This window comes from Hemitrygon akajei, chromosome 11, assembly GCF_048418815.1.
Source record: "Hemitrygon akajei chromosome 11, sHemAka1.3, whole genome shotgun sequence".
NCBI classification, from domain to species: domain Eukaryota; kingdom Metazoa; phylum Chordata; class Chondrichthyes; order Myliobatiformes; family Dasyatidae; genus Hemitrygon; species Hemitrygon akajei.
In genome coordinates, this window is record NC_133134.1 from 44862064 (window position 1) to 44934152 (window position 72089).

Consider the following 72089-nt stretch of genomic DNA (forward strand, 5'->3'; position numbering starts at 1 on the left):
TTTTCCCACAAGACACCGCGAAACCGGGTGTGACGTCATAGCATCCCACGATGTAGTACAGAAAACAAATATAGTTAAAACACTTCTAACTTTAACTAGAAAATGAATTACTAAGCGAAAATATTATAAACTAAGTAACTGCCATAAGGCAGCACAATGCTTCGAGTGTTTTCCATGTTGATGAGGGTGAGTACAAATGACTGATTTACAATAATTTAATTGTGAAAGTGTGCTTGATTTATCGTACAATTTCATTGGACCTCTGTGAACTACTCATCAATTTTATTGGTCTACTGTTATGAGGCAAAATGTTTACGAGGCGGCATGAAAAAAATCATGTATTAGCCGCTCTGGATTATAGGCCGCAGAGTTCAAAGCTGTTCAAAATGTGGGAAAAAAGTAGCGGCTTAAAATCCGGAATCTACGGTAAATGCCTGGGAGTCCTTGTAAGCTCCTGTAGAAAATGCTGCTGTTATCTTGAGTCACTGTCACATTGTAGATTTTGTTTGAATGAAATTATACTTTATGCCTTCTATGATTTTAGTAACCTTTCTAAACAGAGCACACAGGATTACACTCAGAACTTCAATTCAGGTGGATCAAATGATTTATAGTAAATTATTGTTATTTCCTTATTCCATCTTGCAAAACTCTTCAATTAATAGACATGTTTTCAGCTTCCAAGTCCATAGCTTTGGACCAAGCTCTTTAAGTCTTTCTACATCTTTGTCCTTCTAATAGGAAACCCCTTAAAACTTTCCTCTTTGGCCAACTTTTGATTAATATGATTTCAGTAAGTTCTGATATAGCTTGTGTCAAACCTTCTGTTGATCTTTATGCTTTCCTTTATAAAACTAAAACCACAATTGATCTTTTCCTGAATTTGTCCAACAGCTTAATCAACAGTTACTATCTTTCTCTTTCAGAAATTGCCTTTAGCCTCTCCTTTCTAAGTTAGAGCTACAACATCAAGTTCCTCAATGAGCTTCAACCTCTTCTAACCGTAGACTGAGAAGGCCAAAGCCTTGGCAATCATCCTTCTCCAAAAATTCCAACTACCTTCCATTGATTCTGTTCACCAACACGATTTCCTCCTTAAACTGAGGGATCTCTGACATTAACCATCACAAATATAGCTGACAGTAAAAGAAGCATTTAGTAGGTAGTAGGGCTGATGTGATCTGATGATTTCTGGTTTGCCAGATCCAAGGTTGTGGAAGATAGGAATGCAGTTAAAGTATTGTTGAAATGAACAGGGATTCACCAGCTCTTGCTGTGAAAGTCAATGAAAAAAATCACTTATTTTTCAGGGTTATTTGTACTGCTATAGACCACTGCACCTTCAGATACCAGGGTCTGAAAGTTTGGAACCATCTCCCAGAAACTCTCCATCTCCAAGAACCCACACACGCTCCATTTTCTAGAACCCCCCCCCCCATCTCTTAGAGCCCTTCCATCTGCCAGAAGTCATCCACCTCCAAGAAACCCTCAATTTCCCACAACACCCCATTTCCCTAGAACCCCCCTCCCAGAAGCCCTCATCTCTCAGAAGCCCCATTTTCAAGAAAATCTCCTTCTCGCAGAACCCCTTCATCTGCCAGAACCCCTCCATCTCCCAGAAACACTCAGTTCCCCAGAACCCCCATCTGCCAGAACACGTCCACCTCCCAGAAACCCTCCATCTCCCAGAAACACTCAATTCCCCAGAACCCCCATCTGCCAGAACACCTCCACCTCTCAGAAACCCTCCATCTCCCAGAAACTCTCAATTCCCCAGAACCTCCATCTGCCACAACACCTCCACCTCCCAGAGCTCCTCCAACTCCTTTGCTTCCTTTAAAATGCTTTCTGACCAAGATATTTGTCAACTGTCCTTACACTTCCACTATGGTTGGGTATAGTTCCTGTAACAAACCTGGGGGTGCTTACTACATTAAACACACTAAATGAATTTGTTGTTGTAAGGAGAGTGCTGAAGTCAGATTAAACAAATTTGGAAGATTAAGAAACACAGTTAGGAGCAAAGATTCAAGGACATTATTTTGAGGATTACTTTACTCAAGAGGGCCTAAAAGTAGGGAAGGATGGAAATATTGCGGAAACCAACACATGGCTAAGGGTGGAAGGAAGAAGCAAGCTATCATCCTGGGCGATATCTGGATGAATATTCAGGTGTGCCTAAGAACAGAGGGAAACCTAACTGCAAAATGGTAAGGCATGAGTCAAGGGAAAGTGGCTAGGTAAACTAATGAGCCAAGAACAACAAAAAGAGATCAATATTCATGAGGAAATAATATATCAAAATGGACTAGGGGAATAAATTGAAGCAGGATGGTTGTAATCAGTGCAAATACAGAGGGATCGCTTAGGCAAAAAATGAATCGTGGGAAAAGAAATAATGTTTAATAAAGCATAAAGGTTAAAAATAGAGTGTGGGAACTACAAAAGAGCAACTGGAAGCAATAATTCTGTGACAATGTTTAGGTTAAATAGCATTAACAGAAACCTAACACAAACTTATCAAGATGGGAAGTAACTGACCTGGATATGAAATAATTCAAAGGAATATGAGAATAAGGCAGGAAGGGAATGGGATTATTGGTTAAAGTAATTAAACTTTCTGCGGAGAGGGTAAAACTCATCAAGAAAAGGGTACAAATTCAACTGAGTAGAACTTAATTGTCCATGTTTAAAATATGGATAGTTAAACATAAGACAGTTAAAGTTAGGCACCATTTTGTAGCCATATCTTACTTAAATCGATTAGCCAACTGTAGACAGTAGTTCAGTCAACTTCTACTGCAGGCAAATGGATGACAAGCACCCAACCACCAGGAGAAGCTATAGGCAGTTTCTGGCTGAGGAAAGATGGGGTAGCTGCTGGTGTGGGTGCAGGCTGACGAGTGTATGATGAGGAGTGATCCTGGGCTGATGCTGCCTGCTTTGAGTTACAGAGGAGGATTCCTGCCCTCCAAAAAAAGTAATTTACAACTTATCTCCTGGTGTGTAAAAACAAAATCCTGAAGCAGCATCTGTAGAGGGAAACGGATAGTTGACATTCTGGGTCAAGACCCTTCAAAAATAGTAGAGAAAAATAATTTACAAGACCAGTTATCTTGTGGAAGTCCATAGAAAAAGACTAAAATCCGAGTAGCCATGGCAGAAAAAAATCCTTTAAATACAATTTCAAACATGTCATTGGAAACTGGTTTTACTGGGTTTTACTCAGCATATTTACCTTTGGATGTAACTTCAACTTAAAACCAATATTTGGGTCCTAAGAACCTGATATGTCAGTTTTCATAAGACGTCAGCAAAATGCTGATGAGAATTCTGCGATTAATAGGAATCAATTTGCGCTAGCGACATCGTTAATGAAATTTTAATTCAATCTTCATTTTGTTTTCCAGGTAGAAGAATCCATTTGCTCCCTTTGCTACATAATCTTTTGAGGGTGGTTATGTGTCAGAGAATTAGAGTTCATCTTATGCTATACCATTCTTTAAAAAGAGAGTGTTTGATACATATCTGGAAGGCACTGCCAAAGGAGGTAGTGAAATTGAAACAATTACCACATTTAAAGGCAATTAAGCAGACACCTAAATGTGGTCCTAAAGCAGGACAATAATATTACTGAAGATGGTATAAAGGTCAGTGCAGATTTGGTGGGCTGAATGGCCTATTTCTGTGCTGTACTATTCTGTGACTCTATGAAATTATCCAAGTTACTGCATGCAGCTTTTGTTTAGCATGGGGATGTTAAGGACAATTGTTTTGGTCTTCTGAACTCTGAGAGAAAATGCTTGCTTATCTAATAAGGATATTGCAGAAGCTCTGTCACCAATCACAGGCAACAGAGGAGGCAAGAGAGACAGTGATGAGCTAAAGGTGGTGGTTAACAAATAACTGTTGTGGATGGGTGAGTTTTGGATGAACAATATTTAAATCTGAAGTAAAATGATACTGGTTTTTAAAAATTGTAAATAGTCCTGTGTTGTGTTGAGAACTTCATCTTTACTAAAAACTAGTTGACTAGTTTTCAAATTAGTTCCTTAAGGTTGTTATAACCGGGGGGGGGGGCGGTGTGGTTATGGTTATGGGGACAAGCTCCCACTATCGATTAAAGCTCTCAATGGCGTGAAAATGTCTCAATTAGCCTCTGACAACCAAGTCCAGCTCCTGGCCTTCACGTATGGCTTAGCTACTAAGCCGGGTGGAACTGCTTCTTCCGACAGGAGAAGGGGCAAAGGCAGGTTGCTGGTGCCTTAAAGCCAGTTGTTTTGGGCAGATGGGGCTCTCAGCCATGGTTGGCAGCTCATGTGGGAAAAAGAGAACGCTGATCTCAAACCTCTGCTGCCTTTTGGCTATACCAGCTCATAGGACAGGCTTTGGGAGTAAACCCCGAGGGAAATATCCACAGCTGGAGTTCCCAAGTGCAATGCTGACTGGCAGCTCATATGATGCTACTAGTACCAAGCTGCATCGATTTCTGCCGTTCCATTGGGTTTATCTGATGCGTGGAGAGGGGAGCTTGCTACATGGGCAACAGCCTGCTCTCTATATTGTACTGCCCAGGCTTGTGTATCTAGACAGTAGGACGCAATATCTATGGTCATCTCCGACTGATAGAGACCTCACAGTTAACAAGTAGATGTAGTTTATTAATTTTAACATGTTGGGAAATATTTATACCTCATAGCTTGCTCAAAGACCAATAAAAAAACAGAAATTATCATCCATGTCCATCAGTTAGCAGAAAGGTAGTGTTATGGAGAACAACATTGCAAAAAAATCAGGCATGACAGTCTTAATAAAGAGACAAATCTGAGAGGAGGTCTATCCTTCACTTTCAGGTATTGACATTGCATTTCCAGTATTAATTAATTTTATTTACAATATGACTATGTGAAATCTCAACATGTTTCAAAATGATTCATAAAGAATCTAACAGTCTCCCATTAGACCAGGTTGGTGGGAAAGAGGAGTCTAATTTAAGGAAATACTAAATATTTCAGATATGAATGTTGTTTGACCTTTATGGCGTTTGTACAACCTGATATTTTCTAGAAGAAAAAATAGCACAAACTTCAAAAGAAGCTGGTGAGTGCACATCACTGACTGAGATAAAGATTGATTTTATTTATAACCCTGGCATGGTTAACCTCTTCATCACAGTCGCTGTACCTTGGAAAATTTTTACAATATGCTAAATTCTACAACCATATGAGGTCCATTTTGTGATTTTCTTTACAATGTTGCTTGAAAAATGTTAAAGTGATGTTATTCATTCTTGAGTCATAAGAACACAAGCTACGGATGCCTGCTCTGACCATTTTCCTCGGGGCCATATCCCTGCACTGACATCACATCCTTTAATTCTCTTAATATCAAAAATTTCAAATGCCTCCACGTTGGCGATTCAGGACATACGGTATGTCAGAAGTGCTCATATGCAGTGCCTCCGGCATTGTCAAGCCGTCACATCATTTCCACAAGGACTTTGACCTCCTGTTGTCAGAAGCAGAATTGGCAGGGTGGGTAACAGCTTTTTCCTCCAGACGTGTTGACACCATGCTGCCACGAAATACACATGTACACCTTGTCTGAATGCCCTGCTGTTCCCCCTCTCCCACTCCCTAACACACAAACACACTCTCATCCCGCACTGGTCCCTTTTCATCTCTTATTGCTGATGTTTCACTATGGCTTGTTTAATTATGACAATTCCAGTAACATACTGCCTGGCATAAGCAAGCACCTCACACTTCATCTCAACCTGTCATTCTTCAGACAATGCCACTTAGAAACTTGTGCTAATATTCTTACACTATGTGCCAGATTGTAACTATATGTTCTGTGTCTGACTGTATTTTGCACCTTGGTCCAGGAGGAACAATGTTTCACTTAACTGTATACATGTGTATGGTTGAATGGCAATAAAATTTAACTTGAACTTGAGTATACTGAATGACAGCTCTCACAGTTCTCTCTGGAAGCAAAATCCAAGGACTTCGTGTCTCAGCATGAAGAAATTTCTTTTCACCTCAGTCTTGAATAGCCAAGTCTATAATACACACTCAGAAGCTGCTTTATCAGGCTGACTTGTACACCGGCGGCTTGCTAATGCAAATATCTCATCAGCCGATTATGTGGCAGCAACTCATGCAGACGTGGTCAAGAGATACATTTGTTATTCAGACCAAACGTCAGAAAAGGGGAAGAAATCTGATCTAAGTGACTTTGACCATGGGGTGGTATTTGGTGCCGGACAGGGTGGTTTGAGTGTCTCAAAAATTACTGATCTCATGGGATTTTCATGCACAATAGGAGATACCTAATAAAATGGCCACAGCGTGTAAGTAATATGTTCTGGGACACATTATCTTTTACTCCCATTAATTACTGCAATACTAATTTTCTCTAATGCTAATTTTAAAAGCTCCTCATTCCTGTTAGACCAGTGTTTCTCCATTATTTTTAAGGTTTCTATGCCCATTTTTGTGAAGGCAGACAAAACTATTTATTTAGTTTCTCTGCTACTTTCTTATTCTCCAATGTTTCTCACCCTCAGTGTACCGGAGATTCACATTCTTTTATTAATATTTTTCCTCTTTAGATATCCGTAAACACTCTTACAGCTTGCTTTTGTTTTTCATTACCCTAATCATCTAACCTACTCCCTCTATCAATGTTTTGTGCCCATTTGCTGAATAGTGGAATTTTCCTTATTATCAGATTTATTTACTGTTTTGCAGCATTACCCACCTTTCCCTTTGATCTAGCACAAGTTTTAATTTTTCTTCTTATCTGTGGCTGGGTTACACATCTGTTGATTTTTCCTTACCCAAAATTTAAGGAATTATTATAATGTTTGCGGCTTAAGTGTGCATGTTAGTAGCTTCAATGTGGAACCTAATGTATTTTCAAATAACTTGTGGAGGGGTAAGATTTGGATGAAAGTATTTATATAGAATGATACATTGTTAAAATATTTTTAACTAGATGTTAGCTGTATTGGAAGACTAACATTGAATTAGTTTGAATTAAATCACTTTAAATATTTATGATAAACATTATCGTATTGTGATCATGTATTTTGAAAGCTAATTAACTACCACAGTTTGATTAACTTCCTGTATATACAATACTGGAATTAAATTTATATAGTAGCTCAACACCGTAATCCTGAAAAACAATTTACACACTGCATGAATTTATCCTCTACACTGCAACTGCTGATTTGATTTGCCCCATAATATGTGGAATAAAGTCACTGATTATAATTGTGTTAATTTCATTTTAAAAGGATCTAATTTCTTAATTTATACTATGCCCTACTTTACCTCTATGGGTTTGGATGTTTATACCAATTTTTTCTGTTTCTTGCTGTTTCTTAATTACGCACGTGGATATTCCTCTTGATTTTATGAGATAAGATTCTTCCCTCGTCGGATTTTTTGGACTTCAAAGCTACTTGCCTCCTTTTTCATTTCATTCCTCCCTTCAAATATTAAGTATCCTGGAACACTTAATTTCTAGACTTGATCACTGTGCAATCACAAGTCTGTAATGGCTATTAGATTGTACCCATTTTTTCCATCACAGTTTCACAAAGAGTGCATATGTTCAGACAATGAGTTTTATACCTTGTCATTTCAACAATTTCTCTCTGCCTTAGCTCTAAATGATCATATATTCTAATGCTTGGCTACATTGCCTCTTCTTGACAAATTCAGGTTATCATTATTAAAATGACAGTGATAGAGATACTCAACAGGTCAGGTGCATACAATGAAGAGAGAAAACCTGTTAGCACTTCAAGTCAAGAACAGGAAAAGTAGGGAAAAATGTGTTTCAAGTTAGAGGAGGAAGGAACAAAGGAAATGCCTGTGATAGGATAGAGACCAGGGCTGTCCACATGACAAAATGCTTTCATAACCAACAAGTTAATTGATGAGCCAGAGCTTCAGGGCAAAATGAGAAACAAGCATACTAGAACTGTGAGAGGCAAACAAAGCAGTTGTTGACAATCTGAAACAGAAGAGTAATACAGCATTAGTAGAGATAGAAAAACTGAGTGGTGAAGTTGGACGAACTTACTGCAGAATGGGCAACCAAGAAAAGCTGGTTATTTGAAATAGCTGAATCATATTGCTGGTGGCAGAAGTTATAAAGGATGATCCATTGAATGTGAAAGGTCTACAGAATCAGAATCAGATTTAATATCACCAACATATGTCATGAAATTTGTTGATTTGTGGCAGCAGTACATTGCAATGCATAGTAATAAAAACTACAAATTGCAATAAGTATAATTAAAAAATAGATAATTAACTTAAATAAATATTGAAAAAAAGAGATGGAAAAATATTGATTAAGTGTTCATGGGCTCACTGCCCATTCAGAAATCGGATGGTGGAGGGAAAGAAGCTGTTCCTGAAAGGTTGAATGGATATCTTCAGGCTCCTCTACTGCCTCCCTAATGGTAGCAATGAGATGAGGGCATGTCCTGGGTGATGGGGGTCCTTAATGATGGACGCAGCCTTCTTGAGGCATTGCCTTTTGAAGGTGTCCTGGATGCTGGGGAGGCTAGTTCTCATGATGGAACTGGCCGAGTTTGCAACTTTCTGCAGCTTTTTCCAATCTTGTGCAGAGGCCCCTCCATACCAGATGTTAATGCAACCAGTTAGAATGCTATTTATGATATAACTACTGAACTTTGTGAGTGTCTTTGGTGACATACCAATTGACCTCAAACTCCGAATGAAATAAGCCCGTCATGCCTTCTTTGTAATTCCATCAATATGTTGGCCCCAGGATAGATCCTCAGAGATGTTGATATCCAGGCATTTGAAACTGCTCACCCTTTCCACTTCTAATCCCTTGATGAGGATTGATGTACGTTCCCTTGACCTCCTCTTTCTGAAATCCACAACCAGTCACTTGGTCTTAATGATGTTGGGTGCAGGGTTGTTGCTGTGACACCACTGAACCAGGTGATCTATCTCACTCCTGTATACGTCCTCGTCACCACCTGAAATTCTGCCAACGATAGCTGTGTCATCAGCAAACTTATAAATGGCATTTGAACTGTGCCTATCTACACAGTCATGGGTCTACAGAGTAGAGCAATGAGCTAAGCACACATTCTTAATGTGTGCCAGTGTTGGTTGTCAGTAAGGAGGTGTTATTTCTGATATGCACAGACTGTGGTCTCCTGGTGAGGATGTCAAGAATTCAGTGATAGAGGCCCAGATTTGGAGCATTTTGATTCAAACTGAGGGTAAGTTTGTGTTGAAGGCTGAACTGTAGTCGCTAAACAGCAGACTGACATAAAAATTACTATTGCTAAGTGATCCAAGGCCAAGTGGAGAACCAGCGAGATTGCATCCGCTGTGGACTCATTGTGGTGGTCGTCAGATTGCAGCTGGTCCAGGTCTTTGATTAGGCAGGAGTTGATTCCAGCCATGACCAATCGCTCAAAGCATTTCATCACAGTAGATGTGAATGCCACTGGATGACGGTTGTTGAGCCAGCTCACCCTGCTCTTCTTGGGCGCTGGTATGATTCTCACCCTCGTGAAACACGTGGGAGCCTCTGAGTGCGGCTGCGAGGGATTGAACGTGTCCTTGAACTCTCCCACCAGTTGGTTGGCACAGGTTTTCAGAGCCCTACCAAATATACCACCGGGACTGGACCCCTCGCAAGGGTTCATCCTCTTGAAAGATGTTCTGACATCAGCCTCTGAGATAGAGATCACAGGGTAATGGGATGCTGTGGGGATTTGCACAGGTGTAGTTTTATTTTTACTTTCAAAACATGCGTAAAATGGTTTGATCTGATCTGGGAGTGAAGCATAACTGACATCCATGATGTTAAGTTTCACTTTGTAAGAAATAATGGCCTGCAAACCCTACCAGAGCTGACGTGCATCTGATCTCATTTCTAACTTTAATTGGAACTGATTTTCTGCTCTTAACATTGCCTTCTGTAAGTTGTACCTGGACTTCTGGTCTCGTTCTGGATCACAGATCTTGGATGCCAATGATCTAGCCCTCAGCAGATTACGCATCTCCTGGTTCATCCATGGCTTTTGAGGCACATACTCATCCACACAGTCTTGATGAAGTCGGTGACAACTGTGGCGCATTGATTCAGACTTAAAGATGAACCCCTGAATATTGATGAGTCCACTGACTCAAAGTTTCCCTGTAAGCACTCCTCCATCTCCCTTGACCATACCTTCTCAGTCTTCTTTGTGCTGTAGTCTTTAGTACCTGTCTATAAGCTGTGAGTAGAAGTACAGACAGATAAAGTGTGGGCATGAGATGTTCTTGATAGTGGTGTAACTACAGTCAAGTGTGTTGGCTCCTCTGGTTCCACAGATGAACTGTTGGTGGTAGTTCTTCAAGCTGGCCTGGTTTAAATCCCCCATAGGAAAGGCATCATGGTGCGTCGTTTCATGCTTGCAGATTACGGAGTTTAGTTCCTCCAGTGAAGCCTGATGTTGGCCTGAGGTGGTATGTACACTGCTGCCAGATTGATGGCCAAAGATTTCCCTGGCAGATCAAATGGACAACATTAGACCACTAGATATTTCAGTTGTATTTTGAAGTGGAAGTTGAAGATAAGGAGGTATTTTATTCTTAATCTAGCTGGAAGGAGAGGAGAAGGCAAGAAAGTGTCATCACAAGTCATAAGGACATGTGAAAAGAGTGCAAATTGGTCTGTTGCTTGTGGATCGGTGGAGAAGGTAGAAACAGGTTGTGTTTGTGGGAGCATTATAATGCTGTGCTCTGTGGAAAGTTCTCTTGACGAGGTGCAGTCAGTGACATTCTGGGAGTCAACAGCCTGGGCAGATAAAATGAGCTAATTATCAGTTCATCAAACTACACGGGTGCCACCATTGTCAGCAGGTTTGATAACAATATTAGCTGGTCCTTAGGGAGCTGGTGCTGGAAGTTCAGAAGGGGGTTAGGTTGGAGAGAATAAAGGGAGTGGGATAATTAAAATGGTCCATGACTGTGTTGGCATTTGATGATGATTAGATGTAGAGAGGGGAAGAGGAGCAAGCTCTCAGACTCTACTGGCTATTATTACCTCATCTTCTACCCTACATTATTGGTTTGCTTATCAATTCTCAACATCTTCTCTCTGCAGAATGCTCTCACCCCTTCCCTTATCTCTAACTCCAGTCATCTGATTTGTTAGAAATTCTATTTATATGAGTACAAACTAATCTTGTAACAAAAATGAAAAAGGTAAGTATTTAATCCCACATAAAGTTAATCCTAAATATTTCAATAAAAATAAACACATGAAAATGTTAAATATTTTTTGTTTGCAGAATGTACACATTTATTTTAATTGATTCCTTCTGCCTGCAGCATTGCCTTAGTGTGGAGTTGGTTGCTTGTTAATAATGAGCAAATTGGCAATAAGAGCACAGCTGCTCATAAAAAATACATTTTGTGACATGTAACCACACTGTGTGAATTTTTGCACTGCATGAAAAGGAAGGATGCTTTCTGAAATGTCTAATTTGAGAAAAGTGTATCATGATCATCACATTTGCAAAACGATATATTTTGTTGCTGTGGAATAAGGACTCCATCTGTTCATAACCAACGACAATATAACCACTCAAAAACCTTTGTTGCACAAAGGAATTCCCCCCAGGTCTGAAATAATAAAGTTCGCAATGTGGCGCATAAATGCCTAATCTCCCTAGTTACCAGAATACTTACTGGCCCATACTTCCTTAATTAATATCCTTTTGCAGTGAGCTTGGTTGTGTGAACAGAGATTCAGCACTGCATCCGTTCCCTTTCCCTTCACTTGTCCTGAAGCTTCAAGGAGCAAGGACATCGTGCACAGCTGATTAAGTACTAGCTCTGTAAAGTAAGGCTTAGGTAAAATGGAACTTATTCTTACAGTGACTGCTGGTTCTAAATGCTCCTCTTCCTCTAGCAAAGAGGTGCTTCACTCTGGGTAACTCAAGAGAGTGACATACAGAAGTCAGAAGTTCATTGTGTGCAGAATCAAAGGGACAGATCCATAGAGTTATGAAGCCCATAAGCTGACCCTTCAGCACATTGAATACACACTGACCACCAGCCAAGCATGCTACACAGTGAGTGTCTGAGTGTGGGCCGAGACATTGATTGAGATTGTAATTCATGATAAAATATCACTAAAACTGCATCCAATAGAAATCTATAACCAACAAGATATTCAGCTCATAGTTTGCAGGATGGGACTATGTGAGAAAAGATTGCTGTGTTTGCCTGTGATAAAGTTCAATGGAGACTTTCCATTTGGCTAACTAGATAAACTCAGAATAGAAATATCTACTTGATTATTTATCCACTTACCACATTTTTCACCAATACCCTCTCCCCTCTTCCCATCTTCTTCCTGCATCCTTACTGTGTTGGAATCGAAGTTCATTAAATTGATCTAAGCATTCATCCTCTCGAATTTTTGGAGTTCTCATTCATTCCGTCCACCAGCAGGTGACAAGCTTTCCAAACACTTTTATTCATTTGAAGAGAGGGTGTAAATGGCAAGTTCTACAGGGTTTCTGGCAAACTTCCACTGAAATCACAGTGGGAAATCAGGAGCAGTTAAGGAAATTACAGGCACATCCTTTCAACTTCAACTTCTTTCACACAGGGTAATTTTATAAAGCAATGAATCAGTCAGATTATAAGGAATGCATGCTGGAATTTTTGAAGTACATATTATATACAACACACAGCTCAAGTGCTCCATGCTGACATTTATGCTCCAGTTGAGACTCTCCGTTCTTTCCTCATTTAACCTCATCATCATGATCTTGTATTGCTTTCTGTCTCACGTGCTTTTCTAGCTAAATCCTTCCCCTTCAATTACGACTTGCCATAACAAGTTGCTGTGGAAGTTAGTTCACCGTTCACTGGGCAAAGCAGTTCTTCCTGTAACCCCTTTTACATTCCTTGTTATTATATATTAATGAACTCTTGCCGCGCTTCTCGACGTGAAGAAACACACGGTCTACTAAATTCTTCCTGCTAAGTCACCTCTCAGCCTTCTCTTCTCTTTATCAGCAATGAGAGAATTAACTGTTCATTTTCCCTGACAAGTATAGCCCAGCTATTGTAGTATTAATCTTGTAAATCATTTTGCATCCTTTTCAGCCTCTTTATGTTTTTGTATGATCTGGTGACCAGAAATGTATACAGTAGTCAATGCATTATCTAACAAATGTCCAAACATCCATCATGTCATCCAGGTGGCTAACTCAGATCTCCCCAAACAGATCAGTGGAAGGAAGGTCAGTGAGCCTCTGGTGGGCAAAGGAAACACTTCAAAGTTAACATTAAAATCAGCCTGAAGAAATTCAACGTCACATCTAAAAACTGGGAAGTCATCGCACTCAATAGATGCACCTGGAGGGAATCTGTTCAAGAGGGAGCTGCACTATGTGAAAATGAGATGGAGAACGAGCAACATCTGTGAAAGGAAAGATGAACAACCAAAGGACCAACCACTAACCACAGCCACCATTACTACACCAAAATATGTGGATTCCAGATCGGCCTCTACAGACACCTGAGGTCTCATCAATAGATGACCCTTAGGAGAGCATCATGTTCAATTCCAATGAATGCACTACTATTTAACAAATGCTTAATAACAGTCTAGCATAAGTTTTTTTTTACTCTAAGGCTTCTAGAAACAAACACTAGTGCTTTTTTACTTTTTAAATGTCTTCTGATCTGTGCCTCAGTGTTTAGAGATTTATATATCTATATGTTCAAATCTCTTTGCTCACCTACTCCATTTAGATTTTAGCTTTTTAGCATCAACTTATTTTTCTTTTGAAAGTGTAACTCCTCACACTGACATGTGTTGAACATAATGATCGATTAACTGCCCATTCCTTGTGGTTTGTGTATGCTGCCCACAGAAAGCAAATGTATGAATTTTATGCATTGTATTCTTCCATCCTTTGGATTTTTAGAAGGACTTATATAAGAATTCCTTGCTTCAGGAAGCCAGCACATAAAACTGGGGAAGTGGGATCCATGCCAATCTGTGTTTTGCAATTCAGAGCTTCCTTACTTTAATAAACTGAATAATTTACACTTGCTTCAGGTTCAAGGCTCATTAACATCCCAAATATGTTGCGAAGCCATATAAGTGTATCTTTAAGATTATAAAGCTCTGCTTCTGTTGGATCCACACTATCTTTTAAAATACTATTTGGAATGATTTATAAAGGATTTTTCCTCTTGTCTGATTTTCTAGTACTAATAGAACCATAATAAATTTGACAAAAAATTCTTGATGTTCCTTATAATTTTATAAATAAAGACATTCAGAATAAGATTGTGGATTTGTTATACTCTTTGTAACGGATTGAATGTTAAAGAGAGCGTGAGCAGTTGAACTGCTGTCTCACAGCTCCAGTGATCCAGGTTCAGTCCTAATCTTGGGTGGCATTTGTGATCATGTCCTCTGGGTGCTCTGGTTTCTCCCACCTCTGAAAATCATGCAGATTAGTAGGTAACTTGGCCTCTGCATATCACTCTTAATATGCAGACGAGTAGTAGAATTGGAAGTAAGCTGAAGGGAAGGTGATGTATGAAGTGAGTTCATCTAGGATTAGTGTAAAATAGGTGCTTATTGGTTAACATGGACTAAGAGGTCAGTTTCCCTATAACTGTGACTATAAAATAGCTTTCGTACAAGGTCAATTAATGTATGCCATAGAGGGTAATAGAGCTGGATCATTCTGTGAAGATTGAGAGCTGCTTCCTACAAGGATCCAATCAGGATTTCAGCTTGCGGGACAAAACCACTCAATTTCGTTAGTGAGGGAACCTAAAACAACATTGTGATTCAGGAGCCAGTCACTGGAATGATTTACACAGTCTTCCATTTTATCCAAGTCCGGTTGCGCTTCTCCCATAAAATGATAGTCACCAGATTAGCTGCTTCATTTCCTTTCCCATTTAATGCCATAAGTGCAATTCTCAAAAGAGACAATGGGTGGCACAGTGGCACATCTAGCAGACCTGCAGTTTCGTAGGTCTAGTGGCCTCAACTTCTGGTTCTGTTTGTGTGGGATTCATATGTTCATCTTGTGATCGTATAGATTTCAGTTGGGTTATCCTATTTCCTCCTAAATTCCAAATATATGCTGGTAGGGAGTAAGCCGCGGTGAATTGTCCCTATTATGTAGATGAGTGGTAGAATCTAGGAAGAATAGATGGGAATGTGGGAAGGTAAATGGGATTCTTGTAGGATTAATGGAACTGGGTGCTTGATGGTTGGCACATATTCTATCAGTCAGTAGCTTTTTCTATGCAGTATGCATTTATGACTCAATGGCTATTGTTAAAAGCTCCAATTGCTTTCTGCAGCATTTTGATTCAAAAACTTGGTTTCATTGAAGTTAACTTTAAAAAAAGAACACCTTTCTTTTTAGTACTTATGTGCATGAGTCACATTTAACTGTCCAGCCAATTTTTCATTCTGCAGCTATCAAATTTATCTATTTCTCACTTGTCTGTTGATGAATTATTTTAGACAACCCAAAATCTTGGTTAAGAGGTTTGAACTTTAATTTCCAAGCTTTTCTAATACAACTTTTAAAATACTGTGTTGCTGAACTCACCAAGGTATGGGAATGAGGGGAGATAAAATGGGATTTGTGTAAGATTAATGTAACTGGGTGCTCAATGGTTGGCACATATTCAATCAGCTAGCAGTTTTTTCCATGCAGTATGTATTTATGACTCTGTGGCTATTGTTAAAAGCTCCAATGCTGTTCCAACTGATCTCTGCTGTATTTGATTCTGAAACTTGGTTTCATTAGTCAACTAAAAAAGGAAACCCTGAATAAAAGAATGTTTTAGATCTTGTGAATTTATTAAATAAGATGTGAGAGCCACAATCTCTCTGTGATTTATGAGTATCACTTTAGTTTGGGTGTTTTTGACTTTTTAAGAGGTGTTGACTCTCTGCCTTCCATGCTAGGCAGCTCCTGTTGATGACTTTGGAAAATGCCTGAACCCATAACTCTGTTGACAACTTTTAATAATTTTTGCTTTGCAGAATATGGGAATTATCAATATTTTGGCAGGAGGAAAATTTTCACCACTCGTTTAAGTTGAACTTGCAGGTATTTCCTCCTCATCCTCTTCTACTTGTTGCCAAGACACCATGTTATCATTGAAGGTGTGGCATAAACTCTCAGGTTCTTGCCGATAATATCCTCAAACATCCATCTACTGCTTTGGGTGCTGCAACCACCTTCTCAGATAAGTATTAAAAAGACCAAAACCATAAGGATTATTGTCTGCTTATATTTTTATATATGAAGTCTTGCTGTAATCTGCAACTTGAACTCCCTAGAATGTTATCAAGTCCACATGAGGATTCTGAACTGTAGAACATAGAACAATTACAGTACAGAAGCTTCAAAGACCTTTCAACCTACTCTAAGATCAATCTAACCCTTCCCTCTTACGTAGCCTTCCATTTTTCTTTCAGCCATGTTCCTGTTTAAGAGTCCCTTAAATGTCTCTAATGCATCTGCTTCTACTACCACCACAGGTGGTAACTGTGGGATACCACCTGTGGTACAGGTGGGATCTGTGTACCTACCGCTCTCTGTGTAAAACAAAACTACTCCTGACATCCGTCCGATTCCTTCCTTAGAAGTATGTCCACTTATTCCAGTCATTGCCTCCCTGAGAAGAGGTGTTGGCTGTCCACTCTATCATCTCATACACCTTCAATAAGACTCCTTCAGTCCAAAAATTTTCTTCTTTTTTTGTGCAAGCTAGGGTGTAAGATTTTTTCCCCCATTTTTTTCCATTTTTCTTCCTCATCTTCATTCTATTTGTCCAGTGCTTTAATCCTTTCCCCCGTAGAAATAGATTTTCTCTATGTGCCCTTTGTGACTTTTAAATCCTTGTATCAAGTCAAGTCAAGTTTATTGTCATTTCGACCATAAACTGCTGGTACAGTACACAGTAAAAATGAAACAGCATTCGTCCAGGACCCTGGTGCTACATGAATCAACACAAAACTACACTAGACTATGTAAAACAACATAAAAACTGCACTAAACTACACACCTGCACAGGACTACATAAAGTGCACAAAACAGTGCGGGGCAGTGCAATAATTAATAAACAAGACAATAGGCACAGTAGAGGACAAATTACAATATAGTAATAAATGATGTAGATGTCAGTCTAGACTTTGAGTATTGAGGAGTCTGATGGCTTGGGGAGATCTGGTTCAAAGAGGAAAACTCATCTTCTTCAGTCTATCCATGCATTGAAGTCTCTCAACTCTGGATTCATCTTGATATATCTCCTCTGCACCATCTTCAAAACCTTCATATCTTTCCTAAAGCATGGGCCAGTACTCAACCTACGGCCAAATCACTGTCTTATAAAGGTTCATTATGACTTACTTGCACTCGTGTTCTATGACTCTATTTGTAAAGCCCTGGATCCCATTTTTGAACCAGTTTCGCAAGCTGCCTTGCCAGTTTAAATGAACAATACATACATAGCTATCCTGATCTCTCATTTTTGTACCACTTTAAGAATTGTGCCTCTAGCTTATATTCCCTACTCTTCGTATAAAAATATAACAGTGACATGCATGCCTTGTTCACAGTGTCTGACACAGCTCACAAGGATATTGTAACTTGATTTTAAAATTGTGACTGTAATTACTATCACATTCTTTTGTTAATTGCAATGTCGCAGGAGCTTATTTTTTGTAAGTTAGATTTTAATATGTTTTACATCACTTCTATAAAAAATGATTGTTCTTAGAGGATAAAGAAAGCAAATACTCAACTGTAGATTAATGGGCTGGAGATGAAGAGACTTGATTTGGTTCCCACTGGGTTCCCAGGGATACTCCTGTTCTCAATACTACAAATTATGCTGAAAAACAGAACAGCTCAAAATGGGCCATTCAACTCATCGAGTTCAAAAAGCAGTCCAATCAGCCCCTCTCACCTTCCATAAGTGCGCCTTCAGATATTTATTCTGTTACCTTTTTTAAGAAAAAGTCAATCTGTTCCCATAACTGTAAGCTCTAATGAAGAAGTCTCACTAGTTAGTAGACAGTGTAGTTGGATGTTTCAGTAAACACCACCTACTGCCTGCACCCAAAGATAAAAGAAATTTACACTTGTAGGGTAACGTAATTGAGAGAAATATACAAAATTCACAACCACGAACATTGAGTTGGAGTTTTGTTTTAAGAGGCTGGTCTGATGTGATGACATTATTCCGTAAAGGATTTTTAGCTCGCATTTCTAAGTAGGTTTTCAGGAGTTCAGAAATATGTTATGGGTTTCATTAAACATCAAATTCCTCACTTCATTCTATTTGCGTTAACCTACAATGCTGACCCCGACGCTCTAGGACGATTTGGAAGTTATTGAACGTGTCGGCCAATGCAGTTGCTTTGAAGCTGTCAGTTTTGGGAGCAAAAAATGCCATCACTTGGTTCATACAAGCTGAGTCCCAGTTCACCCGGCAAGTAATCTCCGCTGACAGCACCAAGTATTTTCTAAGTGGTAGCATCGCCCAGCAATTCCACGTGGCGAGAGTGGTGAGTTTGCCTGAACACCTGCCTGAAAATGTTAAGTACCGATCACTGAATACTCACCTTTTACAGACTTTTGGACTATTGGAGTCTGAGCTCTCCTTACAGCTGCTTTCCTTACATGGTCTGAGAGATGATAAGCCTCACAGCTAATGGACCACATGTTTTCTCTCCTGGGAAATCATTGTTTTATTTTTAAAGAACTCTTATGCTGCAAATGCCTGATCAAGTTTGCGTAGCCCTTGCTAATGCACCTGTGAAAGACTTTAGGGAGCTTGCTGAGATGGCTGATAGTCTACACTCAGCTGGGCAGCGATGCATCATTCCTCCTCCTTTCTCAACCTCAATAAGCCCAGCCCCCAACATAAGGATGCCTGTAGCTGTGAAACAGATGGCGCTGTGTCTGAGCTTTTATCATGCTCGCTCTAGTAGGAATGCTGGGAGGTACTGACCACCTTGCAGTTTTGAAAGCGCCCGCGCATCGGGACATCAGAGGTTTTGTGAACACCGTGGGTTCTGGCTGCCAGGGTCACCGACCGTTCATCACAGACAGCGACATCCCCTGCGTGACATGGATGCTCAGGTGAGCATGCTGCCAGCATCGCCTATTGATGAGAAGGCAAAGAGTGATGAAACTTCGCTGGAGGCCACCAATGGAAGCAGGATCCAGACCTACGTGGCACAACAGGTGATACTCTGCTTCAGTGGGTGATGTTACACATGGAACTTTGTCCCTGGCTAAAGTGGCTAGACCTTAGCTTGGTGCAGATTTCTTGTTTGCCCAAGGGCTATTTATTGATCTTAAGAACTGCTGGCTTGTGGATGTCAAGGATTTTGGGCTCTTACCCTGCTCTCCTAGTATATTCCCCACAACTATTCTGTCAAATGCATGCACCACCGCACGTGCGTTTTCTCAACTTCAGGGTGAATTCCTGGACCTCATCGAGCTCACATTCTCCACTACAGTCTCAAAACATGGCGTCGAGCACCATATTCCTACAACTGGCCCACCAGTCCATGCCCACACATGTAGACTGGACCCAGAGAAGCTGGAAACCACAAAGGCTGAGTTTGTCAACATGGAAAGACTTAGAAGCGTACACCAGTCGAATAGCCTCTGGGCTTCACCCCTCCATATGGTCCCTAAGTCCAATGGTGGTTGCCACCCATGTGGTGATTACTGACGCCTTAATGAGGCCATCACCCATGATCATTACCCAGTCCCACATCTTCAAGACCTTTTAACACATTTAGCAAGAAAGTTAACTTTATTCAAAGTTGACCTAGTTAGGGGCTACCATCAGGTGCCTATGTACTTGGAGAACATTCCCAAGATAGCTGTGATAATTCCGTTAGGCCTTTTTGAGTTTTTGCATATGCCATTTGAACTTAAAAATGCAGCTCAGACTTTCCAACTCCTGATAGATTCTGTATTAAAAAATGTAGATTTTCTTTTTGTTTACCTGGATGACATACTTGTCGCCAGTGTGTCCAAATCTGAGCACGTATCTCAACTCTACACACTTTTTGAGCACTTAAGCCAACACAGATTGATCATTGACCCTACTAAATGCCAGTCTGGATTGTCAACCATTGATTTTCTCAGCCATCGCATCTATGCAGAAGGTGCAAAACCCCTCCCATCAAAGGTACCCACTGTTAGGGATTTCCCAGGACCCCACACTACTAAAAAACTACAGGAGGTTTTAGGCATGGTGAGTTTCTATCACCGCTTCATTCCATGAGCTGCGAACTTATGCTCCCCAGGATAGTCTGCTTAAAGACAATATCCCGCATCACGTGCCTGACTGGTCAGCAGACACGACCAGGACATTTGATGCCACCAAGCAAGCTCTTTCTAACACAACCCTATTTGCACACCCGTTTCCCAATGCTCCTATAACCATTACAACTGATGCTTCGGACTATGCTGTGGGTGCTGCACACAGACAGCTGGTTGGAAGCGTGTGGCAGCCACTCGCCTTCTTCAGCCGGCAGATCCATCCCCCCGGAAGGAAGTACAGCACGTTTGACCATGAGCTCCTCGGTCGCTATTTGGCTGTCCGCCATTTTCGTTTTCTTCTGGAGGGTCGCCATTTCACAGCGTTCATTGACCACAAACCCTTCGTGCACGCGATGGCCAAAATATCAGATCGTTGGTCTGCATGGCAGCAATACCACCTGGCCTACATATCAGAGTTCACAACCGAAATACAACTTACCAAGGGGGAAAATAATGCCGTGGCTGATTGCCTCTCACTGAGACTGTACACGTAGGGGTTGATTATGCTGGCATGGCAGCTGCCCGGGTTACTGACCCAGAGGTTCAGGCTTACCGAACAGGAGTCACAGGCCTGTGCTTGGCTGACATTAAATTTGGGGAAGGCGGGGTTTCTCTCCTGTGCGATGTCTCAACTGGCCACCTCGCCCCATTGTGCCCACAAACTGGAGACGAACTGTTTTTGACTCTGTACATGGCCTCTTGCCTGCGGGCCAGAAGACCTCACAGAAACTGGTTACACTAAAGTTAGTTGGGCACAGCCATAGAATGACATGTGTGATTGGACTGCAGCTTGTGTGGAGTGCCAGTGGACAAAAATTAGCTGTCATTTTCAGGCACCATTGGCACCTTTTGAGGTCCATGAGCAATAGTTCAATCATTTTGATTGGCATCTTGTTGGTCCCCTTCCCCCCTCACGTGATTTCATGCACCTTCCTACCATGGTGGATTGTACCACCAGGTGGCCAGAGGTCACCCCTCAGCATCGACGAAAGCCATAGATGTGGCTCAGGTATTCATCAGCACCTGGGTTGCCTGGTTTGGTATCCATCTAATATTTCCTCTGACCACGGTCCCCAACTAATTTCATCCCTCTGGGCTACAATGGCCCAGAACCTCAGCGTTAGGCTACACCACACCATAGTGTATCATCCACAGTCCAACGGCCTACGCGAGTGGTTTCACCGCTCCTTAAAGGCTGCTTTGAGGGCTTCCCTGACTGATGAGTGTTGGCATGATCGTCTCCCATGGGTTCTGCTGGGGCTCAGAACAGCTCCAAAAGAGGACCTGCAGTCATCCGTGGCTAAGTTGGTGTATGGGCAGCCGTTATGAGTGATTTCATTCCTGATGCCACGACCGCCTGGTTGGCCTCTCTACGGCGTTCATTCTTCCTCAGTAAATTCAATTCCTTTTCACCTGTTCCTACCTCCCATCATGGTGTACAGCACTCCTGGGTTCCTGTTGATCTACATTCCACTTTGTTTGTTTTCATCCACCATGACGCACGCCAACATCCCTGTAGACCTCCTTATGATGGCCCGTTCCACGTTTTGGAAAAGGGAGAAAAGACTTCTATCATAGATAAGCAGGGTGAGCCTGAACATATTTTAGCAGATCACCTTAAACTAGCCCACCAAGATTTGGAGCATTCCGCTAACATGCCCCAGCATCACAACATGGCCTTGAGTATGTCAACACAATTCTGAATGAGCCAGAAGCATCTGTGGTTCTTCCACCCCTGGAACACAGGACCCCCGCTGGGCAACTTGTCTGAGCTCCAGACAGGCTCACAATGCCACTTTTAGTGAATTCTGGGGGGGTGGGGTGGCCTGTGTAGGGTAACATAATTGGGAGAAACATACATAATTCACAAATAGCAAAATTGAGTTGGGGTTTCACCTTAAGAGGCTGGTCTGGTGTGATGACGTAATCATTTGGTGCGTTTTTGTTGTGTAAGTTTCGTGGTGTTCAATAAAATGTGTTACAGATTTTGTTTAACGTAAAACACCTCACTTTAGTTTATTTGTGGAAACCTACACAATGAGCTGAGTGTTAATTGCAGGATATGGAACAGATGGCAGGAAGCCAAGTTGCCAAAGTACAACAACTTGCTGCTGGACAACTGCTGCAATAGCCTCTAGCCTTTGCTACACCTTGGGCATATGTGTGATGGGCATATGACATAACGCTGGCAGTGTTCAATGAGACCCAACCGCTTTTTGCTCCGGACGGTTCATAAGTGTGCCCCAAGAGCTACTCTGGAGACACCTGCATCTGGAAAACCAAATCGGGCTCACTTATACCCTTTTTATATTTGCAAATCACACATGAAAGAATTTCACTTTTAACTTTCTATGAAACAAAAGAAAAATCCATCAACAAATTGAGAAGGAGACATGAATTATAGGTTCTTTACTAAGGCACCTGTCTACTCAAGTATTCAATACTCTAATATTGCTGAGGCCTATTAACTGTTACGTACATTACGTTGATGAACCTGTGTTTGATCCCTTGGGGCCAGCAATGGCAAAGGTGTCGATTTCAACCAACGGATGAGTGAGGTCAGTGTGACCACAACCTGAAAGCACACGTTTCTGTTTCCACTTGTTTTCCTTCGCTCTCAAGGTGACTGTTATGCTACTGCACTGTGGTGGCCGAGCGGTGCTTTCTGTAATTCACAGTGCTGAAGCCACAGCTGCTGTGGTTCCTAAAGCCAGCTGCTGTTCGGGAACTAGGGCTGCATTTTAAGATAACCATCGAGGTGAAAGCCTCACTAACTTTTCTTTAAATGTAAGTTTTATTAGTATCATAAATATGATAATGAGAAATCTCCCATCAATGGGGCAGTAATATTCACTTCATGCCTGAAGTAAAAGTGAGCATTGATTTCTAGATGTATGTGCTTAATTTATTATTAAGTTTCAATTTATGTGTATATTACCTCTTTGTAAAAATCTAATGTATGTTCATTGATCAAAGAGGAATTGATAGAGGAGTCATCAAATTATTTTAAAAGAAATTTACTTAAAAAGACAATTATTTAAAAATGAACTTTCACTTTTGGGGTGATAAAGTTAATAAAGTTGCTGCTTGTAGCTCCAGTGACTTGGGTCCATTCCTGGTGGAGCCTTTGTGGAGTCTAAACATTTTCCTTGAAAGCACATAGGTTCCCGTTGCTGATCAGGTCTCCTCCCAAATGCGTGTAGATTGGTAGATAAATTGGCCAATATACAGTACTGCGCATGTGTAACAAATTCTGTAAAGCAAAGATGCTTTCAAAATAATGAAATATAAAATTTCTAAATATCAAAAATTTACTCTAAAGTAAAAAAACTAAATCAAATTAATATTTTGTGTGACCACCCTTTGCACTTAAAGCTGCATCAGTTCTCTTAGAGACACTGTTGTGCTGTAGGTTGTTCCAAGCATCTTGGAGAACTTGCCACAGTTCTTCTGTAGCCTCTGGCTGTCTTGCTTACTTCTGTCTCTCCAGACAACCTCAATGATGTTGAGATCTGAGCTCTGTGGAGGCCATTCCATTTGTTGCAGAACTCCTTGTTCTTCTTTTTGCTGAAGGTGGTTGTTTATGACCCTGGCTATGTGTTTGGGGTCATTGTCTAGCCGTAGAATGAAACTGAAACCCATCAGGCACCTCTCTGATGGCATTGTGTGATGGATGAGAATTTGCTTGAGAATTCCATTAATTTTGACCAGATCGTCAACTCCATTTGCAGAAATGCAGCCCCAAACCTGTAGGGAAACTCCTCCGTGCTTCACTGTTGAGTGCAGACACTCGTCCAATTGTAGTGCTCTCCAATTTGAGACAAAAATTTAAAATTTTGACTTGTTAGTCCAGAGCACTTGATGTTTGGAGTTCGGAGCTGATAGCAGTGAATTTAAAAGGGACATCAGCTTGATGTATCTCTCATCTGCTGCACTCAGTTTCCATGGCTGATTACTGCGGTTCTGGTCCTCAAACTTGCCGTTTCTTAATGCTTCTTCCAAAGAGCTTGGACAGAACAATTTGAAGCTGCTGCAAGCTGCGATATTTCTTCTGGGAAAGACCTTGCTGATGCAGGATGACCACCTTGTGTCTTATTGCTATGCTCACCCTTCCCAATGTGTAAGGATTGATGATTTGAAGGTTAAACTGTCACATCTGCCAAACTCTCACCTTTTGGTTTGGTTGTCCTTTTCTGTTTCAACTAATCAGTTTAGTTTATTCAACTCATTATGTCGTTGGTCATTAGCATCCTGATTGCTATATTTGTTTAATCATACATTGGGCAATATACCTACAAATTAATCGTTTTTATTTGGAAAGTGGCCTATAACTTAATAGAAGATTAAGATTACTTAGTAGAAAAGTGGTCTCTTCCACCACCGTCAATGCTGGTTCCTACCACACCAGACACCCTCAGCTTGCAAATTGCATGAGTTCTAACTCTGGATCCAGCCTGGACCTTGACCGCCAATACCTTCGGGCCAAGACTTTATTCCCTGCCGCTGGGCCCCCAGAATCTCCTTCCCCCACCACCTCTCTCCAACCTCTTGTCTCTCAGGCTCCAGTGTCACCCCATCGATCCCAGGAGCCTCCTTCTTTCTCTCACCCTGCCTTCTCTGAACACCTCAACCCTCCTCTCTCTTCTGCACCACCAATCTCTTCTCCACTCTGATCCCAGGTCTAATGCTTGCCGTGTCTTCACCATACCCTCTGACCTTCCCCTCTGTGAGGCAGAATATTCTGTCCTCAGCAAGGACTCACCTTTGTCCTCCTGTACCCCCACCTCAGTGAGTTACGCACCTTCCACGACGTTAAGCCCTTCTTCTGAGCGTCTCTGAGCCCATTTCTTTGGCAAGAATTCCACACGCTGCACTGAAGACCCCTTTTCCCAACTTTAACCCCCCCTTCTCTTTTTAGAAACCCCGTTCTGGGTCTCTGCTTGCTCTGTATCTTTTCATCCCGAACTGCCATCTCAACCGTCTAAACTTCAGCACTCCTCCCTCATCCTCGAACCTTACCTCCTCTGAATGCCCTGCCCTGAACTCTCTCTGCACCAATCCCAACATTACCATCAAACCTGCAGACAAATGGGATGCAGTTGTAGTGTGGTGCACTGCCATCTACCTTGGTGAGGCTAGGCATCTACTCTCAGACACTTCCTCATTTTCCTCCTTGAAGAGGACCCCACTCTGGACCAGCAGAAAACTGTCTCCAACACCATCACCGACCTCATCAACTCTGGAGAACTCCCATCCACTGCCACCAAACTCATAATTCCCTTAACCTACACTGCTTGCTTCTACCTACTATCCAAGATCCACAAACCTGACTGTCCAGGTAGGCCTGTTGCCTCTGCCTGCTCCTGCCCCACTAGACTTGTGTCCTCATATCTTGATTCCATTCTATCCCCCTTGGTTCTGTCCCATCCCACCTACATCCACAACACTTCTCATGATCTTGATTTCCTCAGTAACTTTCAATTTCTCGGGCCTGACTGCCTCATTTTCACCATGGTGTTCAGTCCCTATCCCCATCAATAAGTTCTCCACTTCTTTCTTGACAAATACCCCTCCACCACCATCCCCCTTTGTCTGGCAGACCTGGTCCTCACCTCAACAATTTTTCCTTTGGCTGCTTCTACTTTTCCCAGACTTGAAGGGTAGCTATGGGCATGTGTCCTAGTTCGGCCTGCCACTTCATTGGCTATGTAGAACATCCATGTTCCAAAGCTTCCACAGTAATTACTCCCCAGCTCTTGCTCCGCTACATTGGTGACTTCATTGGTGCTGCTTAATGCCACCATGCTGAGCTCATCAATTTCATCAACTTTGCCTCTAACTTCTATCCTGCCCTTAAATTCACTTGGTCCATTTCTGACACCTCCCTTCCCTTTCTCAGTCCCTCTGGCTCCATCTCTGGATGCAAACTTTCAACTGACATATTTATATACAGTACCTACCAATTGCCATGGTTATCTTGACTATACCTCTTCCCACTTACCTCCTGTAAAAACGCAATGCCATTTTCTCAATTCCTTCACCTCCGCCGTATCTATTCCCAGGATGTGGTTTTCCTTTCCAAGACACAGGAGGTATCCTTCTTCTTGAAAGAATTAAGCATCCCTCCCTCCACTATTGATGCTGCCTCCATTTCTGAAACATCCATGCTCACCCCATCTTCCTGCTGCCTTAACAGTGATAGAGTTCCTCTTGTCCATAACTACTGCCCCAACAGCCTCCATGTCCATCATATCATTCTCCACAACTTCCACCATTTCCAAAGGGATCCTGCCACTAAACATATCTTTATCTCCCCCCCCTTTCCACTTTCTGCAGTGACCACTGCCTCCACAATTCCCTTGTCCATTTGTCCCACCCCACTAATCTCCCTCCCACTTAACCCTGCAAGGGGCCCAAGTGCTACACCTGCCCATTCACCTCCTCCATCACCTCCATTCAGGGTCCCAAACAGTCCTTCCAGGTGAGGCATCACTTCACCTGTGAATCTGCTGGGGTACCAGGTACCAGGTGCTCTATGCACCTGTGTATCACTTCCCCTTGGGTCCCCTCCTCCTTCCTCATGGTCCACTCTCCTCTCCTATCAGATTCCTTCTTCCCCAGCCCTTTACCTTTCCCACCCACCTGGCTTCACCTATCACCTTTCAGCTATTCTCCTTCCTCTACCCCACCTTTTTATTCTGGTGTCTTCCCCCTTCCTTTCCAGTCCTGAAGAAAGATCTCAGCCTTGACCTGCTGAGTTCCTCCAGCATTCTGTGTGTGTTGCTTTGCATTTCCAGCATCAGCAGACTTCCTGTGTTTCTGAACTATTACTTAATATGCTACTTTCTCTAATGAAATACAAGCATTTCTCTGTAATTTTTTGGAAAATGAATGTTTAGAAATCCAAAATTTGTTCTTTCCTACTACCACACTAATGCAGAAGATAAAGCATAAACGTCTAAGACAAAATTTATGTTAAAAATCTGGGGTGCCTAAGCCTTTGGCACAGTACAGTAAATTATTGCTAGTGTGTCGGTGACAGTGGAATTTGGAGGGAATTGATGGGAATGTGGGAAGAATAAAGTGGGATCAGTGTGAACAGAGCGCTTGATGCTTGTCACAGACTCAGTGGTTGAAAGGGCTATTTCTAAGTTGTTAAACTCTGTGACTCAAGTTTGGAGATGTCACAACCAAGGCAATGCAATCTCTACTTCCTCTGGAGGCTAAAGAAATTTGGCATGTCTCCCTTGATCCTCACCAATTTTTATCAATGCACTATAAAAAGCATTCCATGCAGATGCATTTTGGTTTGTTATGGCAACTGCTCTGCCCAAGGCCACACGAAACTGCAGAGGTTGTGGACGCAATTCAGCACATCATGGAAACCAAACCTTCCTGCTGAAGGGTCTCGGCCCAAAACGTCGACTGTACTCTTTTTCATGGGTGGTGCCTGGCCTGCTGAATTCCTCCAGCATTTTATGTGCGTTGCTTGGACTTCCAGCATCTGCAGATTTTCTCTTCATGACCCCTGTCTACACTTATTACTGCTTCAGTAAAACAGCCAACATAGTCAAAAACCCCACTCATCCTGGACATGCTGTCTTCTCCCATGATGAAGATGAAAGTAAAACCGTGAACGCTCTATCACCAGGCTCCAGACAGCTTCAATCCCACTGTTAGAAGACAGTTAAAAGGTCTCCTGGACTCCTCATCTTGCAATTTACCTTGCTGTGGTCTTGGAGCTTATTATTTGCCTGCTCTGTACTTCCTCTGTAGCAGAAACACTTTATTCCGTTTCTATCATTGTTCTCCCTTGTTCTAATTTAATGTGCTGTTGTGATGATATGATCTGTATGGATGGCAACCAGAACAAAGCTCTTCACTCTGTTTTAGCATATGGCAATAATAAACCAATTTACCATCTTGAGACTGGCTCTATTTAAACGTTACTCGAAAACTTCACTGTGCCGAAAATGGTTTGGAAGAAATACTCTGATCAAGACAGACTCTCAAAATGTGAAATGGAAGCATTGCAGGTAAGTGAAGGATATTCCAGATCTACTTGGCGAGACTGTACTGTACTGATGATTTGGAGCACAAGAAAAGAATTTGTCCAGGCACTAGCACCTCTTGCCTCAATAGCGGCAGAATTATGTGGTAATAATTTCACCTGGACATATCGTGCCAAAGCTGAGAATAAACACAAGGGTGATTTTGTAAATACAGTGAGGTTCTGTAAGTACAGTCAACTATTCAAAAGCATTCCCTTTTGTAAGTGCAGATTTCATAGGAACAATGTTGCATAAACTGAATGAAGAAAGGTACAGGTTTCACAGAAATATTTTGGAAGAAGTACCAAGAGTTGACCTGTGTTTGAAGTTTCAGGTCTCACCAGAGTGTGAGAAGGATTATTTCGAGAAACTAACTCGAAACTAGACAAAGCAGTTGAGATTTCTCTTGCAGCAGGTCACCCATACCAATACAAACACAGTATTTAATCCCGAATAAATCTCTTGGGTTCACAGAATAAATGTCAATTTAAAATTAAAGAAACTCCAAGGACACAGGAGCTTTGGAACTGCGGAAGGGCATGATGAAATAAATCCTGTGATTTTGATGAAAGTACAACTAGTGCAAAAAGAACTATTACTCTAGAAAGAAAAACCATTGAAAAAATCAACAGCACATAGACAGACAACCAGAACAATTGATGAGGAACCAAGGATAACAGATTTGTTGTCATTGAAGTCTTTGTTTTGGATGGTGATAAGTGTGTTACACTTAAGTTGGAGCCAGACAGCTGACTGAAGTTACAAATGGACATGGAAGAACAATATATTTATATTTACTGTGCGTACTGAAAAAGTGAGCAAAGATTTTAAACTTAAAATAGAATTGGAGTCACTTAATCTGTAATTAGAGTTCATGTGGAACCCATTTCACTGTTAGAGAATCAGAATCAGACACAGTTTTAATAATACTGGCATATGTTGAAATATATGAAATTTGTGTGGAGTTCTGCATAGACACATTCCAACGAGACAGGGAAGTTATGGTAAGGTACAAGAACTGTGGTGTACAAAGGCTGTAATAAATCTAGTCAAGAAGAAAAGAAAAGCTTACAAAAGGTTCAGAGAGCTAGGTAATATTAGAGATCTAGAAGATGATAAGGCTAACAGAAAGGAGCTTAAAAAGGAAATTAGGAGAGTAAGAAGGGGCCATGAGAAGGCCTTGGCGAACAGGATTAAGGAAAACCCCCAAGGCATTTTACAAGTATGTGAAGAGCAAGAGGATAAGACGTGAAATAATAGGACCTATCAAGTGTGACAGTGGGAAAGTGTGTATGGAAGCTGAGGAAATAGAAGAGGTACTTAATGAATACTTTACTTCAGTATTCACTATGGAAAAGGATCTTGGTGATTGTAGTGATGACTTGCTGCAGACTGAAAAGCTTGAGCATGTTGATATTAAGGAAGAGGATGTGCAGGAGCTTTTGAAAAGCATCAAGTTAGATAAGTCACTAGGACCAGATGAGATGTACCCCAGGCTACTGTGGGAGGCGAGGGAGGAGATTGCTGAGCTTCTGGCGATGAACTTTGAATCATCAATGGGGACCTGAGAGGTTCCAGAGGATTGGAGGGTTGCGGATGTTGTTCCTTTATTCAAGAAAGGGAGTAGAGATAGCCCAGGAAATTATAGACCAGTGAGTCTTACTTCAGTGGTTGGTAAGCTGATGGAGAAGATCCTGAGAGGCAGGACTTATGAACATTTGCAGAGGTATAATATGATTAGGAATAGTCAGCATGGCTTTGTCAAGGGCAGGTCATGCCTTACGAGCCTGATTGAATTTTTTGAGGATGTGACTAAACATATTGATAAAGGAAGAGCAGTAGATGTAGTGCATATGGATTTCAGCAAGGCATTTGATAAGGTACCCCAGGCAAGGCTTATTGAGAAAGTAAGGAGGCATGGGATCCAAGGGGACTTTGCTTTGTGGATCCAGAACTGGCTTGCCCACAGAAGGCAAAGAGTGGTTGTAGATGGGTCATATTCTGCATGGAGGTTGGTCAGCAGTCGAGTGCCTCAGGGATCTGTTCTGGGAACCTTACTCTTCTTGATTTTTATAAATGACCCGGATGAAGAAGTGGAGGGATGTGTTAGTAAGTTTGCTGATGACACAAAGATTGGAGGTGTTGTTGATAGTGTGGAGGGCTGTAAGAGGTTACAGCGGGACATTGATAGGATGCAGGACTGGGCTGAGAAGTGGCAGATGGAGTTCAGCCCAGATAAGTGTGAAGTGGTTCATTTTGGTAGGTCAAATATGATGGCAAAATATAGTATTAATGGTAAGACTCTTGGCAGTGTGGAGGATCAGAGGGATCTTGGGGTCCGAGTCCATAGGATGCTTGAAACAGCTGCGCAGGTTGACTCTGTGGTTAAGAAGGTGTACAATGTATTGGCCTTCATTAATTGTGGAATTGAATTTAGGAGCCGAGAGGTAATGTTGCAGCTATATAGGACCCTGGTCAGACCCCACTTGGAGTACTGTGCTCAGTTCTGGTTGCCTCACTACAGGAAGGATGTGGAAGCCATAGAAAGGGTGCAGAGGAGATTTACAAGGATGTTGCCTGGATTGGGGAGCATGCCTTATGAAAACAGGTTGAGTGAACTCGGCCTTTTCTCCTTGGAGCAACGGAGGATGAGAGGTGACCTGATAGAGGTGTATAAGATGATGAGAGGCATTGATTGTGTGGATAGTCAGAGGCTTTTTCCCAGGGCCGAAATGGTTTCCACAAGAGGGCACAGTTTTAAGGTGCTGGGGAGTAGGTACAGAGGGGATGTCGGGCGTAAGTTTCTGATGCAGTGAGTGGTGAGTGGTGGAATGGGCTGCCGGCAACGGTGGTGGAGGTGAATACAATAGGGTCTTTTAAGAGAGTTTTGGATCGGTACATGGAGCTTAGCAAAATAGAGGGTAGGGACATGTTCGGCACAACTTTGTGGGCTGAACGGCCTATATTGTGCTGTAGGCTTTCTATGTTTCTATATTGTTTTCTGGCAGCAATATATTGCAAGACATGTTAAAACTATAAACTACAATGAGAAATATATATAAATAAAGAAATTAAATAGTGTGGTAGTGTACACGAGTTCATAGTCCATTCAGAAATCTGATAGTAGTTGGGAAAGAAGCTGTTCTTAAAACATTGAGTGTGTGTCTTCAGGCTCCTGTACCTTCTCCTTGATGGTAGCAATGAGAAAAAGGCATGTCCTGATTGATGGGTATCCTTAATGATAGATGCCACCTTTCTGAGGCATCGCCTTTTGAAGATGTCTTTGATGCTAAAGAGGCTAGTACCCATGATGGATTGGATGAGTTTGCAACCTTCTTCAGCTTCTTCTGATCTGTGCAACTGCCCTCCATGGTATGTCTGTAGAAATTTGCAACAGTCTTTGGTGACATACCAAGTCTCCTCAAACTCCTAATGAAATATAACAATTGTTGTGCCTACTTTATAATTGCGTAACTATGTTGGGCCCAGAATAGATCTCCTGAGACACTGGCACCCAAGAACTTGAAACTCAACCAGCTGATCCACCTCACTTCTGTACGCTTCCTCAGCGCTATCTGAAATCCTGCCAACAATAGTTGTGTCATCAGCAAATTTGTGGAAGGCATTTGAGTTGTGCCTAGCCACGCAGTCGTGGGTGGAGAGAGAGTAGAGAAGTGGGCTAGGCGCTCATCATTGAGGTGCACCACTATAGATTGTCAGCGAGGAGAAGATACTATTTCTGATCTGCACTTGATGAGGAATTCAAGAATGCAGTTGCAGAGGGAAGTGCAGAGGCTCGGGTTTTGAAGCTTGTTGATTAGTACTGAGGTTATGATGATATTGAATGCTGAGCTGTAATCAATAAACTGCAGCTTGACTTAGGTACTACTAGTTTTCAGGTGATCCAAGGCCGAGTGGAGAGCCAGTGAGATTGTATCAGTTGTTGACCTATTGTGGCAATAGGTAAGTTGCTGTTGGCAAGTCCTTGCTTAGGCAAGAGTTGATCCTGACCATGACCAACCTCTCAAAGCAGTTCATCCCAGTAGATTTGAGTGCAACTAGGTGATAGTCATTGAGGCATCTTACCCTGCTCTTCTTGGGTACTGGTATGATTGTCGCCTTTTTGAAGCAGGTGGGAACTTCTGACTGTAGCATTGAGAGATTAAAGATGTCCCTGCACACTCCCACCAGTTGGTTAGAATAGGCTTTCAGTGCCTTACTATGTACACCATCAAGGCCTGACTGCTTGCGAGGGTTCACCCTTTTGATAGATGTCCTCATGTTGGCCTCCAAGACAGATCTCACAGGGTCATTGGATGCTGTAGATATTCGTACAGGTGTAGTTTTATTCTCCCTTTCAAAGTTTGCATAAAAAGCATTGAGCTCAACTGGGAGTGAAGCATCATGGCCATTCATGATATTAGGTTTCGCCTTGTAGGAAACAATGGCCTGCAAACCATGCCAGAGCTGATGTATATACGATTCCATCTCTAACTTCAATTGGAATTGTTTATTCGCTCTTGAAATAGCCTTCCATAGGTCATACCTGGACTTCATATATACCTGTAGTTCTGAATCTCTGCTCTTGAATCAAGTCAAATCAAGTCAAGTTTATTGTTATTTAACTATATACATATATATAACATATATAACCATAAAATGTATATAGAAGCAAGACAACGTTTCTCCAAACCAGGGTGTAAAACACAATAGTACAATAACACACGATAACTTATGAAGGTAAGCATAAAATGTAAAGATGAATCACACATAAATAACAAACTAAAATGCATTAATATTGAATATTGTAAGGTACAGAACAAATTAACCAGTGACACTTTGAATACAATGCAGCAGGGAGTTCAGAAGCCTAATGGCATGGGGGAAGAAACTGTTTCATCCTGACTATTCTTGTTTTTATGCATCATTATCTCCCGCGTGATGGTGGAAAGTCAGAGGATGGTGGATGGATGGGTGGGATCCTTAATAATACTAAGGGTACTTAGTATTATTAAGTATAATACTTTCTAAATCATTAGAAAGAGTTGACATAGGATCGGAAGGTACAGAATCTTTATCGGTTGAGCTAAGAAATTGCGGGGGTAAAAGGACCCTGATGGCAGTTATCTACAGGCCTCCAAACAGCTGCAGTGATGTGGCAGATGAGCTTGAAGCTCAGGTGCAAATGGGTAACTATGATGTTGTTGGGATAACGGAGACATGGCTGCAGGGAGATCAGACCTGGGAAATGAATGTACAAGGGTATACGTGCTATCATAGGGACAGAAATGTGGGCAGAGGGGGTGGGGTGTCCCTGTTGGTGAGGAATGAGATTCAGTCCTTTGCAAGGGGGGACTTAGGATCAGGAGAAGTAGAGTCTGTGGATAGAACTGAGGAACAGTAAGGGCAAAAGGACCCTAATGGGTGTTGTCTACAGGCCACCAAACAGTAGCATGGATATTGGGTGCAAGTTGAATAGGGAGTTAACATTGGCATGTGGCAAAGGTAATGTCGCAGTAGTTATGGGGGATTTCAACATGCAGGTGAACTGGGAGAATCAGGTTGCTGCTGGACCCCAGGATAGGGAGTTTGTAGAGTGCCTACGGGATGCATTCTTGGAACAGCTTGTACGAGAGTCGACCAGGGACAAGGCTATTCTGGATTTAGTATTATGTAATGAACAGGATTTGATAAGCGATCTAGAAGTAAAGGAGCCATTAGGAGGTAGTGATCATAATATGATAAGTTTTTATCTGCAATTTGAGAAGGATAAGGGCAGCTCGGAGGTGTCAATGTTGCAGTTGAACAGGGGAAACTATGGAGCCATGAGGGAGGAGCTGGCCAAAGTCGAATGGACGGATATCCTAGCAGAAAAGACAGTGGAACAGCAATGGCAGATATTCTTGGGAATAATGCAAAATCAGTTCATCCCCCGGAGAAGGAAGGATTCAAAGGGGGGAAAGGGACCACAGTGGTCGACAAAGGAAGTCAGAGATTGCATAGCATTAAAAAAAAAGGAAGTATGACAGAGCTAAGGTGAATGGGAGGACAGATGATTGGAAAGTTTTTAAGGAACAACAGAACTTAACTAAAAAGGCAATACAGGGAAAAAAAATGAGGTACGAACGCAAGCTAGCCAGGAATATAAAGGAGGATAGCAAAAGCATTTTTAGGTATGTGAAGAGAAAGAAGATAGTTAAGAACAATGTTGGGCCCTTGAAGAATGAATTGGGTGAAATTGTTATGGGAAACAGAGAAATGGCAGAAGAATTTAATAAGTACTTTAGATCTGTCTTCACTAAGGAAGACACAAGCAATCTCCCAGATGTATGGATGGGCCAAGGAAATAGGGTAACAGAGGAAATGAAACAGATTGACATTAGGAAGGAAATGGTGATGAGTAGACTGATGGGACTGAAGGCTGACAAATCCCCAGGTCCAGATGGTCTGCATCCTAGGGCACTAAAGGAGGTGGCCCTGGAAATTGCGGATGCATTGGTAATAATTTTCCAATGTTCCTTAGATTCAGGATCAGTTCCTGAGGATTGGAGAATGGCTAATGTTATCCCACTTTTTAAGAAAGAAGGGAGGGAGAAAACAGCGAACTATCGACCTGTCAGCCTGACATCGGTGGTGGGAAAGATGCTAGAGTCCATTATTAAAGATGAAATAGTGGCATTTCTAGATAGCAGTGATAGGATTGGGCCGAGCCAGCATGGATTTACCAAGGGCAAATCATGCTTGACTAATCTGTTGGAGTTTTTCAAGGATGTAACCAGGAAGTTAGATGGGGGAGATCCAGTGGATGTAGTGTACCTCGATTTTCAGAAGGCATTTGATAAGGTCCCACATAGGAGATTGGTGGGTAAAATCAAAGCTCATGGCATTGGGGGAAAGACATTGACATGGATAGAAAACTGGTTGGCAGATAGAAAGCAAAGGGTAGCGGTGAATGGGTGTTTCTCGGAATGGCAGGTGGTGACTAGTGGGGTGCCACAGGGCTCAATATTGGGACTGCAGATGTTTACGATTTACATCAACGATTTAGATGAAGGCATTGAGAATAACATCAGCAAATTTGCTGATGATACTAAGCTGGGTGGCAGTGTGACATGTGATGAGGATGTTAGGAGAATTCAGGGTGACTTGGATAGGCTGGGTGAGTGGGCAGATACTTGGCAGATGACATTTAATGTGAATAAGTGTGAGGTTATCCACTTTGGGAGTAAGAACAGGAAGGCAGATTATTATCTGAATGGTGTAGAGTTAGGTAAGGGAGAAATACAAAGAGATCTAGGAGTCCTTGTTCATCAGTCACTGAAGGTGAATGAGCAAGTGCAGCAGGCAGTGAAGAAGGCTAATGGAATGTTGGCCTTTATTACAAAGGGAATTGAGTACAAGAGCAAGGAAATCCTCTTGCATTTGTACAGAACCCTGGTGAGACCATACCTGGAGTATTGTGTACAGTTTTGGTCTCCAGGGTTAAGGAAGGACATCCTGGCTGTAGAGGAAGTGCAGAGTAGATTCACGAGGTTAATTCCTGGGATGTCTGGACTGTCTTACGCAGAGAGGTTAGAGAGACTGGGCTTGTACACGCTGGAATTACGGAGATTGAGAGGGGATCTGATTGAAACATATAAGATTATTAAGGGATTGAACAAGATAGAGGCAGGAAATATGTTCCAGATGCTGGGAGAGTCCAGTATCAGAGGGCATGGTTTGAGAATAAGGGGTAGGTCATTTAGGACAGAGTTAAGGAAAAACTTCTTCTCCCAGCGAGTTGTGGGGGTCTGGAATGCACTGCCTCGGAAGGCAGTGGAGGCCAATTCTCTGGATGCTTTCAAGAAGGAGCTAGATAGGTATCTTATGGATAGGGGAATCAAGGGATATGGGGACAAGGCAGGAACTGGGTATTGATAGTAGATGATCAGCCATGATCTCAAAATGGTGGTGCAGGCTCGAAGGGCCGAATGGTCTACTTCTGCACCTATTGTCTATTGTCTATTGACTACAAATTTCAACAGGAAATAGAAAAGGCTTGCCAGAAAGGCAGTGTTATGATAATTGTAGGGGATTTTAACATGCGAGTGGATTGGGAAAATTAGGTCGGGACTGGATCTCAAGAGAGAGAATTTGTAGAATGTCTACGAGATGGCTTTTTAGAACAGCTTGTTGTTGAGCCCACTAGGGGATCGGCTGTACTGGATTGGGTATTGTGTAATGAACCAGAAGTGATTAGAGAGATGGAAGTGAAGGAACCCTTAGGAGACAGTGATCACAACATGATTGAGTTCACTGTGAAATTTAAGAAAGAGAAGCCAAAATCCGATGGTCGATATTTCAGAGGAGTAAAGGAAATTACAGTGGCATGAGAGAGGAACTGACCAAGATTGACTGGAAAGGGACACTAGCGGGAGGGATGGCAGAGCAACAGTGGCTGGAGTTCATGCGAGAAGTGAGGAAGGTGCAAGACAAATATATTCTAAAGAAGAAGAAATTTTCGAATGGAAAAAGGATGCAACTGTGGCTGACAACAGAAAGCCAAAGTAAATGCAAAGCAGAGGGCATACAAGGAAGCAAAAATTAGTAGGAAGACAGAGGATTGGGAAGTCTTTAAAAGCTTACAAAAGGAAACTAAGAAGGTCATTAAGAGGAAATATGAACTATGAAAGGAAGCTAGCAAATAATATCAAAGAGGATACTAAAAGCTTTTTCAAGTATATAAAGAGTAAAAGATAGGTGAGAGTAGATATAGGACTGATAGAAAATGATGCTGGAGAAATTGTAATGGGAGATAAGGGGATGCCTGAGGTAGAATGCTCATCACTACCAGGATAATGCCAGAAAACTCCCTCAACAGATAAAATGGGCAACATGTGATGAACCTGGATGTTTCAGGTTGGGTGAGCAGGACTGGGACAGAACCACCACATCTGTGCTCCACCATGAGTTAATCATGAAGCATACTCCTCCTCCTTTACATTTAAAAGACTCAACTGACCTGTCTTTGAGGAAAATGGTGAAGCACTGTATCCAAAATGGTGGGTTTAAGCCATGTTTCCATGAAACAAAGTAGACAGCAGTTCCTGATGTCTCTGGCACTGCAAACTTCAATTTTATTTTCCAGAGATAGTATATTTTCCAGTAGGATATTCAGGAGTGGTGGTTTAAGGCCTTTTAGTTATAAGCATACCAGTAGACCTGATAGACCAGGCATAGGTTATGGTTTTGTGGGATGATTATAATTGTATGCTAACTATAGCTTGACAGTAAAGATCTCTGTTTCAGACAAAGGCATGGTTAAACATGGATAATATTGAATATATTGATGATGCCATTCACTGTAGTCACTGTATATGTGATAAGTGACTATCAAATTCTTTAATCATTAATTCCAGAGCTAATGAGATGTCCTCCTTCTTCAAAGAAAGGGGCTTTCCTTCTTCGAACATCAATGTAGCCCTCACCCACATCTCTTCCATTTTGTGCACATCTGCCTGCACCCCAGCCACCTGCCACCTCACCAGGGATGGGGTCCCACTTGTCTTGAGCTACCACCTCATCAGCTTCTGCGTCCAGCACATAATTCTCTGGAACTTCCCCCATCTCCAGCAGAGTCCCACCACCAAGCACATCTTTCCCTCCCCGCCCCCATTTTCTGCTTTCTACAGGGATCACTCCCTACGTGACTTCCTTATCCACTTGTCCGTCCCCACTGGTACTCATCCTTGCAAGTGGAACATGTACCTCACCTGCTCCTATACCTCCTCCCTCACTACTATTCCGGGCCCTAAACAGTCCTTCCTGGTGAAGCAACACTTCACAGGTGAGCCTGTTGTGGTTATCTACTGTACCCAGTGTTCCCGGTGTAGCCTCCTGTATATTGACGACCACACACACACACACACACACACACACACACACACACACACACACACACACACACACACACACACACACACACACACACACACACACACACACACACACACACACACACACACACACACACCTGAACACCACGCCGCTCCCTTTGCAATTTTTGCTCATTTCTTTCTCAATTCCTGCTAAAACATTGTTTAAATTTGCATTTACATTTACATCATTTATTATTATATTGTAACTTGCCCTTTACTATGCCTACCATCTTGTTTATTAATTATTGTACTGTCTTGCACTGTTTTGTGCACTTTATGTAGTCCCGTGTAGGTCTGAAGTCTAATGTAGTTTTGTGTTGTTTCATGTAGCACCATAGTCCAGGAGGAACACTGTTTAGTTTTTACTGTGTACTATACCAGCAGTTATGGTTTGAAATGACAATAAAAGCGACTTGACTTGACACAGATTGGGAGATTGCTTCACTGAGCACCTGTGCTCTGTCCTCCAGAAGAATTGGGAACTCCCAGTGGTCATTTTAATTCTACTTCCCATTCCCATTCTGACAAGACAGTCCATGGCCTCCTCTACTGCCACAATGAGGTCACACTCAGGTTGGAGGAACAACACCTTATATTCCATCTGGGTAGCCTCCAACCTGATGGCATGAACGTCGATTTCTTGAACTTTCAGTAATAGCCCCCTGCCAACACCCCTTCACCATTCCCCAATCGCCATTCCCATTCTCCTCTCTCATCTTATCTCCTTACCTGCCCATCACCTCCCGCTGGTGCTTCTCCCCCTTCCCTTTCTTCCATGACCTTCTGTCCTCTCCTATCAGATTCCCCCTTCTTCAGCCCTGTATCTCTATCATCAATCAACTTCCCAGCTCTTTACTTCACCACTCCCCCCCTCCTAGTTTCACCCATCACCTACCACCTTGTACTTCTCCCTCCCCTCCACCCACCTTCTTACTCTGACTTTGCATCTTTTTTCTCCTGTCCTGATGAAGGGTCACAGTCTGAAACATCGACCATTTACTCTTTTCCATTGATGCTTCATGGCCTTCTGAGTCCCTCCGGCATTTTGTGCGTCTTGCTTGGATTTCCAGCATCTCGCAGATTTTCTCTTGTTTATTTATCAAATTCTGTGTATCTGATGCAGAGATATCGACTGGAGTTTAACGACATAATTGGACTATCTATATTGTCCAATCAGGCTCAATGAAACAGTAAATCCAATGTTGGAGCTGGTCCGATAAGCTGTTCTAGGTCTGATAACAAAGCCAAAGCTGTTTGGATCATTTCAGTGGCAGTAACTCAAAAGAAAGATAAGCACGCATTGAAACCCCAATGATTTGAATAAAACCATTAAAATAAAGAACATTGTCTACTTCCATGTCTACATGATTACAAAATTATTGGGATGGTTGAAATTAGCTACTGATGTAAGATACTACTTTGTTATGTTACCACAATCTCGTAGGAAGGCACTTGTTCACTGATTGTTATGAAAAGCATCAAAAGCATTACCACGGAAAAGCGCTAAACCAGTTCAATCCGAACAGTCAGCTCCACGTATATTCTGAGAATGAGTTCCATGACTAGTGTAGCAGGAGGGCTTGAATTTATAAGCACGTTCTGGTGATTAAAAGGCTATGATATATAAATTAGAAACATTTTGGATTTAGACATTTTTCCACATGTACAGTGCTTCAAAACATACTGTGAAATGTGTCATTTGTGTTAACAACCAACATACCCAAGGATGTGCTGGGGGCAGCCCACAAGTGTTGCCACACATTCTGGTGCCATTGAAGAAAAAAAATCATCATATCAAAGGAATTGGCATCGATTGATATATGGTAGTGTGCCAATTGTGAAAGAAATGCTTGACACTGAGGACTGTTCTGAGATGCAGGATAGCCCAGAGTGTTTTTCTAAATTATTTACAAATTCTGAACTACTCACACGCCGATGTGTGAAGATCACCCTTCATCATTAAGATCATCGTGAAAGGCCATTGTCTCGTACACAATATATCAGAGCTGGCATGTCAGCTTCTGTCTTTTCTCCCCCTTCATTGTTCAAATTGGAGGGACGACAGGACGCTGATGCAAGGTAGTAGGTTGTAATGAGTAGGACCTTCCCTTGTCTTTGCTTGTCCTGAAACTGCAAGCAGCCTTGCATCTCTATGTTGTCAATCCCATAGCACCACCATTTTTGGAGCCCTTGTCCTATCATTGGATTGTGATGGAGTAATTAGAACATTACTGAATGGTTTGAATCCATGAGTGCAACTCTGTCAGGCTATTGGTTGACTAGCCTCTGAGGTGGCTCTTCCAGTTAGATCCATTCTCTGCTCCTGAATGGAATTTTGCTGGGTGGACAAATCTGAGTATGCACTTGGTGTGTCTATATCTAGTGCAGAGGTTTTTATTGGGTGGTAAAGCCTGTGTTTTATCTTATTATATTTTGTCATTGTAGATTAATACACCAGCCTTCTAGGTCGTTTCAGAGAACATTTAAAGATCTGGGGTCTAACTAACTTAAGTTTAAAATTCATCTTTCTCTAAATGTGAAATGAGCTAATAAAATGTTAATGTGCACAGATGGGAACACATCACACTTCACTGATGCATAGTTCATCATATTTATCTCTCTTATGCAGTTATATGAAATTCTGGGAAAAAAAAATCATGGCAAGCCTCACAAACGATTCTGCTGCATCCATATTTGGTGTAGCCTGCAGTAAATCTGCCAAGCTGAGTTTTGTCATTAAAATAATGTTGTTCCTTAAGCTTATATTGTCTGTTTCATGCAATATCACTTGACTTTATAATCTACAGTCAGATTCAGGAGAGCTCTAAGCAGCTCAGACTTTGGAATTCAGACAAAACAAGCAATGTTCCAAGTGCTGACACAAACTCTATAATTGATTCAGATGTGTGGTATCACTGTATACACAAAACAACTCCTGGTCTTCTTAAGCTATAACTTCTAATATCTCTCTATGAAAGTAATCATCTTATCCTTTTAAGCATACCATGTGATTCCCTTTTTGAGGTCTTCGGAACTCTTTGTTCTAATTTCAAGATGCGAGCCTGGAAACTGCTCTTTGCCCTTTATTTGGCATTAAAATGGTATCAGAGTTCCCGCAAACGTTGCATAAATCTGACTTTTGATGTGCATTGAACTGCCCTAGTGAAATGTCCCCCAGTGCAATGCCATCCGGAAACGGCCATTGACATTCCCAGTTGTGCACTGCATGGTCCTCACTGACCTCAGCATGTGGCATGAGCTTTAAGGCAAAGGTCAATCTTCCAGCAACAGTGCAGTGCCGTTGTCATGCCAATGGGTGCTGCAGTAATGGGAACCCGGGAGAGAAAGGGACTTGGAGATGGGATCCCGAGGGGTTAAAGGAGCTTGGGACAAACTAGTGAAGGGCACTGTCAATAAAAGGTGCTTTCTTTGGAAAAAAAACACATCTAGAACAATCTTCCATGGCTAAATGTTCCTCTTGGAAATCGTCATAAGGACATGAGTGCTGACTCTGAATGCCTGCTTTTGGGGAATCCTGCAAAGAAAGCAAAGCTCTTTGTTCTAGTGGGGACAGAAGAAAAAAAGACAAAGTCTTTCCTCCTTCATTATGGAGTCCAGATGACTTATGTAGCGAGGAACAAATAGTCAGAGGTGCCAGTGGTAAGCAGCTGCAAACACGAATGATCCTGTGTGTAGGAAGATAAGAGTGACCTCCATAAGCAAGCAGCCAAGACACAGGTGAAGCTGTGTTTGAGTTCGTAGGTCAGAGGTGTCTGTGCGGATGAAGGTTGTTGCACTTTTAACAGCCCAGAGGCAAAACCTTTCTGCTCTGTGAATAAGTAGAATCTATTGCAGTATATAATCTGCTGGAGGAATTCAATGGAGCAAGCAGCACCTGTGGGGGAATTTAACGTTTTGGGTGAAAACCTGCATCAGTACTGGATCATTGACAACTCCTTTCCCCACAAATACCATTTGTTCCGTTGAGTTCCTCCAGTGGATTGAATGCTGCCCCAGATTCCAGCATTTACAGTATCATGTGTCTCTGAGTAAAAACTGTTGTTTCTCAAATCCCGGCAGGCAAATATGTGTTGTAATTGTATTTACACCATTTGGTGGGAGTGGGGGAAGGGTTGGTGGTACTTGTTAATCACGTGTCCTTGTTCTGATTGGCCCAACGTATTTAATATGAATACTGTTGGTCTGATCCTAACTCTTGCCAGTAACAGATGTTAAGAGACAGGCCAAGCTTTGGAGCCTATGTGGAATATTCATTATTGTTTAGCCTCTAACTGCAAAATTGGTACCTTGGCTATTTTGTTGAAGCCTGGACTTTTATTAGACCTATTGATTGGTGGTAGTAATTTCAAGCTAATATTTTAGTAATTTATGTTCCTAAGTCCCTTGATGCCTCGCTCAGTTCTCCTCAATGTGTTCGCATGTCTTAGCGTAGTGTTTTAAACCTGTTAAAGATTTTGTTCATTATTCTGCTCACTTATTAATCAGTATACATATTTATATAGTGATACAGTACAGGATGGAGTAGGCCCTACTGGCCTTCCGAACCGTGCCACCCCATCAAGCCGAAACAAACCCGATCAACCCTAACCGCAGCAGAGGAGAATTTACAATAACCAATTATCATACCCAGTATGTCTTTGGACTGTGGGAGGGAACTGGAACATCCGGAGAAAACCCACGCATTCCACATAATCCTTCAAGACAGCGCCAGAATTGAACTCCAGGCTGAATGCCCCAAGCTGTAATAGCATTGCATTAGCGCTACAGTACCATGACATCCAAATACTAGTGTATTCTTATAATTTGCAGTTCCCTTCTACATACACTTCCATAAAATCTGTATAATTGAACACACACACTCACACGGGTATAATGACAGATTTACATAAATATTGTGAATGTCGGAGAAGGAAACATTATTATCTCATCTTATACACCTTATGTAAATGCAAAGACACACACAGAGTCATACTAAACTGTAGCATTCAAGACTGATGATCTGGAACAATACAAGAAGTCTAGGTATGGCCTATAGATAAAATCAATTCCATTTGAGGTTTGAAATGGAGCTGGATGCATGTCAGTTCTGGCAGGGTTTGCAAGCCATGACTTCCTATAAAATGAAACAAAACATCATAAATGGCTGTGATGCTTCACTCCCAGATGAGCTCAGTGCCTTTTATGCACACTTTGAAAGGGAGAATAAGACTACATCCATGTAAATTCCTGCAATATTCGGTGACCCTGTGATCTCTATTTTGGAGGCTGACATCAGAACTTCTTTCAAGAGGGTGAACCCTTGCAAGGCGTCAGGCCCTGATGATGTACCGGGTAGGGCATTGAAGATCTGTGCCAACCAAATGGTGGGAGTGTGGGAGCGTTCAAGCACATCTTCAATCACTCACGGCTGCAGTCGGGGGTTCCCATCTGTTTCAAAAGGGCCACAATCATACCAGTGCCCAAGAAGAGCAAGGTGAGTTTCCTCAACAACTATTGCCCACTCACACTCACATCTACTGTGATGAAGTGCTTTAAGAGGTTGGCCATATCTAGAATCAACTCCAGCTTAAGCAAGGACCTGGACCCATTGCAATTTGCTATTCGCCACAATAGGTCTACAGCAGGTGCAATCTCACTGGCTCTCCACTCAGCAATACCTACCTCAGACTGCTGTTTATTTATTCCAACTCAGTATTCAACACAATTTTACCCTCAGTTCTGATAAACAAGCTCAAAACCTGGGCCTCTGTACCTCCCTCTATAACAGGATCCTTAACTTCCTCAGCGAGAGACCACAGTCAGTGTGGATCAGAGATAACATCTCCTTCTCACTGACAATCAACACTGATGCACCTCAAGGATGTGTGCTTAACCCAGTGCTCTACCCTCTCTACACTCATGTCTGTGTGGCCAGGCACTACTCCAACACCAACATTCGCTGATGACACAACTGTGGTTGGCAGAATTTCAAATAGTGATGAGGAGGCATTTAAGGGCAAGGTTCATCATCTGGCTGAGTGGTGTCACAGCAACAACCTTGCACTCAGTGTCATTAAGACTAAGGAGTTGATTGTGGACTTCAGGAAGGGGAAGTCGAGGGAACTCACTCCAGTCCTCCTTGAGGGATCAGCAGTGGAAAGGTGAGCAGTTTCAGGTTCCTGGATGTCAACATCTCTGAGGATCTTTCCAGGGCCCAACATATTGATGGAGGTACAAAGAAAGGATGACACGGGCTACATCTCACTAGACGTTTTAGAAGAATTGGTATGTCACTGAAGACACTGGCAAATTTCATCAGGTGTACTGTGGAGAGCATTCCAACTTGTTGATTTATGGAGGGGCATTGCACCGTATTGGAAAAAGCTGAAGAATGTTGCAGCTGAGCCGGCACCGTCGACACTCGCCTCCCCAGCATCCAGGACACCTTCAGAAGGTGATGCCTCAACAAGGTGGCATCCATCACTAAGGACCTCCATCATCAAGGACATGCCCTCTTCCCATTGTTACCATCAAAGAGGAGGTACAGCAGCCTGAAGGCATAAACTCAGCAATTCAAGAACAGCTTCTCCCCTCAGCCATCAGATTTCTGAATGGACAATGAGCCCATGTACAGTATCTCACTATTTTTTTTTCTCTTTCTGTACTATTTAATTGAATTTTATATATATTTATGGTTTTTATTTTTATGTATTGCTCTGTCCTGCTGCTGCAAAACAACAAATTTCACAACATGTGCCAGAGACACTAAGTCTGGTTCTAATTCTGCTGATTCACAAGGTTCTAACGTGTTCGGCTGTGCTTTTAATTGTCTTTTTCTGTATTGTTATCGGTTGTACCCACATATTATATTACAAACATGTGAATTAGTAAAACCTGTAGTTTAATTGAAAGACAAGCGAGGAAATTGACCCTCCAATAGTTAAAGTCTAATTACAACAGTTAGCTTAGGTCTAGTACAACTCGTAAACAGATTGTTGAGTGTACTGGACTATATCACATGAAATCTGATGAACTATAAACACATTAAAATAAATCCACCCTAAATTTAATTTAATGCATGTTATACATCACTAGTAAACAAAAGAGTAGGAATGGAAAGTTAAGTGTTGTGGAATAATATAGTGTTTCATGCATTTACTGTTGTGTCTCATTAGTATTTAAGAAAATACCTAAACCTGTGGTGGAAATGCCTCATAGGGGCCCTGTTAAGGAAAATATTCAGAGGTGTTACTTCTGCTCTCCTGTTGTAGAAATAGCTTTCTATTAAATCGGTGCCAAATTAGAACAGCTCAAATCATAATTTTCTTCTCCATATGCTCAATTACAAATGAATATGTTAGTTATGTTTTAAGATTCCCATTTTTAAACACATCTTATTATTTCACTTATTTAGAGATATCAGACAGTAACAGTCCCTTCTGGCTGTTATACCCCCACCGACCAGTTATACTAATGTGAGCAATTAATCTACCAACAAATACATCTATGGCATTAGGGAGGAAACCAGAGCACCTGGAGGAAACTCACACATTCACAGAGAGAATGTACAAACTCCTGACAGGAAGTGGCAGGAATTGAACCCATGTCTCTGGTGCTGTAAAAACATGATAAACACTACACTATCGTGCCACCCTATTTACTCTACTTTCCTCTCACAGAAAGTAATTACTTGGTTAATCAGATTCTGTTAAAGTGTGCATATCAAATAGGCAAACTTCAGAGCATTTCAAAATCCATTCAAAGTGAAGGATCTAATTTATTTCAGCCTGATGTGGAACATACAGTTTGCACCGCTTTATTAATTATATGTGTTAATATGGTCCAATGGTACTCCTGAAGTGAAGTTTCCTGTAATAAGACTACAAATCAGGAATGGCAGTGCAAATATTCTTCATTAAAATTAACAACTGATAAATGAAAGCAACCCAGCAATAAATTCTCTGATTTTATATGCCTTTAGTTGGAAGATTCCACACTGGGAGCAGAGATTTTAACTTCAGGTATCATATATTGTACTGATTTAAAACACCTGTACTGTGAGTTCAGTGGGATGGAGCAATTTCAAATTGCTGAAGTAAATGGAAGCTGTTTCTGTCATCTCTGGAAAGGAAAATAATATATCTTTCTGTGTGATTTGCATAAAATTGTAAGACAAGTCTTTGCTATTAGGATAATATTCTTTACCAGTCACAAGCTGAGTGAAAACTCAGTCTCTCATGTCTGGTTCCCAGTAAATAAATACATCAGGATCACCGACAGCACAAAGGGACTAGAGCCCAGAAGAATCAGATGAAACTGCTCCTGTTAAAAATCTGGTGTTAGCTAAGTTAATGATAGAACAAGTGTGAGGCTTCAGGTAAATATTATGTATTTTCATCTCCTTAAGACTAGTGCTAACTTGACACTGTTTTTGTCCTTCTATCATAGACTGGTCTGTGGTCTGTCCTCTCTTCGTTTTCTTGCATCTTGAAAAACTCCTTACCTTCACTATTCCCAATCCTGTTGAAGTGCTGTTCCTGTTCCATAGATGCTGCCTGACTTGCTGAGTACATCTAGCATATCGTGTATATTATTTCAGATTTTTGCTATTAGTTTTCATAGGGGTGAGGATAGGGTGGAATTGCAGAAGGGGGAACAGATGTTGGATAAGATGAAATATGGGTTTAACTTTCATATCGAATGATAGCACCCAATTTAAGACAAGAGGGACACTTCAAGGTGGACATGAAACAGAGTTGTAGAGTTATAGAGATAAACAGCACAGAAACAGGCTTTTCAGTCCAACTGGTTCATGATGAACAAGATTAGCTAGTCCCATTTGACTGGGTGTGGCCCACATCCCTCTAAACCTTCCTTAAGCATGTACCAGCCAAGTGCTTTTTAAATGTTAATGTACCTGTCTCAACTACATCCTCTGGCAACGCATTCCATATCCTGACCACCCTTTGCATGAAAAAATTGCCCTTCAGGTTTCTATTAAGTTGCTCTCACCTTAAACCTGGACTCTGGTATCTCTTGTACCTAACAAAGTGGTCATTGAGTGTATGTTCAGGGTCCTTTGCTGCTGTAGCCCATCCAGTTCAAGGCTTGGGGTATGTTGTGCATTCAGAGATTCTCTTCTGCAAACCATTATTGTAATGTGTGGTTATTTGAGTTATTGTCACCTTCCTGTCAGCTTGTACCAGTCTGGCCATTTTCCTCTGACCTTTCTCATTAACAAGGCATTTTTGCTCACTTGATGTTTTGTGTTTTTCACACCATTCTCAATAAACTCTAGAGAGTGTTGTGCATGAAAATTACAGGACATCAGCAGTTTCTGCAATACTCAAACCACTCCATCTGACACCAACAATCATTCCACAGTCAACATCACTTAGATCACATCTTTTCCCCATTCTTATGTTTAGTCTGGACAACCACTAAACCTCTTGATCACGTCTGTATGCTTTCATACATTGAGTTACTGCCACATGATTGGCTGATTAGGTATTTACATTAACCAGCTGCTGTACAGGTCGTACCTAATAAAGAGGCCATTGAGTGCACACTTTCTAGTTCTTGATTCTCCAATACTGGGGAAAAGACTTAATGATTTAAGAACAACCCCCCCCCCCCTTAATTCCACTACACTCCAGTGAAGGAAGTCCCAACCTGCTCAACTTCCCATCATGACGTTGTCCCTTGAAACACTGGAACATCCTTGAATATCACCTCTACTCTTTTCAGCTTAATGACATTATTTTTACAGTAGGATGACCAAAAATGAATACATTATTCCAAATGAGGCCTTGTCAATGACTTGTACTCCCGCAACAAAACATCCTAACTTCTGTACACACAGCCGTCAATGATGAAGGCCAGCAAGCCTAAAGCCTTCTTCTCCATCTATCTATCTGTGGTGCTGCTTTCAGAGAACAATGTACTCCGTAGTCCCTCTGCTCCATCACATTCCCCAGGGCCTACTGTTCGCTGTGAATATCCTACACTGATTTGTCCTCCCAAAGTGAAAAACATTGCACTAATCCAAATTAAAACCCGGTTGTCATTACTCAGTCCACTTACTCAGCTGATCAGGATACCTCTGTAATTCCTGATAACCATCCTCATTGTCTGTCGTGGATAGAACAGAAAGGAAAAGGTCAGCCTTTGGTTCGAATAAGCAACAAGCAATCTGCTGGATTGAGTAGCATCCGCTGTCTCAAGATGCTTCCTGACCCAACTATTTTCTCCAGCAGTTTGCTTGATCACAGCATCTGCTGCCTCCTGTATCTGGCTGAGAAATGAAAGAGAGGGGTTGCAATAGTACCTAAGGTTTATCAATTAAATTACTAAACTAATAAAGAGAGGCCAGGACTAGCAAAGATCAGAGATCAAATCCCATCATAAAAACTGTGTCATTAAAATTCGATTGATAACCTGGAATTCGGCAGCACAACCAACTGGACTGAGTAATGATAGCCGCAAAGCTAACACATTGTCATTGACACCCATCTCATTTACTAATACCCTTGCATAATCTAGCTCCAAATCCAACTTCGAGATTGACAATTAAGAGGCTGAGCACGGGCAATTAGTACTGCCTTTTCTGGTGATGCCCTCATCCTCAGTGGATAAAAACCAAGGTTGTGATACCAGGAAAGAGATCTTCATATGCAGAGTGCATAATGTGAAAATAAGTGACTGTGGCTATGAGCTGGACTTCCAGAACACCAAAAATATCTTTGTAAAAGAAACAAGTTTAATGACCTCACTAGGCCAGTGAAAGTAAATGTTTTTCAGATAACAGCGGCTAGTTTATGGAACCACAGAGAAGTGACTCAATATTGCTCAAAATTATGAGCCTGAAACAAATGCACTTTGAAATGTAACATGTCCTAAAATGCAAGCAGGCTCTCATACTAGGAACTTGTTCTGTTTTATCAATATTGTTACAACTTGTCTGTCCTTTCTGATCGATTGTGACTGCAGGATCTGGAGACGGTGGATACGAAACAGGATAACAGGAAACTAAAGTGAATTTTAGTCTTCATTGTCATGATAAAAAGAGTTACATATAACACCGCTTACAACCACAGGATTTCTCAGATATTTCAAAGCCAAACAATTTTGATTGAACTGTAGTCATTGCTGTAGTTTGCGGAAATGTAGCAAGAAACTTGTTCGAAGTTTCACAATTACTGTAGTGAAAATAACTAGATATTGTGTTTCAATGATGTTAGTTGTCAAGTGCATAGAAAACTTCTTGCTTGTGTTCAATTACTTACAATTTCTACAGTGAGATATGAGCCCATGTATGACTCAGAGACAAAGGTGCAATGAGAAAAAGCTGCCACGTATACTGAAATAGAACTCATATTAGCAATTACCTTAAACTGGGAAAATCTTGTCTTTACTGAGCCGCTATTTTATATTCCTGATACTACACTTGTTAAGAAATCAGCTCGGTAACAGAAAGATGTTATTTCTTTATCTGTTAATTTAGATCTGTGTACTGCATTTGACTCCAGAATCAATTCATTGGTTGATAAGCACCTTGGGATGTCAGTGCTATGTATGTAATAAATTTATGTGGGACCTCATCCCATGATGAGTAATTGTGTTTCTTCAGTGATGCTGGAATCACATTTGAGATACCATTTGAAATGTCACTTGATGAAAGTGCCTCTACTTTATTAGAAGTTTGTGAAGATGTATTCTAAAACTTTGACAAGCTTCTATACATGTGTGATGGAATGTATATTGACTGATTCCTTTATGCACTGGTATGAAAATACCAGTGTCCTTGTATAGAAAATCTAACAAAAAATCGACCTGGCCCAGTCCATTACAGGTGAGGCTCTCCCCACCATTGAGCACATCTACATGGAGCACTGCCACAGGAAAGCACCATCCATCATCAAGGACCCCCACCATCCAGGCCATGCTCTCTTCTCTCTGCTGCTATCAGGAAGGGTGTACAGGAGCCTCAAGACCCGCGTCGCCACATTCAGGAACAGTTATTACCCCTTAACCATCAGGCTCTAGAACCAGAGAGGATAACTTCACTCACCCCATCACTGAACTGTTCCCACAACCTTTCAAGGTTTCTTTGTCTCACGTTCTTAATATTTACTGCATATTTATCTATTTATTATTATTTCCCGTTCTTTCTGTTTTTGCTGCGTTTGTTGTGTTTTTTTGTACATTGGTTGTTGTCTGTCTTGTTGGGGGCGGTCTTTCATTAATTATATTGTGTTTCTTGTATTTACTGTGATTGCCCACAAGAAAATGAATCTCAGAGTTGCTGACATATGTACTTTTTGATAATTAATTTATTCCGAATGTTGAACTTTGAAGGTTATCTAAGAACCAATTTCAGCTGAGTACATAATCACAGGCCTCATGACCTTCGGATGTGCTGTTCCTTGCAGTATCATTCGATGCTTTGTTTCTACCTGGAGGCTGGCTGTCAGTTAATCTAACAGGCCAGTTGTATAACAATAGACAATAGACAATAGGTGCAGAAGTAGACCATTCGGCCCTTCGAGCCTGCACCGCCATTTTGAGATCATGGCTGATCAATTACTATCAATACCCAGTACCTGCCTTGTCCCCATATCCCTTGATTCCCCTATCCATAAGATACCTATCTAGCTCCTTCTTGAAAGGGGCTCTCTAAACAGAAGCAGGTGAATGGAATCCCAGGCTGGCTTGGTGCCTGGGATCTACACTGTAGTACCGAATGCTAGAGTTGGTGCTTAACTTATTGGAAGACTGCTCTACAGCCTAGAAACTGGTGCAACAAACAATCACGTGTCTCTATGTTTCAGAAACTGCGGTCTCTTGTGACAGCCTAGCGTTTCAGTCTACTCTGGGGAATGCTCTTCAATAAAACACTTACTTATAAGCAGGGTTGCCAATTCTCTGCAGTGCCCAGGTAAAGTTGTGCTATTTGAGATTTGACCAGATGAAATGTTAAATCAGATTAACGCTACAATTCAGCCGGAATATATCTTAAGAAGTGCAGCATTCCCTTGTCACAGCACTGATTAGGCACCCTGCTTTATACACAAGTACAAGAGAAAGTTTTGAATGTAAAACCTTTGCAATTGAAATGCGAGTGTTTTTAATTGAATCAAGCTGACTTACCTTTGGAAGCAATGCAGATTAGGCTACAAGTAAGTAAAGAACTCTTCCACGCTATTTAAAAATATATATTTGATGGGGTGTATGGGGTGTCAGGGAGACATAGTACCTCTGACGGGGAACATGTCGTACTCTTCTGAGTAGTTCGTTCACATTGGTCCTCACCCGACACTCAGCTCTCACCAGTGGTTCCTCGTAGCTGTTTGCATGCAACAGCGGCCACACCCCGGGCAACGGCTTCGACTGGCCGGCAAAACCTGGTGAGGGTAGCCGATGGGCCTCAAACCCTCGGTGAGTTTGGGCTTGTCTACCTACGCATGCGAAGACTGAATTCGGCGGACTATGCGGAGGAGACCACCACTTGGCGGTCCAACGAGTAGAAAGGCGGACCCAGCAAAGCGTTGTGGAGCGCAATCAGGGCACAGTGAGACACGTAGGACTCTGCTGGCCATCCACTGCATCCCGACTTATCTCCAGCCGTCTCGACTCTCTCTTGCAACTGGATACAGATAGGTCGGGACGAGAGAGTGAGGCTGACGATTTGCACAACTCTCCCTCACTTTAATCCAAGTCAAGCGCAAGTCATGACTCCAAACCCATTCCACTAAAAAACTTCAAGTCCTGTGGCGATGGGCGAGTGGCGAAGCAGCAGGTGTGGATACACTGGAAGCTGTAGTCACAAACCTGCACACAGGCGGCCCAGGGCATTGGGTCGTTCTCCACTGGAATGAAGCAGCAGTGGAGCTCGGCAGCCCCCTGGGTGTCTGAGCAGTCCTCTTTAGGAATCGCTCTGCTCACCTCCATGGAGGAAGGGGCTAGAAAAGGTGCCTCAAACATAGCCTGCTTCATCTTACCCTAGCCAGCACACTGCGGCTGGCGGGGATCCCACTCAGCGGCCGAACTACAAAGAAGACGAAAGTGAAGGTGGAACGTGGAACGTGTGAACTCTGCTTGACATCACCAAGGCTGTCAGACCAGAAAGAAGAACAGCACTGGTCGCCAAAGAACTAGCCCGCTATAACGTGGACATTGCAGCACTCAGCGAAACACACCTAGCAGACAAGGGCCAGCTTACAGAACATGGTGGTGGGTACACCTTCTTCTGGAGCGGTCGCAGCAGCACTGAACGACGAGAGGCTGGCGTTGGATTTGCCATCCGATCCCACCTCGCTTGTAATCTTGCCAAGCTTCCAGAGGGCATCAACGATCGCCTGATGACGCTTCGGCTCCCACTTGGCAATAAGAGGAGTGCAATGCTGAACAGCGCATATGCCCCAACGATGACCAACCCAGATGACATCAAAGATAAGTTCTATGAGGAACTTGATGCCCTCATAGCAGCAGTCCCACAGTCAGAGAAGCTTATTGTCCTTGGGGACTTTAACGCCAGAGTGGGGACAGATTACCAGACCTGGGGAGGAATTCTTGGAAGACATGGTATTGGCAAGTGTAACAGCAATGGCCTGCTGCTCCTCAAGACATGCGCTACGCATGACCTTGTCATCGCCAACACCCTATTCCGCCTCCCTACCCGTAACAAGACATCTTGGATGCATCCACGCTCTAGACACTGGCATCTGATTGACTATGTCATCACCAGAAAGAGGGACTGGCAAGACGTGAGAGTGACAAAGGCCACGTGTGGTGCTGACTGCTGGACGGATCATCGACTCATAGTGTCCAAGTTTAAACTTCGCATCCTGCCTGTGAGAAGACCCCAAGGTCAGAAGACTGCAAAGAGGCTCAATGTCTCCAAGCTGAAGAGCAGCGTAGTTGCAGAAGAATTTCGTGAAGACCTAGATAGCAGGCTGCTTGACACACCCCAGGATGACCACACCAGCATTGAAGAGCAGTGGACGGCTTTCAGAGATGCAGTCTACTCTACCGCTCTCGAACACCTCGGACCAGCAATCCGTAGACATCAAGACTGGTTCGATGAGAACGACGAGGAGGTACAGGCACTGTTGTCAGAGAAACACCAACTGTTCAGTGCGCACCAGAACGATCCCACTTCACAAGCAAAGATAGATGCCTTCACCAGTGCAAGACGGAAAGTGCAGAAGAAACTCTGTGTGATGCAGGATGTCTGGTTCAGCAATAAGGCCGATGAGATCCAGGGCTACGCAGACAGTCATGACACCAAGCGTTTCTAGGACGCTTTGAGTGCTATGTGTGGACCTCAGTCCTCTGGCTCCTCCCCCCTCCTCAGTGCAGATGGGACTCGGCTGCTGACAGAGAAAAAGCAGATTTTGGAGAGATGGGCTGAACACTTCAACCAGGTCCTCAACCGCCCTGCCGAAATCAATGATGAGGCCATTGCTCGCCAACCTCAGGTGGAGACCAACCTGGACCTTGACAACCTCCCCACAGAAGAAGTCAGAAAAGCCATCAGGCAACTTTCTGGTAGCAAAGCACCAGGATCAGATGCAATCCCTGCTGAAGTCTACAAAGCAGGAGGCCCATTCATGATGCAGAAGCTGACTAAGCTCTTCCAGTCTATGTGGAACGAAGGAAAGGTCCCGCAACAGTTGAAAGATGCCAGTATAGTCCACATCTACAAGAGGAAAGGCAACTGCCAGTCTTGTGATGATCACCGAGGCATCTCCCTCCTGTCCATAGCTGGGAAGATCTTGGCTTGTGTCCTGCTTAATCGCCTTCTCCAACACCTTGAGCAAGGTCTCCTCCCAGAAAGCCAGTGTGGCTTCCGTGCAGAGCGTGGAACTGTCGACATGGTATTTGCTGCACGCCAACTCCAGGAAAAATGTCAAGAGCAGCACAGAGACCTCTTTATGACCTTCATCGATCTGACCAAGGCATTTGATATGGTCAGCAGAGATGGCTTATGGAAGATAATGGAGAAGTCTGGCTGCCCTAGTAGGTTCATCACGATTGTTCGGCAGTTCCACGATGGCAAGATAGTGAAAGTTTTGGATGATGGTGACGAGTCAGAAGTCTTCCCAGTGACGAATGGTGTGAAGCAAGGATGCGTTCTCGCCCCTACACTCTTTAGCATGGTCTTCTCTGCTATGCTAAATGATGCCTTCCGCGATTGTCAGGATGGTACACACATGAGATATAGGACTGGCAGCGGGCTATTCAACCTCCGGCGTCTACAGGCTGTTACAAAGGTAAAGGAGACCGTCGTCAGAGACCTCTTATTTGCCGATGATTGCGCCCTCAACGCCAGCACAGAGCAGAAGATGCAGCGAGAAATGGACTGCTTCTCACGAGCCTGTGACAACTTTGGACTTACAATCAGCACCAAAAAGACCGAAGTTATGTACCAGCTTGCACCCAGAAAGCCCTACCAGGAACCACACATCACAGTAAAGGGGCAGAAGCTACTGGCAGTCGACAGCTTTACTTATCTGGGCAGTACTCTATCACGAGCGGTGAACATAGATGCAGAGATCAGCAACAGAATTGCCAAAGCCAGTGCCGCCTTTGGGAGACTCCGTGAGAATGTATGGGAGTGGAGAGGACTCAGCCTTACCACCAAGCTGAAGGTCTACCGAGCAGTGGTTCTCACCACCCTCCTCTATGCCAGTGAGACCTGGACTGTCTACAGCAGACACGCTAAACAGCTCAACCACTTCCACTTGAGCTGCCTCAGAGACTTCTCCACGTACGATGGCAGGACAAAGTCCCAGACACGGAGGTCCTGGAGCGGGCTAGCACCCACAGCCTCTACACCCTCCTACAGAAAGCCCAAGCCAGATGGGCTGGCCATGTATTCAGGATGGCTGACAGTCGACTACCAAAACAGCTGCTGTATGGAGAGCTGCACCAGGGCAAGCACTCAGTTGGAGGGCAGAAGAAACATTTCAAAGACTGCCTCAAAGTGTCCCTCAAAGACCTCAACATCAATCCCAGTAGCTGGGAATTGCTTGCTCCGGACCGCCCAACCTGGTGGAGCAGGACCACTAAAGGATCGTATGCAGCAGAAATCAGACGCACCGCAGAGGCTCAGAGGAAATGCGCCACGCGCAAGGCTCGAACTACCTCCACTTCCACTGCAGCACCTACCCTCATGTGTCCCACATGTGGGCGAGCTTTCAGGGCCCGGATTGGCCTCACCAGTCACCTCCGGACCCACAGTCACAAACCCTCCACCTGACAGAAGTCATGGTCGTCTTCGACTCCGAAGGACGAAGAACACCAACATTTGATGTCGGACTGCAGGTGAATCCATGGACTCAATTCCCAGTGGTATGCTGAAATAAGAGAGATTTAAATAACCTCACCCCAAAATATCTGCTCTTGTTTCAATGCTTTGCAGGAAAAACAAAAGGATCAGTTCTGTACAATTCAGAGCTTAAAAGAGAAGCTGCCCATTCATAAAATGTCATACGACAAAATTACAAAAGACTTCAAAGATGAAAGAGTAGAAGGTCGATGCTCAGAGGAATAAGAGGTAACCTGCCAACTGATTACTTTTCATCACTGATATCTTTAAACTGAAAGGCTGCACGGTAGTAGCTGAACTTGACAGCCATATGTCAGTATTATTCATAAGGGCTTGGGGGTCTTGTTGGCCGAATCAGAGGTAGTGACTGAATATCTGCTTAGGTGATGCCACAACAACAACCTCTCACTCTATGTCAGCAAAGCCAAAGAGTTGATAATCGACTCCAGAAGGAAAAGCCGGATGCCCATGAGCCAGACCTCATTAGGGAAATGGAGTAGCCTTAAATTCCTTGGTGTTAAAATATCAGAGAATGTGTCCTGGGGCCAGCGGATAATTGTAGTCACAAAGAAGGCACAACAGCACCTCAAATTTTCATAGAAGTTTGCATATAATCAGCATGTCACCGAAATGTTTGACCAACTTCTATAAATGCACAGTGGAGGATATTCTAACCGGTTACATCATGGTCTGGTATGGAAACACCAATGCCCAGGAATGAAAAAAGTTCCAGAAAGTGATGTATACAGCCCAGTTCACTGCAAGAGAAACCCTCCCACCACTGAGTACATTAACATGGAACCCTGCCACAAGAAAGCAGCATCCATCATCAAAGATGCTTACCATCCAGCCATGCCCTCTTCTCACTGCTATCATTGGGCAGGAGCCACAGAAGCCTTAGATCCCACATGCTCAAGAATAGTTATTAGCCTACATCCATCAGGCTCCTGGGCTGGCATGGATAACTCCATTCACCACTATTCTGAACTGATTCTACAACCGACTCACTTTCAGGGACTCTTTTTAACTCAATTGGGGTCTCAATCTTGAGGGTATTGGTTAACTTATCCTGTGGATTCAAAGGTTGCTGTGGTGGGAGAATTGGTGCTCTCATGGATTAAAGTGCTTGTTGCACATTTTATGAGTGTGCAGGAGATAGTGAACTATTGATGTTGTATGGACCATGAACTCTGCTCAGATTTCAAGGTTTGGTCTTTGACCACTCTTCCTCAGCTGTCCAATAGCGTTGTTCTGGTTGAAGTTGATAGTAAATTTAATCATCAATGTCTAGCTCCAGACAGAGGCGGTTTCTGAGATGTTGGAATGATCTGTGCTTCTCAGCATCACATTTTGGACCGTTGTTGTCAGGGGCCAGTGTTCAATGTTGGGCAAGTTGATACAGGACCTTTGATTTGTGTATGAGATATAAGACCCGCTACCTTGTCAGCTTCAATGAACAATTATCATGCCTTGATCTGACCACCTGATTATTAGTTGATTATTTTCACCTATGTCTTGCTTTAGTTTTTGATGCTCTGGTGCTTTGTTTTGTTTGTCTATTTAAATCATCTCCATTTTGTTTATCTTTGTTCAGTCTTTATCCTACCTACCCGGTGTGTTGCAATTCTTTGAGTCTTGCTCTGTGTTCTCCATAAACAAATTAGCAAGTAAAGATTCTGTGTTGCATTCCATCCTTGTCTCTGGTCCCCTCTGCACTTGCGCCCACCTGGTCTAAGGCTCCCCAGTAATCCATTAGTCACTGTGATGACACCAGCTCAAACCCAGCATGGCACCCACCTGTGTGACAATAATAGCTTGGAGCTTGGCCTCCAAATGCTCAAGTATTCAGCTGTCATTTGCACACTACGGTTCAATGACTGAAGAAGGAGTGACCTTGGTTCTGGAATGGTGACCTGGCTTGAACTGTTTCTCGTTGGTCCTGTAGGTTTGCTCCTGTCCGGTGGGAAGCTCGTTGGAAGTGAAGTGTAATACTGCAATGTCAAGGAAATCCAGGAACGCCTGGAACAAGTTAGCACAAATCCCACCATGCACCAAAAGGAAAGAAACATCTGTAAAGGCATCTAAAGTCCAAGGACCAACATTTTAACCATCATCTAATGAGCAGCTGCTGAGTGGAAGGTGCACAGGAGATCTAAAAACCTGCAGACAACAATAACTTGTTAGCCTTCAGCATTGTACGGCCATCTGTAGTGCTCAGATGGAAGGACCCATCCAACTGCCAAGAAACATCTTTCTTCAGTTTGCCAATACGGTAATGCTAACAGATGCAGGATGATGGTGACTTGATTCCTGCTGGAATTAATGTTAATATTATCTCCTCAACTGTGATTCTGTCCTTGAAAGTGCAGAAGCTCAAAGCAAACTATGAGCTTTGTACTTTGTTTGATTATCTCTTTGATTAATTTCAAAGGAAAACATAAGCGGGTGACAATGTTGGGGTAAAATGGTTTACCACTGGTTTCCCAAAAAACAAACACAGTTAAACTTACTGAGTTAAAATTACATTCACTAGTGAATGGAACAGTTTGGCAAATCAGATCAGATTGTTTGAATAATGATTAATTACTTAGGACATTATAATATAAATGACCTTTATTTATTGGGGTTGATTTTATTGTAAGAGTGATCTGTTGTTGAGGGATTGGCACTTAACTTTCAGTAGGTGTAAGAAGCAAATGGCTCCTTAAGGGTTCCTGGAATTCTATAGATGCCAGTATTTTAAATATTCAGAAAACCCAAGAGTCCCTGAGGTCCCACAACTGCACACACTTCCTGAGTAAGACAAAACAGAAATATGAAGGTCAATGAAGAGAAAAGACCCTATGGTATTTATCTGACCACCTCAGGAAATAAAAGCTCATCTAGGAGATCACATCAATTGGGTGTTATCATTAGCCCCGTTGTTATGGTTACATTGCAGGAAATATAAGTGTATTTACTTGGAAACTATAGCTTTTTCTCATTGCAGTCCATGTTTGATAACGAATGGTGTTATTAAATGTTTCATTATCCTTCCCAGGCTCCACATCTACATTTTGCAAACTTTCCAATCTCATTAGGAAACTCTGTAATTAAATAATTCAGTCCATGACTTCCCATTGGTAATGCTGAACTAGAATATAGACAGCCTAGTGTCATGTCTTGATGCATTAAGATAATCCATAATGACAGAACCCCTAAGAATCCAAGTGCTGCCATTGATCTGTTTGACTGAAATTCTTTCAAGAATGAGCTAATGAAAATCTAAGTGTAATCTCCACTGGGCATAGAATTAGAAGGTAAACTTGAACCCTGTAGAGAGTTGTAAGATGTTAATGGGATGGATTTTGTGCCCAGCAGAAAAGAAGCATGGGCTTAACTTCCCCAATATGGTATGAAGATAGGTGGAGGGCCAGGTAGTGTTGAGGAAGCAGGGAGTCTGCAGAAGGGCTTAGACAGATTAAAAGAAAGGGTAAAGAATTGCCAGATAGAATACAATGTAGGGAAGTATATGGATATACACTTTGGTAGAATGAATAATGGTATAAGCTGTCTTCTAAACTGAGAGCAACTACAGAAATTGGAGGTGCAATGGGACTTGGGAGACACAGTGCAGGATTTGCACAAGGTTAAGTTACAGGTTAAGTCAGCACTAAGGAAGGCAAATGCAATATTGGTATTCATCGATAAAGGACTGGAATATAAAAACAAGAACACAATGCTGAGAGTTTGTGTGGTCAGACCACATTTGGAGTATTGTGAGGAGTTTTAGGCTTCATATTCCCCAAAGCATGTGATGATATTAGAGAGGGTCCGGAGGAGGTACACGAGAATGATCCTGGGAATAAAAGGGTTAACATATGAGGAACATTTGAATGCTATGGGTTCGTACTCTTTGGAGTTTTGAAGAATAAGGGGAATCTCATTGAAGCTTACCAATTATTGAAAGGCCTAGATAGAGTGGACAAGTAGTAGAATCTAGGACCAGAGGATAGAGCCTCAGATTAGAAAGATGTATCTTTAAAACGGAGATGAAGGGAAATTTCTTTAGCCAGATAATGGTGAATTTGTGGAATTATGATGGCCAAGTCATTGGGTATACTGAATGCAAAGGTGGATAGGTTCTTGATTGATAAGGGTGTTAAATGTTATGGGGAGAAGGCAGGAGAATGGGGTTGAGAAGAAAAATAAACCAGCCACAATGGAATGGTGGAGCAGACTTGATGGGCCTAATGGCCTGCTTCTGTTCCACTGTCTTGTGTTCTAATATCAGCTGCAATCAAAAACCAACCTCAGAAGGTCCGTGGCTGCCTGTGACAGGGATGCCACCACCTCCTCGAGCTAAATTATATTTCTGAAATGATGCTTTGACCATAAGATATAGGAGCAGAATTTGGCAATTTGGCCCATTGTGTCTGCTCCGCCATTTGATCACAACTGACCTATTTCCCTCCCAACCTCATATCCTGCCATCTCCCAGTAACCTTTCATGCCCTGACTTATCAAGAATCTATCAACCTCTGCCTAATTACACCCAATGACCTGGCACCCACAACCGCTTTTGGCAACAAGTTACACAGATTCTCCACTCTCTGGCTGAAGAAATTCCTTCTCATCATTCTAAATGGACGTCCCTCTATTCTGAGGTTGTGCCTTCTGGTCCTAGACTCCCCTACTATTGGAAACATCCTCACCACATCCACATCATCTAGGCCATCAACATTTGATAGCTTTCAATGAGATGCCCCCTCATTCTAAATTCCATCGAGTACAGGTCTAGAACCATCAGATGCTTCTCATATGAAAACCCTTTCATTCCCAGAACCATTTTTGTAAACCTCCTTTGAACCCTCTCCAACGTCAGTACATACTTTTTTTAGAAAAGGGGCCCAAAACTGCTCACAATACTCCAAATGAGGCCTCAACAGTGCCTTAAAAAGTTACAGAATTACGTCCTTATTTTTATATCCTAGTCCTCGCAAAATAAATGTTAACATTATATTTGCCTTCCACACTACTGGCTTGATCTGCAAGGTAACCTTTAGGGAACCCTGCACGAGGACTCCAAGTATCCTTACACCTCAGGTTTTTGAATTTTATCCCCATTTAGAAAATAGTCTACACTTTTTTTCCTTCTCCCAAAGTGCATGACCATACACTACCTGGTACTGTATTCCACCTGCCACTTCCATGCCCATTCTCCTAGTCTAAGTCCTTCTTCAAACTCCCTGCTTCCTCAACACTACCTGCCCCTCCACCCATCTTCGTATCATCTTCAAATTTGGCCAGAAGGCCATCAATTCTGTGATCCAAATCCAAATCTTTGCAGGAACCATGATACTCTTCTCACCACTGCAGAGAGCATCTTTCCTTCAAAACTGCAAAATCATGTTTTCTACTCTTAGCACAAAAACAAAATGTTACAGATGCTTGAAATATAATATAAACATCAACATTTCAATAAATATTTACTGGGTTGGATTGTATGTGGAACAGCAAACAGAGTTAAAATATAGAAAATGCTGGAGGAACTCAGCAGGTCAGGCAGCATCTATGGAAATTAATAAACAGTCGATGTTTTGGGCCAAGACCCTTCATCAGGACTAGACAGGAAGGGGGAAGATGCCAGAATAAAAAGATGGTGGGAGGGGGAGGAAGATAACTAGAAAGTGACAGGTGAAGCCATAGGTGAGTGGGAAAGATAAAGGGCTGAAGAGGAAGGAATCAGATAGGAGAGGAGAGTGGACTGTGGGAGTCAGTGAAGGAGGGGCACCTGGGAAGGTGGGGTGCAATAGGCAGATGAGAAAAAGAGGCCAGAGTGGGCAATACAAGAAGAGGGAATTGGGAGGGGGAAAAAATAAAAGGAAATAGAAGCTAGCAGAAGGAGAAGTCGATGTTCAGGTTGGAAGCTACCTGGATGGAACATGAGTTTGTGAATAACAGAGTTAACATTATTTCAGTTAGTCCTGATGAAGGGTCTCGGCCCGAAACGTCGACAGTGCTTCTCCCTATAGATGCTGCCTAGCCTGCTGTGTTCCACCAGCATTTTGTGTGTGTTGTTGTTAACATTATTTCAGTTACTTTAACTTGGTCATTATGATAATTATCTTCAGTAATGGTGAGTTCTAAAATTTAAGTGTAAAGTTGATTGTTGAATTGTCAAGTGTATTGCAATGAAACATCAGACATGACATTCAGCTACCATTGTTTTGTTAATATTTATAATTTGTCACTGCACTTAAAGGGAAAACTACGGAACTAAACTTGAAAAGCAATGCTTATTTGACTCATGATACCATGAAGATGTGCTGAGGTTAATTTGCACCTTTGTCATTTGGATGGAAGTAATGAAATGCAAAGTGTCCTGCAATAATTAGCACCCAAGAATATTCAATGAGCCTAGCTCTTGTCTTGAGTACTATTGAGGAAACATGATGATAGTGTGCTAGGGCGGCACTCAGGGACCATGCAAAGACCTAAACTGTCCTAGCCAGGAACATGGATTGCACTGCAGTAAATTAATATTAATACAATTATTGGTATCATAACTATGCAAATATCTAAGCTGCAATGCATGTGTGAAAATTTTTTTGAAAACCAACGATTCTGAACGTTTTTACTTAACACCTAAAGATTTCATTTGCATCTTAATGTAAAAACAAACCCTTGACTATTTATTTGCATTCCTTTCATTTTGTTTTGGTAAATAACCATCCTCGATGCCATTTCTTTCAGAGCTCCAAGAGCCTTAATTCTGAAAATGAATAGCTTTTGATCCCATGAGCTTGTGCTAATATTTTTGTAATCTAATGCAAATGTACACAAATAAAGGAAAATAAGGAATGGTACTGAATATATAATGTAAATTATGCCTAGGAAATAGACATTTAGGCCAAGAAATCCTTTTGTGTTGTGCAGCATTTAAATATCTGTGTTTTTAAGCATATTTGGTGGAAATATGTTCATACTGTGTGATTTGTGCCATTTTAAAATTTCAACCTGGCATTCATCTGCCACTGAACAGATGACTTTTGGCATCAAGGACATGCAGGAAATCATAGCATCCATTGTGCACTGCTCATTTAGAGCACTTGCAGCACTCCTGCATGATATTCATTCACTCTACCATTACATCCTTCTGAGATATGCCCAGCTGCACAGTTTATTGACGTACGTAGCTTGAATTTAACAAGTACGAAACATCGCATTTTTACACTCAGGAAAAGAAAGGTTAAAAATGCACGGTAATATGATAAATTCATTTTTATATTTTCATTTGGTAACAGCATTCCAACTTCATTTGAATAGAATCATAGTTATAGAGTCATATGGCAGAGAACCTTGCCCTCCTATCACCATGTCTGTGCTGTCGAGTAACTAACTTCACTTGCCAAAATTTTGTCTGTAGCTTGTGTGCTTGTATTCAAGTATGCGTTCGGATTCTTCTTAAGTGTTCTGAGGGTACCTGCCTCTATCGCTTTCAAGCCATGTTTAATTGCCATTCAACCAAACATGAATACCCATGAATAGAGCCAAACAAAGCAGCATTACTCCAGGGACAAGTTGCAAAACACAGTACCAACCACCACACACAGCACAAAGTACATATAGCATGTATAAAACAGCAGTAAAATACAGTCACACAAAAAATTATAGCCCAAGTCTTTGAGTCCATGATTGTTGCCGCAGTTTGCAGTCGTACACAATACAGCTTGTCTTCTGCAGAGTGAACACTGGGGGGCAGTACTGACTCCAGCATGGGCACTCTGGTGGAGCGCCCGACTCCACTGCCACAGGCAGGCGATAACATGGCTTGAGGTCTAGTCCTCGTTACTACCAAGCAGCTACCCCACTGTCTGTCCCTCCTGTTCGTAAATAAACCAACGGACTTGCGATATTCCATACCTCCAATGTCCAACAGAGTCTTGCGACCACAAGAAAAGCGACTATGATGACCACTCGGTGTTACACCTCCACCTCCACTGTTCACCGACCCCTCCCTGTTTCAGACAGCATATTGGTCTGCACCAAGTCTAGTTTCTTCACTTTCTCCACCAACGATGGGGTAGAGCTGCAGAACTTCAAGCCTTTAATGTCCAGCAGGGTCTTTTGATCATAAAAAAATACATTTTAAAAAGACAATAACACTTTTGGTTGACCTCGTAGAAGCTGCTGCATCCAAGCACATCACCATCTTACTGGAAGCAAGTAAGCCAGTGCAATCCAGATTCTAACCACCTCCTGGGTGAAAAAATATCCTTTTCAGACCCTTTCTAAACCTCTAACTCTACAACTTAAGCTGCAGCCATTATGCTCCAAGAACAAAAAATCTCAGATTATCCATTCTCTCCTCAAAACTGACACTTTATGCCACATATCAATCACGTTGACTTTATTTGATCTTAGTATCCATAGGCGACGTCACCAGTGCTGATTCACCCGTGTGTGTCTATTGCTTGTGATAAAGTACAAATTTATAATGTTCTTTAGGAGAATGAACATCCATCCCAACTAGTCTGACCCACAATCATATTAATTCCAAATGATGTAGTTAAATTGCAAATGAACTGTAACTGTGTAAGAAATGTACCTACATCCAAGAGCAAATATTTATAAATTTATCTGTTAGCAATAGGTTTCCCTAGATACGTAACTTTCCAACATATTTTTGATATAAGATACGAGAAATTCTAGTCAGCAGAAGAGCTAATAAAATATAATATCAAAACTTTTACGTAAGGACAGGCATTGAATTTTAATAAATGAATGTCACTGCATTCTATGAAATAGATTGTAAATAAGAATACATTTGAATTCAAATGCAATGTATTCAGATTTTTAATAGTGAATAATAAATGTCTATTTAAAGAATCATAGTCAAATTCAATGAGAAATATTTCAAATATTTCAAGGAGGCAGTCTGTTTATGGGTCTGATTTGAAATGATATTTTATCTCAAATAAAAGAAACCAGAAAATGCTGAAAACACATCAAACAACTGAAGTGAAAAACTGAGATAATAGTTTCCAGTCAAAGTATCTTTGTCAGAACTTGAAAGGATACAAAACAAGTTATCTTCTAGTAGCAGATATGGGGGATTGTGTGGAAATAGGACAAAAGGGGTATCTTTGAATGAATGAAGCCATGATTGCTTCTCTTAAGCATACGGTCTAAACGTGCTTTCTCACTGGATTTCTTTCAAAAGTTTGATCTGAAAGAATAGCTGTTTCTCTTTCTACAGGTGATACCTGATTTTCAGATGGAGGAGACAGCAGATGCTGCAATCTGAAGCCAGAAACAAGATCCTGGAGGAACTCTGTGGGTCAGGCAGCATCTGTGGAAATAAATAAACAGTTGATGCTTCAGTCTGAGACCCTTCATCAGGACTTTATCGACACTTCAGGATCCTGAGTTTCTCCAGTTTCTTGCTTCCAGCATCTGTGGCTCATGTAGTTTTGGTATTTTACCTGTTAACAGAAGTAAAAGATTTAGATTGCCTTGCCTTTAATGCCATAGAAGGAAATATCTCCACCTCTGTCCCCAATCTGCTTCATGGAGTTTTCTTTCCAATAATATGAATGAAAATGTAGCTTGTATTTATCAAAATTGAAAGTATTTTAGGATATTTAACTTATTACTAATGAAGACAGCTGTGAAGTAGCATCAAAAGATAATTGCCAAAAATTCATCACTTGTTGTCGAACCATTTGTGTTATATGATTGCATCATTTTCTGCTTCCAAATTTCAAATTAATTGAAGGTAGCAAATTAAGTTTTAGAGGGTGGTTGCAATGTGCTAAGCATATATTGCAATTTGCATTATTTCCAAAATATTTGCAGCCTCAAAGTATATTGTTAGAGGGTTTTTTCACTCAATCTTTGATTTCATAAATCCCATCATTTACCAACTTCTAAATATTAAGAAATAATAAGAACAGAAGACATTCTAATATTGCTATTTTGGTAAATTGGAATCAACAATCTCATAAATTATTTAGAGCTCCAAACTGAAAAAGGTGCGTTTAAGTGAAACGAGAAGGAACCTAATGAGAAATAGATTTTTGTTGAGGAGAGAACCACTTTTAATGCACATCTGGTAAAGTTATTAATGGGATATACTATAGATGGAGAAATTGCACTATTAGATTTGTAAAAGCAACACAATGATGTATAGTGACAGTGATGGTCACTCGAGATAGAACAACACTTTAAGTAGAGCAGGCGATAGAGCTGTCTGCTTCTATTAATGTAACACAGAAGATATATCTTAAAAATGATGCAAACTAGTTAAAATATATGAAGAGTTCTGTAATAAACTCTAATCCATCTCTAATTTTAAATCCATTAAGTAATCAGAGTATGTTTTATTATGAATAACAATGTTACACACTTAATTCTAAAAACAATGGAAAATGAATTAACCATTTTCCCATGCCTGAATTCATGTGCTGGTCACTCTTCATAATTTAATATTTATTTACACAACATTATAAAGAAAAACCTACAGACTCAACTGCTTATTATGAAGTGGATGTAATATTGATGTGTGTCAATAAGCACTTATATAAATCTCACATTAATTCTATTATCTTTACAGTTTTCATTAGCATTAACAATGAAGCTGTTACTGATTTTGATACTGGATAAGCATTGCTACTGGTGATGAATATGATTGAAATAGTGTATTGGCTAGTGATAATTACCTCTATGGAATAAATCAAATTCACACTGTAATGGAATGTTTTAAATTTCATGATATAATTTCAGATGGAACAGTATCAAACAAAAAACAATGAAGAAAATGTAATCTCTTAATGTTTAAGCTGGCCTTTTACAGCTTCAAAATGTACTACTTTATAATGGAGTGTAGAATTTCATAAGGAAGTAAAGAACAAAGAAACAGCATGTCAAGGATATGGAAGACAACTGTGATATTGAGAAGAACAGCTTCTTAGACTTCCTGAATATCTCTCTGATGAGAAATATTCCCATTGTGGACATGCCTCATGTTTATACATAGGAACATATGCCCGTCCAAAACGGGAACATTCCTTTCAGAGTGTTCTACAGGAGTGTTGTGTTTATACATGACATAAAGAAGCTCTTGTGATTGTAATGGAAGTATTCATGCATCTGTTGATTGATCTCTGCAATCAGAGTTCTGGGTAATTCACTGTAAAAATTCAATATTGGCCCCTTTAAAATGATTGAGATGGGATTTTAGCTGGTGGGTGGACAGGCTTTGTATGAAAGTCTTGATCTTTTATTTGGTTTCTTTTGGGAATTTCCAAGCATGCTGTAAAATTAATTCAGATCGAAGATGTACACATCTGATATGTATATGTATATATAGCTTTGGTAGGGTTCACTTTATAAGTATAAAAAAGAAAGCATGCTGTCTAGTCTTATTCCAGGTTGCTGAAGAATACTAAGGTCTTAATACTAAGTCATTATTTTTTCCTGAGCTTATCACATAGCAGTATTATTCATGAATATGTAGTCAATATATGATATACACTTTATTAGGTACATCTGTACACCAGTTTGTTAATACAAACATATAGTCAGACAATCATGGAAGCACCTCAATGTATAAAAGCATGCAGCCATGGTCAAGAGGTTCAGTTGCTGTTCAGATCAAAGATCAGAATGGGGAAGAAATGTGATCTCAGTGACTTTGACTGTGGAATGTTTGGTGGTGCCAGACAGGGTGGTTTGAGTATCACAGAAATTGCTGATGTCCTGGGGTTTTCACAAGCAACTGTCTCTAGAGTTCACAGAGAGTGGTGGTAATCCAGCGAACAAGAGTTCTGATGGTGAAAATGCCTTGTTAATGAGTGATTTCAGAGGAGAATGGCCTGACTGCTTCAGCGGACAGGAAGGTGACAGTAACTCAAATAAGCACACATTTCAACAGTGGCATGCATCTCTGAATCACAGTACATCAAACCTCGAGGTGGATTGCCTGCAGCAGTGAAAGACCACAAACATGTACTTGGTGGCCACTTTATTAGGTACAAGTGATACTTAATAAAGTGGTCACTGAGTGTATGTTTGTGTTCTCTCAATATAAACCTGATAAAATGTGTTGAACTAATAAATGTATTTCTAATTTAACTACTTGCCCAGAAGACATACTGCAGAATTGAACCAAAATCTTCTGCAGCAAATTTAAATAGGAATTGGACTAAAATGTTTCTATCTTTAGAAGACCAAGGTTTTTCATTAAAATTCATCCAATTCATCTGGAGTATTATTTGTCGATAATTAAACCACACAGTAAGTATTTTTACAGCCAGTGATAAATAATACAAAATGCTTTGATGTGATGCAGCCAATGTGTCTCAAAGTCTCATCAGATTTTCTCATTAGCTTGTTAAATATAAAAATTTATTTCTGATCACATTTGCTTTTACACCAGCAACACATCAAAGTCATTGATGTAATGTCACAAAGAAAGTTAAAAGTGTGTGGACTTATTAGTATTCTGAATATAATTAAAGGGCATATTAACATAAATGAATAGGACTTAGGTGCGTAACAATTCAAAGCCTCTTCAAGACTATAAATGCAAGTATGCTAGTGATGAAATAGTGTTCCATTTGACAGGATTCATTTGTGTTGATATAAAAAGCTGGATACCATATAGAATAAAGTATTCTTTTCAATTGATGACTAAATATCTAACCTCATCACTTTCATGGCTGTAGTGTGTACCAGTGACAGTTTGCACGGAAAGAAAATTACAGTAATAAGGCTACTTGGACAGCATTTCCCAAACATATGATATTCTATACCATGAATGTAAGTGTTGCTTGTGTTTGGGAATAACACCTCTTTCCAGACCATTCTAACATTGGCATATATTGCCATTCTTTTTTCATTGCTAGGTGGAAATCTTGGAAAAACCTTTCATTGTGGAAGAATCCTCACTTTCCCACATTGCAGCATTTCAAGATGATAATCTGTCACTTTTTCTCAAGGGCCTCCAAGGATGGGAATATTGTTGTAGATTGATAATAGCATTGATTGATAATAAATTAGGAAAACTAATGATTGAAATGATAAACTTACTTGGTGAATCAAATGCTGTGAGTTGAATCATTAAAATATAATTTCTTTGATTAACAGTTAATACTACAGGCGTCAGTAATTGCACTTTTCCATGTGATGAATATCATAATTATACAAGAAATGTTCTTTCTTTAACTATACTGCTAATATATAATCAGGAGGTCTTATTGTGTAGTAGATGTGTGTTACTGTTAATTTACATTAAACATTTATGCTTTCTGTGTTTTGGTAAATTTTAAAGGTTCACAGGCTGGTAACCACCTATGTGAGCCCATCATTGGCCCTGGTAAAATTACCTCCCCATAACCTCCTTAAGTACAACATGATTTCACAGATTCACTGCTTTCAAATGCTACACAGTTGCAGAAGGGAAATTGATTCTTCTGTCCTTGGAAGCTATCATCTTATAAGAATCGGATTCAGAATCAGGTTTAAATTCACCATCGTACGTCAGGAAATTTGTTGACTTTGTGGCAGCAGTACAATGCAATACATAATGATAGAGGGAACACATGAATTAAATTGAGTATATATATAAATGACAATAAGACAGAGGAGCAGAATTAGGCCACTTTGCCCATCAATTCCGCTCCACCGTTCAATCATGGCTGATCCCTATATATAATAGTTCAATTAAATAAGTAGTGCAAAAATAAAAATAAAAAAAGTAGTGAGGTGATATTCAAGGGTTCAATGTCCATTCAGAAATTGGAAGAAGATATCTGAAGATGTCCTGGTCCTGGTTGCTGGGGAAGCTAGTGCCCATGTTCGAGCTGACTAAGTTTACAAAAGCCATGGATTATATACACCAGAACTGTAACCCCCCACAAACATAATCAAATTTAGGACGAGAAGGTTGGAGAATGGAGAAATATAGCAAGGGATTTGGATCAGTAATAGTGAAGTTTCTGTAATTGTTATTTCTTCATATATCTCCACAGATTCTGTGTTCAGAGGTGATAAGTTGCTATCTATTGAATTTTATGTATAATCACTTGGAGACAAAAGAGGCTATGGATGCTGGCATCCAGAGCAAGAATCAATCTGTTTGGGGTGTGCAGCATCTGTGGAGGAAGAGAATTGTCGATGTTCTGGTCGAAACCTTACATCAGGAAAGAGAGTGGACAGGAAAGATAGAGAGGAGTATCAAAAAGGAGAAGGTGAAGGGGTGAAACAGATCCTATAATTGAGTCAAGTTGAGTTTATCACTACCTCACGTATACACAGGTGCACTGAGACAAACTCACTTGCAAAGGCAGTGCAGGCACTTAGCACCATAAAAACGCATTCACGAGAAAGATACAAACATAAATTACACACAATCTTTACAAGAAAAGCAACACAATTAGAACAACCAGAAATGTCCATTTTGATGCAAAGTGGTCATAGCGGATGGTGTGGATCTTTGAAACTGGATGTTGCCGTATTGAGGCAGCACCTCCTGTAGGTTCTACTGACGGTAGGGAGGGATGTGCCTGTGATGCACCGGGCAGTCCACTACTCTCTGTAGCTTCTTACGTTCCTGCACTTTCAACCAGGATGCAACCAGTCAGGATATATTTGTAGACATCCATTAGAGTGCTCAGTGACAAGCCAAACCTCCTTAACTTCCCAAGGAAGTAAAGATGCTGACGTGCTTTCATTATGATTACGGTATATCTATGTGCTTGCCCTGGAACGGGTTATCCAGGAATTAAGCCTGCCAATTTTCAGGATTTTCAATTTGAAATCAGGTTTTCAATTTGTCATAATTTTGTTTTATGGAAGTAAGACCTATAAAATGACCCATTTCCTTTCATTTTTGGTGTTTCAGCAGTAGTTTGGCCTCACTTAACATTGATTGTAGAAGTAATTTGGGGAATTACGAGGCTCACTGATCACTTTGCTGATTTCTCCGTGTAAAGCCATACTGAACATGACAGGAGATTAGCAGAGACATCACTGTAAGGGCACGTGCGCAGTCTCTGAATGCCTGCTCTTTGGAGAAGCCTGCAGATGTCCAGGTCTGCGTAGTCATTTCTATGGGCTGAGGCAAAATAAGTGAGGTCTCCTCTGCTTGAGTTTGGAGCTGGGGGAATTCCTCTAGGCAGCAGCGAGCAGAAAGCTATGAGATGCGGCTGGCATCGATAACAGCAGTTTGGAATGATCCTGAGGCTGAGCAATACTGACCTTAATCTCCAGGGGCAAACAGTCAAGGCACGCAGATGAGGCTATGCTTCTACTTGTCAAAAGACAAAAATCACAGTAAGATCAAAGAACATAATTTAAACTTAAATAGCACAAATTCTGTGGAAGCAGGGTCAGTACGACCTGGTTATTATATGAATAATTAAGAGCTGCAATTTTTTTCAAGCCATTACGCCTTAAAATCTCAATACAAATAAATTTTGCGTGTTTCATTATTGTTCTTGTCAATTGGGGAAGTTTTATGTCAGAATTAAAGTGTGAGTGAGAACACAAAATTCTGCAGGGATGAATTTTTCAAAAGGTTTTAAGGAACATAGAAATGTGTACAATATTGCTCTGGTCCAGGATAACTCACCTTTTAGCAAAACAGGGTTAGAGTTTTTGGAGCTGACAAACAAATTTCTCAACCCAAACATTAGGAAAGCATCGCTTTCAAAGGATTTCATGAAGTGGTGAACTAACTGCTTATTTAAGAATTTGAAAGAAACATCTAATCTCAAGACGTGCCCTTTTCTTGTAAGGCTGCCATTTATTGCCCATCCCTACTTATCCCTGACCTGAGGAAGCAGTTAGGAGTCTATCACATTCATGGGCTAACCTGCGGGACAGAAGAGCTAAGGATGGCAGATTTCCTCCCAGTAAAACATTTGTGGGCTCCATGGTTACCAACACTGAGACCAGCTTTTCTTTTCAGTTGAAAAAAAATTCCATGTTTGTTATAATTTAACTTAAATTCCCTGGTTGCCATGATAGTGCTTAAACACATGTGTCAATTTCAAGTTCAAGTTTAATTGTCATTCAACCACACATGAATATCCATGAATACAGCCAATCAAAGCAGTATTATTGCAGGACCAAGATGCAAAACGTAGTACCAACAGTCATTCACAGCACAAGGTACATATAACACATTCTGCTATACCAGCTCGTTGAGTGGTGTCACAGCAACAATCTTGCATTCAACATCAGTAAGACCAAAGAGCTGATTGTGGACTTCAGTAAAGGTAAGACGAGGCCACACAAATCAAACCTCATAGAAGGGCATAAGTGGAGAGAGTGAGCAATTTCTTGTTCCTGGGTATCAATAACCTAGTCCCAACACATTGATGTGGCCA

The 72089-nt window shown here is 41.5% G+C and overlaps 1 protein-coding gene across 1 annotated transcript; it reads left to right on the plus strand.

The window, feature by feature from the left end:
* The first annotated feature begins 19201 nt into the window (after positions 1 to 19201).
* On the plus strand, positions 19202 to 55938 carry LOC140736335 (uncharacterized). The gene is given in 5 exon segments (XM_073062334.1): positions 19202 to 19318; positions 52493 to 53479; positions 54086 to 55139; positions 55142 to 55329; positions 55807 to 55938. Coding segments are annotated over 5 exon segments (2478 nt in total).
* Positions 55939 to 72089: the final 16151 nt, after the last annotated feature.